This window comes from Poecilia reticulata, linkage group LG6 (genome assembly GCF_000633615.1).
Source record: "Poecilia reticulata strain Guanapo linkage group LG6, Guppy_female_1.0+MT, whole genome shotgun sequence".
Classification (NCBI taxonomy): domain Eukaryota; kingdom Metazoa; phylum Chordata; class Actinopteri; order Cyprinodontiformes; family Poeciliidae; genus Poecilia; species Poecilia reticulata.
The window spans coordinates 14,141,813-14,197,368 of NC_024336.1; the positions used below are offsets into that span (position 1 = coordinate 14,141,813).

Sequence of the window (55,556 nt, forward strand, 5' to 3'; positions counted from 1 at the left end):
GCAAACTAACTATCCAGCACATGCTGGATAGTTAGTTTGCAAGGCTGGATTTAAAAAAAAAATTAAGTCATATGTGTTACGTCAAGTTTAGTCAACTCTTACAAAATGTTATGAACTGAATGTTGACTAAATATACTTCCTAACTAAATTGTACAAAAATATTAAGTTAACAGAATGACTAAACGGAAACACAACACACTTTAGATAAACATTTCCATTTATTTTCAGATTTTACTAAAGTTTATAAGAATAGTGCAATAAATCTTAGTAAATTCTGTCTATAAAATAAGGATTAAATAATACAAAAGAAGACAAAAGCGCTAATTTTTTTTCTATTTAACACCAGCTCGGTTATTGCACCATCCTAAGGTCGGTTTTGTCACACCTCGTCTTGCGATTTTTCTTCCAAAAAACTGAAGAAAACATTTTGTTATGAATAATAAGCTCCACAGACAAAAAAAGACAGACATTTTAACAATAAATAAGTAAATAGGTGTACTGTTAAAGTTCCACCCAACTCCATAGACACGTTATGTCTGTTGAGATTATATTACCGGTACGCACAACTGGTCTCCATTTACTAAGTAAGTGACTTTAACTGGTTGGACTGGATTTCTACTGAAGGTATCAAAGTAAAAGTGCTTCATTTCAACTGCATATATGTTTAGATTTATATATGTAAAGGAAATTGAAAACAATCCTGCACTACCTTATAATGGTCTAACACATGAAATCCCGGTAAAATACACTGAGAATTGAGCCTGTGCTGTGAAGTTTGAACATGTTTAGAGTGTGAGTGTCTAATATTGAGAGATCGGCACTGTGGCAGGATACAGTAGAGCCAAGAGTGAGAGTAAGCAAACTTCACTGCTTTAAAAAAGTATTTTTAGCACCGTGTACAGACAATGTGCCTGAAGGTGGAACAAACTCCAAGGGCACCACTCTCTTACCATAGGAAGTAATTTTATCTCTTTCAAAGAAGATTTTTCAGAATACTTTACACCTAAAAAAAATAGCACCACCAAGTCCATCCTTCTGTGATAAATGCTTGTCCCAAATGGACGTATTTGGTTCAAATCAGGAACCACACCTACAAATGCAGTTTCTGGATGAGTAAATATAAAATTAACCTTTTTTCCAAATAAGTCTTAAATGATTTTCTTTAAAATAACAGATGAATGTATCCCAACATGGTTCGTCTGTTTTCCATGAAATTACTAAAGACTCTATGCAAAGATTAAAACAGGAGCATCGACTCGATGAAGTATTTGTTCAGCGAAGGCCCCTGAGCAGCTGTAAATCTATATATTATATTTCTGCCCTGCAGCAGCGCATAATAGACACGCACAGCAATTACGCTGCTGTGATTTTCCTATAGACAACGAATTTGAATATAAAGACAATTAATGATTTTATGTTTATTTGATCTCCCTCACGCTGTCATTATCTAGCTCGCACAAAGCTGCATGTGTGAACAAATGGCCAGAGCTTGTGCTAATCTAAACTAAAGCAAAAAGGAAATACATTTGTTTCCAGGTCATTATATGGTGAGCCGTGCATTCGCTGGGTACAAATGGATACCATTTATTACAGTTAACAATGACATCCAATTCAGCCCTGCTAATGAACTTCAATGCAGTCATGTTCGGTATTAAGGAGTGATTTGTTGAGTCTAAGTGTATCATTTTGGAGGCTAATGTTGATGAATGTCTGCTTGCGGAAGGATGGGGACATAAAAGGGAGTAGAGTCACTGTGTTTGAGCATCCTCCTATTGAGGTGCACTGTCGCCACCTGGTGGAAATATTGTGGTAACGCAGTTTTGTTTTTTTTTTTTTGTTTTTTTTTAAGTTTCAGAAACAACTGCCATCATAAAAAAATTGTTATTGAAGAAATAAAACAGATACTGGAACTTACCAATACCAGAGTTGCCTCCAGTGATGAGGACCACTTTGTCAGACAGGTCACGACCCTGAAGAATTTCCAACGCAGCAGTGTTTCCATCGTAACGCTTCGGCTTCATCATCACGTCCTCCACTGTAAACGCCTGCCGGGGGTCAAAATAGGTGGTTCGCTTGTTGATGTGACTGAAAGAGACAGAAATTCACAGGATTCATTGGAACATGCAATGAATCCATGGCGAGTATGGAAAAGTATTCAAGTCACTTTACAATGCAAACTTTATCCTATTCCATTGGGGAWATTAGATACAAYTGAAGGAAAATTACACATTTTATTTCAACAAAGAGGTTTTTTTTYCCAACTTGTTTACTTACTCAACATAAATTTTCTGTCCTTTCTCATCAGTCTCCTGTTCCCAGCCATATGGTAAATCTGCAAAAGAAAAGTACATATGTTTGGTTACAGGATAATAAATATCAACATCTGTTGATAGCAAGCTTCCTACACGCAAATGTGTAAAAATCCAACACAAGGACAGCATGTGTGAGCASTGACGCAACTTTATTTGATCTCATACATGTTCACAAAAATAATTTTCTTAAGCTATMTGCTTAAGAAAATTAAGCACATGCTAGGTGACTTGTAAAATATGGGTTGGGAAACCACGGGGGGTCACACATCAATGGGTGAGGTCATCTTTAGAAATCAAAGTAAATAATGAACAATATTTCTATCAACATAAAAGTAATATGTTCGTAGATGATTCAGTTTGTATTATTATTATTATTATTATTAACAACTTGTAGCTTGAGTAAGAAGATGAACAATTTGGAAATCTCAGTATTAAATACATCACTCCAGACAAACCTCCAGCACAGCGTTTTTTCTTTCCTGTCTTAGGATGCTCCCACTGTGTCTTCATTTCTTCATGGCTGTTGGCACAAAGGGAACAATAAGGACCACATAACCCAGCATGCCACCTCTCTTGACAGTATTTAGTGTGAAAATATATCACATCAAGTGTTAATTAAACTGAGCTAAAAGAAGGAATTTCATCTGCAGACTTTTAATGAGATCTGTGTCCWAAATTCAACTAATGAACAAATGATCTGTTAGAAACAAAAAAAATGTCAATGTTMGGTTGCAACGTGTCAGCGTCTTTGCAACCTGGTCGTAATGTTGTCTCCCCTAACACCTCACCTTCAATCTTTTCCAGTAGGAGTYTACAGCATCTTCTCTCTGAAACATTCCTGGCCTCCAAAGATCTCCACATATATCRCACAAGGTTTCTAAATTTTATTAAGGTACATTTAAAGCTTTTCAAGACTTTCATGATTTAAGTTTGAGATCCATATAAATAATGTAGAATAATATTCTAAACTGAATGTACTTGCTAAGATTTTTTACCTTACATTGCCGTTTTAKACATGTGACTGTTACCCAACTAAATGCCTACAGTRAGCCGAAGACATAAATGTATACTTTTATAGATTTAAGAGAAAATCCCTCTTCTGACATCATTATTCTATTAATAAAGGTAATAAAATTGGACCCTTTCGTCTCAATTGACTCAAAATATCTCTAAACAACTGAATTTGTCTTTCTTATAGACACRGGAAAGGTGTTGTAGTTCTCCAATCAAACCCTGATTAGGCTTTCTAATCTAAAGTCCCCTGATGATGACATCACAGATTTTCTGGCAGATTTACAATGCAGTAAAAATTTGTATCATCCCATTTGCATCTTTTTTGGGGGAAGATACTCTATATGTTTTATAAAAGCAYATAAAACAAATCAGAATCTCTGACAAGGACAACCTGAGTGAATACAAAAAAAACTGTTTTGAACGACGATTACTTATTAAGTGGAAAAAGTTGTCCACACAGATTTACATCCAGAAGATATTAAGGCCACCCCCAAACTATGTGAGCTCCCTTTGTTTTGTTTAAGCTTAAATATCTGCAGCTAAAGCAAATTGTTTATTTTAACACATAACACTGACGTCTGAGTCCTGCAGGGATAGTCTGACAGCGCACATCCAGAGGTTCCCACTCACTTTGCATAGTAAACCCAACCGTCTTTGGTGGACCTCTCTTCCCATCCAGGCGGTAACTCATCTTCACTGTCCGTATCGTCCATACCGGCGTATTTCAGAGCTGCCATCGCTCAAGCTTTCCACAGACACGGCGCTGTTTCGCGGACAAGCACAACAACAGCTACAAAGATAGCTTCTCAGGCAGATTAAAAACGCTATCAGAAAAATGCTCACCCGGCACTTCCGCAACAACACGCTGACGACAGCCGAACTGCCTTCTGGGATATGGAGGAAATTAATCCGTGCCGTATGCGTTGTTAAAAAAAATAATTTAATGAGGACACAAATGTGTCAGAAGTGTATGGAGTTAAATTTGTTTCACAATTATTCAATTAAAAAAAACTAATATCAAATTTAAAAAATACAATTGTGATCAAAATGTTTAATGTAAAAAAATTAAATTAAAATTCAAATCTTTGCAAATAACTTTTTCACTCCATGAGATAAAAATTAGTGATTAAAAGAAAGTTAAAGTTTTTATCACAATTTTAATTTTTTTTTTTACATTAAAAGTTTTGATCACAATTTTATTTTATTTTTTTGACATTAGGTTTTTTTGATTGAATAATTGTGAAACAAATTTAACTCCATACCTTTCGTCCTTTCGTCCGATGACAGCTGGATGTAACCTGTAACCAACCAGGTATTGGTGATAGATGAAAGGAATAATAATTTTTTTTTATTCACATGTTTTTTTTTTATTTGTTTGTTTGTTGTTGTTTTTTTAAAGCACATTGGATCATGCTATAAAAATTTTAACTTTCAACAAGAATCATGAATAGTATAAGCAAACAAAGATGAAGCATTAAATCTAATACCATCAGGTTGCAATCCAATCAAAATAAAACTAAAATAAGACATGAAATTAACTTCGCATGTAAGTAACATAATAGGCAGGATTTTCAGCTTAGATCCTGGTTATTGTCTGATGGCCTCAACCTGAGCAGGCCCTCTTCAATTMCTTTGTATGCAAAACCAGCTGMWTCCACCTGTTCCTGCTGATTTACCTGCCTGTTAGCCACACTATTCTCTTGTTACAGGTGGCCTGCCTGACTGGGAAGTTTATAATGTGACTTGCAAGTTCATTTATTGAACATCATCTTTACAAAAAAAAGGGAAAAGGAAATTCCGAATTATTTACATGATAATCTATGAAATAGCATATTATTTGGGTACAGTGTATAGGTCCTGGGTCTAAGTATGTGCCATTAGCCTTCATATATAGCACACATAAACACTTTAATGTAATTTATTGCTTATCTCTAAGACAGTGGTTCTTAACCTGGGTTCGATCAAATCCCGGGGGTTCGRTGAGTYGGTCTCGGGGGTTCGGCGGAGCCTCTGCGGCGGAGGTAAAGACGCACTTGTGTAAAGTCGTGAGGACGCCCCGCTTTGCCATCACTTGCTGCAGAGGATCATGTTACATTGCTTAGCCAATCAGAGCTGCATAGGAGCACCGATTGAAGGAGTTCCACTCTCAGCATGGATTTGAACTTGTGTTTAATGGACCTTACCACAGGGCCCGCCTTTCATTGGCTAATGCCCATTTTACGTCACAGAGCAGCTATCACGTGGGTTACCGGCTCACAAACTCATGCTAATGTACATTGTGGACTACCAGACCGGCAGAAAGTTTTTGCGTCAGGACTCGAAAAAAAATGGTTCTCCGTCAGTGGGGTATCTGTACAGGTGATGTCAGGTATCCTGATCGTATTTGTGGAACTAAAATTSACAGATTTCCAAAATCTGAAACGGAATGCCTTGCTTGGWTCAAAGCTTGTGCACTGCCGCATTTGCAGCTCAACCRTCATAGGATCAATAAGAACAAAGTGTCTGCTGGCGTAAGCATTATTGCTTTGCTTTCTTTGTGTTTAGTGAATGAAAAAAAATAGTCAATAATAAACACATCCATTATGAAAACCTTTTAGCCAAGTACAGCATAATGGCAGTACCGATACAACTTCTACATCCCGAAGCCTGTCTGTTACAGCTTTACTTAGCTGAACAGATCAATATGCAATGTATACCGTATCTGACATACATTAAAGATTTTATTTCACCTGAAAAGGCTTTTTACTAAATTGTAATCGTGTTAGCCACGCTAGCACCGAGTACCGTGTATAAGTCCTAGGCACCGAACCTAGGCATTCGAATCCTCAAAACCATGAATGCCCCACTTACCCAGCCTTGCAAGAACAATAGGCATCAGTGATCTTGTTCACAGCTATATTTATGCTGAGGATCTGCTCTTTTCCTCATCGACTGGTAGCATTTAGCTGCAACTCGCACAATGTTAGAGGCATTGCGTGGCTAAAACATCTTTATGTTGTCCAAAAAAGATGACATTAACTTGTTGGTTCCCCTGTCCATTGTCGTGGCTGATATTTTGTGAAAATCCRGCAGAAATGCTACACTAATCGAAATACTCTGCAGAGAGTCAGTCGAAACAAAAAATCCCGTAGAAGCTAAGCTCTGTGAGGAGGTTAATGTGAGACATGAAGTCACGTGGGACTTTYGAGGGGCGTTTCTGGGSGGAGCTTGGTCCTTAGTCGCATCTTTTCGGGGTTGCTACTGCCTCTAGTGGCATGGGGGTGGTAACACAACTAATATAATTACATTACTAAATCAGAATACCGCAAAGTCTTTATTATTTATTATACATTTTTTATTCTCTTAAGAATGTAGAGCTAATTAAATGATCTAAACAAGACCATAAAGTGGTTCCAGTTTCTCTCGATGGCCAACCTGTTGAAACTGTGGCAAATTTGGGTCGTTCCTGTCAGCTCAACTTTGCTGAAAACACTGACTATATTTTGAAGAGCTGTTCTCAGAGACTCTACCTTTTAAGAAGACTTAGTGATCTAGGGGTGACCCAACTAGACCCAACTAGACTCTAGTTGGGTCAGCCCCTATGTCTTGAATTTGGGGGGGAAAAAATCATATTTTATTTATCACTACAGAAGGGTTCAGTGAATGCGCATATGAAACTGGTGGGTTCGGTACCTCAAAAAAGGTTAAGAACCCCTGCTCTAAGAGAAGCAGGGGGTTACAAACTTCTGTTTCATACTTTTCGAAATAAATACTAGCATTTGATTGGTTAACCTGACCTTCCAACGAATGGTTTTGCCTGATCAAAGTCAGTCCTGCACCATCGAGTTTAATTCATATATACTTGACAGATTAAATTAATCCGTGCTGTTGATTTCATGATTTATGAATAAGATATTATGATCTTTTCGGTGTAAGGAAGTGATGCACTGAGGCAGTGGGCGGGCTAAAACTGATCCTAGTTTAAATGAATGGTCAGACGCTGACTGGTTTAAACAGGTCAACCAATCAGATGTTACGGTTTATTTGACAGAAACCAGTGGCAGCTTGAATGTTTTTATGGTGTGCTGCAGTTCAGCAACTATATAAAAAGGTAAGGAAATAATTAAGATTTTTGCTGTTAATTTGATTTTCATGTATTTGCTAAATTCATAATTCAAAGAATTATGAACTTTAATTTATTTACCTAGATATTATACAATAACTTATTGAATATAGATGCACGATTTTGTAAATATGCGCTTTTGGTGGGAAGCTGGAGTTCTCATATTGCAGCCAGAGCGCATGCGCCCCACACTTTGGTAGGCGGGGCTGCTAGATGGGCCGACCAACAGTAGTCAAGTGTGTGTTTGTGTGTGTTCGTTGGGCGAAACGTGTCTATCAGCAAAGACACACACATTCATAAGCGTGAGACCTTGTAGATAACGGGATTTTTTTTCAGGAATTGGAAGTTTTATGTTGGTTTCTCTGAAACAGTTTCGATGCTATACTATGTACAGCACGGAATTTGGCCTTTGAAGCGCAGGATTTATCCGACTCCGTTTCCACTGAAGACTCTCCGCTCCTCCTCCCCCTCGATGAAGCGCTGCGATGCCCTCTGATTTTATATCCCTCCTTAGCTCGGATATTGACCTCAATTCCCCTAAATCTCTATACTCTAAAGGTAAGCTTTTGGTAGAGAAAGGCTTCTGTGGAGTCTCGGCTCCGATTGTGTGTATGTGATCGGCAGCCAAAATGAATGTCTTAAGGGCTCATGTTAAGCTGCTAGCTAGCTGTGGTTAGCTTCTTTTCTGCTCTTAGCAGGACGAGCTAACACAGTTATGAGGTTGGTGGGCTGGAGAGCAACAACCTGTTTGCCACATGCGTGGAAAAAAACACCTTTCTCTGCTGGGGCCAATTGAAATCATAAGATATTATCGTCATGCTAATATTTAGGTGCCAGCTGGTTGTTCGCATCATGATGGTCTCATTTAAGAGCTAACGTAAAGCTACGTGAGGTCGATTTGCTGTTACTACATTGTTCAGCGGTTTAAGGTACTTAAGTCCTGCTCGGATTCTGCACACAGTGTATGTGTGTGTGTGTGTGCGTGTATGTACATTCAACACTGAATGGTGTGCATCGCATTAATGCACTCCTGTGTATTCCTATAATTTCTGTTTTAACGTAACAGACAGCCCCTCTTTTGTTTTGGTTTGCTCAGTGGAGCCGACCCAGAGTTATCCTCCTCCACATTTCTCTAGTTTCAATGAAAGTATGAAGTTGATGGCCCCTCCAGGGTGCGGATAGAACTGCCCGCTGGAGTTGAAATGTAATCTGGCTCTTAATACTGGTGCACACGTGTCAGCCAACTGCTCTGTTATTATTAGGAGGGCGTAGCTGGACGATGAAGACCAACACTCTTCGTCATGTCTTTGTGTGATTAGCTTGGTATGTAGCTCAGTGTTGGCATTTAGCTCAAGTTTTATTTCCAGGTCTTTTGTGTTGTGTCAGTCATCTCGAAAGTTGTATCAAGAGAAATTATATGAATTGGTTTCTGGAAAATGGCTACTCTTGTGATGTAGCATATTTAAAATAAAGACCTGGATTATTTTCGTTATAAAGAGGGAATTTGATTGAAATTAGCATATTTTGATCCAGAGACGATTGAAAGCCTTATTGCTCTAATAGGTTAATTCATATTTTAACTTGCTAATCTGATTGATTTTTAAAGCATTAGCTACTTTTCTTTTCAACAAACACACAGGGAAATTTAAAAATGTTTTTTTTTCCAACACAGGACATATTAAAACGTCTGAATTTTTTAACAGTGTGGTTTTAAAAAATATAAGGTCATAAGTAAGGACGCTAGATAGTGAGAATAGTACTAAACAACTGGGCTCAAATCAAGGATGCAAATTTCAAGGCTTTACTAAATACCGTACTGGATAAGCAGTGTTTGCCAGATTCTGAGTTGTGTTCTGAGCCATTATTTGTCGGATACCTTTTTTTTTTTTTTTTTACGTCTGAGGAATAAAACTCAGATGGAGTCCGATAAGACAATGGTCAGACATAGAACCCCTTCTAGCTAAAAGGGTTTCGACCTTTTATGTTTGAGCAAGATCTACTTAGACTATAATGGATGCTAACATGGATCCCGAGGCTGAAATCAACAGTACTCCATTCTGTAAAAGCATCTTCTCTGACATCATTGAGTGATGTTCACAGAATGCCGACGTTGGTTGTTCATAAGTGTACATTTTATCCAGTTAAATAACGATCTAAAACAAGAAATAGTTGAGGGGGGAAATGTATATATATAACTTGAGTTTGCTTTTTAAAGCAAAGTCTGGCAGTCTCTCTCTCTCTCTGTTCGATGCGAAAGAGTTGAAGTCAACCCGCCGCTGTTGCAACCAAGGTAGTGGCTTGCCACAACAGTCGATTTATACCTAAGGGAAAGTTGACTAGGCAGCTCGAGTTTGTGGTGTAGTGGATGACATGTATGCTGCACAAGGCATCCAAAACACACCAGAATCACTCTGGTGCAACATCTGAGGAGAAATGCTTCTCTACATTAAAGTWTATTGGGCGGGGTGTGCTCAGAAGAAGGAGCAGGTCACTAGACTTGGAGGAGGGTAGTGTGAACTGTTAAAATTAAAGCTACAAGAGTGTTTCTTGGCATGTGTCATGGCCTATTATTAAGATCAGAAGATGTTTGACACACAATTGAAAGCATAGCGCCTTACGTAAACCTCTCCCCGCCTCCTTCGGCTTGTGTGATGCCTTTATTTATAAAAAATGAACATTTTCGTTGTATTTAATCAACTTACTTGGTGATGTATAATCGGTCAACGGCAGTTTTAACAGAAGTATGTCTTTATAACCACATGGTTGAGATGAGGCATCTGCTTTTGAATCGCACTGTGATTTTTATGAGTTTCTATTACACTTTAATCCCAGTTAGATATTAGTGAAGGATGTCAGACTGTTTTTCATGAGAGGCTTTGATGTTAATTTATTGTCTAAAGCCTACCACACTACTGCCTTTCCTGTCTGTTGATTATTAAAGCAGGACCACTGCTTTACAGCATCATGACTTGCAAATATAAAAGCAATGAGGAGATTGGCAACTGTTTTCTCTGCACCTGCACCGCAATTAGTTTTTGAATTGAACAAATTGGTTTGACAAATAACCCGAGATATTGGTTGATCATAAAGGGGGAACAAAGAGCCAGCATGCGAATGTAGGCAATGGTGTCACACAAAATGACAAAACTGGTTTGCGGGAACAATCTATATATAAAGTCTATGCTTACAGTGTGATGTATTTGCAAAGAGTTGTTTGTTGAGTCAGTCAAAATTTGTGGTTTTTAGCAACTGGTTTAGCCTTGTCGACTCTAGTTCTTAAATATTGTTTTTGCAATGTTATATTGTTGAATCACGAGGCCTGATCACAGTAATGTTTTGTGCTTTTACTGATTCAGTAATGTTGGAGTTGCGGTTTTTCCTCGCGTGCACGAAATCTCCACTCTCATACTGAATGGCAGACTTTCTTACTCGATGTTTAAAAAAAGCCACAAAAAAGTATCTTTAGTGTATCTTCTGAAAGATAAGGTCATTACATTTAGTAAAACACACACGATGCTCAGTTTTTAACATTTGTGTGTTCTTGCACATTGCTTTGCTTGTATATGTTCTTTGTGTAGTTTTCAGACTGAAAAACTGCTGGATTTCAATCTTGTTTCCATATTTTCCTGCACATCTTTTTGGTGATTTGTTGGATTTATTCATTCAACGTTAAACATTCAGCATCACAGTGAAGGTTTTCTCACACCATAAAGCCATTACAACTTCCACAAGCTGTCTCCTCACAGCTCATCTCTTTGCTATGGGATGCCAAAAAAGTCAAGTAATTCTATTGTCTTGTTTTTGTTTGTTTTGTTTTTTTTTTAGAAAACATTTATCGATATTTCAGAAATCAGTCAACGTTTTTGTCCCCTATGAAATAAACGTGCTTTCATAAACCCCCACTGCGAGGGTTAAGAGCTGCTGTCTTAAGCCTGTCCCAGATTTTGTCATCACTTAAAGCTTGGTGTTGTTACCCAACAAAACTTGAACCTGCCTGCTGGTGCCACATCTGTCCTGGCTTCCACGAGCCAACAGAAAGCTCTGTGACCCTGAAATGTTTAGGTGAGACCGCCATATGGTCACACTCGACAACATAACTGTTTATTTATATCTCAGTAACTGGGTGAGTATCAGAGTGGGAGTACGTGTTGGAATCTAGGTAGCAGAAGTGCTTATCCGAAATATCTAGAGACTTGGTGTATGTATAGGGAAGACGGCTGGCTACGCAGACCGTTTAGTCCTAGGTTTCTCTAGGTCTGCTTGGTATTAACATTTTTTTTTTTTTTTCATTATTTGTCTCCTGGCTCAAAGTGAGACGGATGAAAAAAGAAAATCACATTCAAAACCAGTGAAGAAGCAAACATGTTTGAAATTCTCTCCGATCTGTTGACTGCAGTTTTTCCTGCCTTTAAAGCCGTTTCACGTTTCCATTTATAGAATACCTACCTCACAAATCAATGTGGCTCCATACTGGTTTAGGCACATGTAAACCAAATCAGTGTACTTAAGGTGATGTGTGGCTTTACCTTTTATAAATTATGGAGATAAATACTCCTGRAAATGCTTAAATCTCACATTTTATTTTAAGACTGTTTATTTCCTCTGGCAACGATTCTGATCTCCGTTTGGTCCAGTTGACTGTTGAGAAATGAGATTATAGACGCTGATCAAAGTAAAGCATGTGTCCATATTACATATTGTAGTCACATAAGCCAATTTCCTCACAGTAGAGCAAGTATAACATATAGAAACTACTTTAAATTGCTGTTTGTGAAAGGGGATGCAAAATGTCCAATAGTGGGACGGGACCATTTTGTGGCTGAAAAATGAGGCAGAAGATGGCCAAAATTACAGTGGGTACAAAATAGTGAAATAACAAGGACCTATAAATATCATAGGGCCTACTTATGATATTTATAAATTGATTGTTTCACAATCAATTTAGAAACCAGCCAACACCAGATTGTCAGTAGACATCTCTACAGATTTCCCAGTAGTYGATCCAATGAGGATGTATTTTCTTTAGTGGTACGTCTAGATTCAAAGATTGATGTTCTGACCCAACTTTGCGCTCAGCTTTTTAGTCAACACTATTATGTCAAAGCAACAAATGATCACTTGGTCTGTTTTTTTTTTTGTTTTTTTTTTTTTTATATTGTATATGAAAAGTCTTTGGTCCAAGTTGACCGACTACTAAGTGAAGTTTTCTTCACCATTAGATTTGAAAAAAAGATCTTCATGGAGTTTATCTCCATTTTTCTTTCCAGTTTTGCTTACCAAGACAATGATATGGTGGACTGTCCACTCAACGTAATGTCCACATTGGCAGTAATAATCGGTTTCTAAACGTGGAGGCCATCAGTCTGAGAACCCACCCACAACTGGATGTTTGCAGCAGTTAGGCACCAGTGTTGTTTTCTCTCAGCTCCAACAAGASACAGAAGTGTTCAGGTAAAATCATTTGCACTTTTTTTTTTAAGTATTACTACTAGTCCATCTTGGTGGTAKTTTATTTTCAGGGAAAATAAAGCGTTTGTCAGATGTGTTTGTGGGAAACGAATCCCTTTTTTGTAGAAATCTAAGAGATTACAATTTCAAACAATAGAGGATTAAAACTAAAACTGCAGAGTGAATAGAAGGAAGTATGTGAAGTAATTAGAGATGAAATTGGTTCCTGTTGTCACAAGAGTACAGCTGGTTTGTTTTCATTGAGTCTTTTGGTTACAGCTCAGCCTATATAGTTGGTTATTTTAATATTATTTGTTGACAAAAATGGGGTTGATAACTGTACAGTAAAGTACAGCCTGTACTCTATTTTTTGTTAAAAAAAAAAAAAACCCAAGGTGAATAGTTTAAAGAAAATGCATTCTTTGTAGTTTTTTTTTTTTAAGTGCATTGTTTTTTTTGCACCCTGACTTGCACTTTTGTTTTGCGAGGCAACTATAACTTTGCACCAAAGTAAATTCTTGCTATTTGTGTTTTTATTTTTTTATTTGCAACTAAAACATAGCCTTTTGGTTTGTCCTTTCATCCAAGTTCTCCCCAACGTAGCCGCAACCCTGCTGCAAAGAATAGAAACYGACCGATGCCCTTGTCTCTTGGCAGGACCTCTGAGGCATGCGTAATGTGAGCAGCACATAACTATGAGATGACATAATTTAATTGTTCTCGGTGTAGGTTGAAGTCAAACCTCCGCCTGGGTGACTTTTTCTGTTGCAGAGTACTGTTATGACTGATCTCAATTTAAACTTTACTAGACGGCATTTTTATTTTCTCTCTTGCAGATTGGGCACGACTGCAAATTYGTTTGAGTAACATCACCTTTGTTTTGGTTTTATTAGAAATCTTGTAAAGATAACTGATTTTTAGCACTTTGAGTCGCCACCTCAATGGGACATTTAAATCCATTGTTTTAMTGTAAATAAAGTCTTAGTGACATGAGGTTCAGAGATCAGGTCTGAAGAGGATTAGATTGAATTTTTTAAACCAATTACAGCCAGTATCTATGCTCTCCATCACTGTAAAGCTGTTATGGTTCAACATTTTACAGACTTTTGTATGGATTAAACAATGTTTGCATATGCTACCACTGGTCACCTGATTTAAGTATTGCTATTCATGGATAGAGGCAACCTAATCTGTGATGGTAAACCTCTCTTTGCAGTTTCAGTGTCTGCAAGTGGAATTTTGCATATTGCTCCATTTATTATTATTCTATTAATTCTGTATTTAATACAAGCTGTGCATGTGTATCAGTGGTCCCAAGACTTTCCTGTTCAAATAGAGATGGTTGGATTAGAAAAGTGATGAGATTTTAGGTTTTTCAATTGAGCTTTTTCAATCATAAACCTAAATGTTGGTTTGCATGCAAAACGTCCCCCAAACCAGCAGGAACTACCACAATGATGCYATCATGTCCCCTCGAAACATCTAATGCAGTGGTCCCCAAACTACGGCCCATGGGCCGGATCCGGCCCGCCTCCACATTTGGTCCGGCCCCCTGAACAATACCTGAGAGCATATAGATTTTTTTTTTTTTCATATACGGTATTTATTTCATAAATAGTGTTATTTCCTGGATTTTTTTTCCAGGAAAAAACTTTACTAGACTGTGTTTTTAGAGAGAGTTATTTGGTTATTATTTATCTCATTAATAGTGTTATTATTTATTTCCTGACTTTTGTTCTGTGAAGAACCCAGAGAGGGTTATTTGATTGTGCTTTCTAGAAAACAATACATTTTTACATTTAGGCACTCCTGCAATCGTCACACCTTTTCTGCTACAAAGTGACTCCGGTCCCCCACCAGAGAAGGGAAAAGTTATGTGACCCTCACAGGAAAAAGTTTGGGGACCCCTGATCTAATGCTTGAAAAAGAAATTCCATAATGTGCTGCATTGTGGTTAAAATATGTGTGAACTAAATGATTAGACTGACTAGTATATTCACTTTTTGAATAATATGTTTTATATTTAACTGATTTGAGCATTTTTGGTTAGAAATTTCTTTACTATATCTAACTCTTTACGTACACTAATCCCAATTGGAATAAATTAATAGGCCTGTTTTGTGTCTTGTACTCATTCCTAATCACACACGTCTGACAATAAAATCAAAATGGTGATGCACTTGTGAGCAGAGGACCGGCTTTAACCCAGCGTGGAGTCATTTTGATCAGGTCAATCCAAGTCACCTAATCTCCGTGAACCTCCTCCTACGACGGATCACAGGATAAACGGCCATTCTGGTCCCTCTCATGTGATGTCCCTCTGTTGTTCCACTGAAGTATATCGAGTTCCTGCTACTGCACATGTTCTGTGTTACAATGAAGATTTTTGTTCCTCTGGCTGCTGCTGCARCAGACAAATAGCTTCTGTGCATGTTTGAGCGCACATGCAATAGACTTCAGCTCCTCTGTGCCAGTCATTATAGTTTAGACTGAGGTCATGTCGGATCGACAGTTAATCTGCAATGAATGCAGAAACAAAGATACACTTACTTTACACAAATAAAGCTTTTAGCAATTTCAAAAAGTATTTTNAGGGGCGTTTCTGGGCGGAGCTTGGTCCTTAGTCGCATCTTTTCGGGGTTGCTACTGCCTCTAGTGGCATGGGGGTGGTAACACAACTAATATAATTACATTACTAAATCAGAATACCGCAAAGTCTTTATTATTTATTATACATTTTTTATTCTCTTAAGAATGTAGAGCTAATTAAATGATCTAAACAAGACCATAAAGTGGTTCCAGTTTCTCTCGATGGCCAACCTGTTGAAACTGTGGCAAATTTGGGTCGTTCCTGTCAGCTCAACTTTGCTGAAAACACTGACTATATTTTGAAAAGCTGTTCTCAGAGACTCTACCTTTTAAGAAGACTTAGTGATCTAGGGGTGACCCAACTAGACCCAACTAGACTCTAGTTGGGTCAGCCCCTATGTCTTGAATTTGGGGGGGAAAAAATCATATTTTATTTATCACTACAGAAGGGTTCAGTGAATGCGCATATGAAACTGGTGGGTTCGGTACCTCAAAAAAGGTTAAGAACCCCTGCTCTAAGAGAAGCAGGGGGTTACAAACTTCTGTTTCATACTTTTCGAAATAAATACTAGCATTTGATTGGTTAACCTGACCTTCCAACGAATGGTTTTGCCTGATCAAAGTCAGTCCTGCACCATCGAGTTTAATTCATATATACTTGACAGATTAAATTAATCCGTGCTGTTGATTTCATGATTTATGAATAAGATATTATGATCTTTTCGGTGTAAGGAAGTGATGCACTGAGGCAGTGGGCGGGCTAAAACTGATCCTAGTTTAAATGAATGGTCAGACGCTGACTGGTTTAAACAGGTCAACCAATCAGATGTTACGGTTTATTTGACAGAAACCAGTGGCAGCTTGAATGTTTTTATGGTGTGCTGCAGTTCAGCAACTATATAAAAAGGTAAGGAAATAATTAAGATTTTTGCTGTTAATTTGATTTTCATGTATTTGCTAAATTCATAATTCAAAGAATTATGAACTTTAATTTATTTACCTAGATATTATACAATAACTTATTGAATATAGATGCACGATTTTGTAAATATGCGCTTTTGGTGGGAAGCTGGAGTTCTCATATTGCAGCCAGAGCGCATGCGCCCCACACTTTGGTAGGCGGGGCTGCTAGATGGGCCGACCAACAGTAGTCAAGTGTGTGTTTGTGTGTGTTCGTTGGGCGAAACGTGTCTATCAGCAAAGACACACACATTCATAAGCGTGAGACCTTGTAGATAACGGGATTTTTTTTCAGGAATTGGAAGTTTTATGTTGGTTTCTCTGAAACAGTTTCGATGCTATACTATGTACAGCACGGAATTTGGCCTTTGAAGCGCAGGATTTATCCGACTCCGTTTCCACTGAAGACTCTCCGCTCCTCCTCCCCCTCGATGAAGCGCTGCGATGCCCTCTGATTTTATATCCCTCCTTAGCTCGGATATTGACCTCAATTCCCCTAAATCTCTATACTCTAAAGGTAAGCTTTTGGTAGAGAAAGGCTTCTGTGGAGTCTCGGCTCCGATTGTGTGTATGTGATCGGCAGCCAAAATGAATGTCTTAAGGGCTCATGTTAAGCTGCTAGCTAGCTGTGGTTAGCTTCTTTTCTGCTCTTAGCAGGACGAGCTAACACAGTTATGAGGTTGGTGGGCTGGAGAGCAACAACCTGTTTGCCACATGCGTGGAAAAAAACACCTTTCTCTGCTGGGGCCAATTGAAATCATAAGATATTATCGTCATGCTAATATTTAGGTGCCAGCTGGTTGTTCGCATCATGATGGTCTCATTTAAGAGCTAACGTAAAGCTACGTGAGGTCGATTTGCTGTTACTACATTGTTCAGCGGTTTAAGGTACTTAAGTCCTGCTCGGATTCTGCACACAGTGTATGTGTGTGTGTGTGTGCGTGTATGTACATTCAACACTGAATGGTGTGCATCGCATTAATGCACTCCTGTGTATTCCTATAATTTCTGTTTTAACGTAACAGACAGCCCCTCTTTTGTTTTGGTTTGCTCAGTGGAGCCGACCCAGAGTTATCCTCCTCCACATTTCTCTAGTTTCAATGAAAGTATGAAGTTGATGGCCCCTCCAGGGTGCGGATAGAACTGCCCGCTGGAGTTGAAATGTAATCTGGCTCTTAATACTGGTGCACACGTGTCAGCCAACTGCTCTGTTATTATTAGGAGGGCGTAGCTGGACGATGAAGACCAACACTCTTCGTCATGTCTTTGTGTGATTAGCTTGGTATGTAGCTCAGTGTTGGCATTTAGCTCAAGTTTTATTTCCAGGTCTTTTGTGTTGTGTCAGTCATCTCGAAAGTTGTATCAAGAGAAATTATATGAATTGGTTTCTGGAAAATGGCTACTCTTGTGATGTAGCATATTTAAAATAAAGACCTGGATTATTTTCGTTATAAAGAGGGAATTTGATTGAAATTAGCATATTTTGATCCAGAGACGATTGAAAGCCTTATTGCTCTAATAGGTTAATTCATATTTTAACTTGCTAATCTGATTGATTTTTAAAGCATTAGCTACTTTTCTTTTCAACAAACACACAGGGAAATTTAAAAATGTTTTTTTTTCCAACACAGGACATATTAAAACGTCTGAATTTTTTAACAGTGTGGTTTTAAAAAATATAAGGTCATAAGTAAGGACGCTAGATAGTGAGAATAGTACTAAACAACTGGGCTCAAATCAAGGATGCAAATTTCAAGGCTTTACTAAATACCGTACTGGATAAGCAGTGTTTGCCAGATTCTGAGTTGTGTTCTGAGCCATTATTTGTCGGATACCTTTTTTTTTTTTTTTTTACGTCTGAGGAATAAAACTCAGATGGAGTCCGATAAGACAATGGTCAGACATAGAACCCCTTCTAGCTAAAAGGGTTTCGACCTTTTATGTTTGAGCAAGATCTACTTAGACTATAATGGATGCTAACATGGATCCCGAGGCTGAAATCAACAGTACTCCATTCTGTAAAAGCATCTTCTCTGACATCATTGAGTGATGTTCACAGAATGCCGACGTTGGTTGTTCATAAGTGTACATTTTATCCAGTTAAATAACGATCTAAAACAAGAAATAGTTGAGGGGGGAAATGTATATATATAACTTGAGTTTGCTTTTTAAAGCAAAGTCTGGCAGTCTCTCTCTCTCTCTGTTCGATGCGAAAGAGTTGAAGTCAACCCGCCGCTGTTGCAACCAAGGTAGTGGCTTGCCACAACAGTCGATTTATACCTAAGGGAAAGTTGACTAGGCAGCTCGAGTTTGTGGTGTAGTGGATGACATGTATGCTGCACAAGGCATCCAAAACACACCAGAATCACTCTGGTGCAACATCTGAGGAGAAATGCTTCTCTACATTAAAGTWTATTGGGCGGGGTGTGCTCAGAAGAAGGAGCAGGTCACTAGACTTGGAGGAGGGTAGTGTGAACTGTTAAAATTAAAGCTACAAGAGTGTTTCTTGGCATGTGTCATGGCCTATTATTAAGATCAGAAGATGTTTGACACACAATTGAAAGCATAGCGCCTTACGTAAACCTCTCCCCGCCTCCTTCGGCTTGTGTGATGCCTTTATTTATAAAAAATGAACATTTTCGTTGTATTTAATCAACTTACTTGGTGATGTATAATCGGTCAACGGCAGTTTTAACAGAAGTATGTCTTTATAACCACATGGTTGAGATGAGGCATCTGCTTTTGAATCGCACTGTGATTTTTATGAGTTTCTATTACACTTTAATCCCAGTTAGATATTAGTGAAGGATGTCAGACTGTTTTTCATGAGAGGCTTTGATGTTAATTTATTGTCTAAAGCCTACCACACTACTGCCTTTCCTGTCTGTTGATTATTAAAGCAGGACCACTGCTTTACAGCATCATGACTTGCAAATATAAAAGCAATGAGGAGATTGGCAACTGTTTTCTCTGCACCTGCACCGCAATTAGTTTTTGAATTGAACAAATTGGTTTGACAAATAACCCGAGATATTGGTTGATCATAAAGGGGGAACAAAGAGCCAGCATGCGAATGTAGGCAATGGTGTCACACAAAATGACAAAACTGGTTTGCGGGAACAATCTATATATAAAGTCTATGCTTACAGTGTGATGTATTTGCAAAGAGTTGTTTGTTGAGTCAGTCAAAATTTGTGGTTTTTAGCAACTGGTTTAGCCTTGTCGACTCTAGTTCTTAAATATTGTTTTTGCAATGTTATATTGTTGAATCACGAGGCCTGATCACAGTAATGTTTTGTGCTTTTACTGATTCAGTAATGTTGGAGTTGCGGTTTTTCCTCGCGTGCACGAAATCTCCACTCTCATACTGAATGGCAGACTTTCTTACTCGATGTTTAAAAAAAGCCACAAAAAAGTATCTTTAGTGTATCTTCTGAAAGATAAGGTCATTACATTTAGTAAAACACACACGATGCTCAGTTTTTAACATTTGTGTGTTCTTGCACATTGCTTTGCTTGTATATGTTCTTTGTGTAGTTTTCAGACTGAAAAACTGCTGGATTTCAATCTTGTTTCCATATTTTCCTGCACATCTTTTTGGTGATTTGTTGGATTTATTCATTCAACGTTAAACATTCAGCATCACAGTGAAGGTTTTCTCACACCATAAAGCCATTACAACTTCCACAAGCTGTCTCCTCACAGCTCATCTCTTTGCTATGGGATGCCAAAAAAGTCAAGTAATTCTATTGTCTTGTTTTTGTTTGTTTTGTTTTTTTTTTAGAAAACATTTATCGATATTTCAGAAATCAGTCAACGTTTTTGTCCCCTATGAAATAAACGTGCTTTCATAAACCCCCACTGCGAGGGTTAAGAGCTGCTGTCTTAAGCCTGTCCCAGATTTTGTCATCACTTAAAGCTTGGTGTTGTTACCCAACAAAACTTGAACCTGCCTGCTGGTGCCACATCTGTCCTGGCTTCCACGAGCCAACAGAAAGCTCTGTGACCCTGAAATGTTTAGGTGAGACCGCCATATGGTCACACTCGACAACATAACTGTTTATTTATATCTCAGTAACTGGGTGAGTATCAGAGTGGGAGTACGTGTTGGAATCTAGGTAGCAGAAGTGCTTATCCGAAATATCTAGAGACTTGGTGTATGTATAGGGAAGACGGCTGGCTACGCAGACCGTTTAGTCCTAGGTTTCTCTAGGTCTGCTTGGTATTAACATTTTTTTTTTTTTTTCATTATTTGTCTCCTGGCTCAAAGTGAGACGGATGAAAAAAGAAAATCACATTCAAAACCAGTGAAGAAGCAAACATGTTTGAAATTCTCTCCGATCTGTTGACTGCAGTTTTTCCTGCCTTTAAAGCCGTTTCACGTTTCCATTTATAGAATACCTACCTCACAAATCAATGTGGCTCCATACTGGTTTAGGCACATGTAAACCAAATCAGTGTACTTAAGGTGATGTGTGGCTTTACCTTTTATAAATTATGGAGATAAATACTCCTGRAAATGCTTAAATCTCACATTTTATTTTAAGACTGTTTATTTCCTCTGGCAACGATTCTGATCTCCGTTTGGTCCAGTTGACTGTTGAGAAATGAGATTATAGACGCTGATCAAAGTAAAGCATGTGTCCATATTACATATTGTAGTCACATAAGCCAATTTCCTCACAGTAGAGCAAGTATAACATATAGAAACTACTTTAAATTGCTGTTTGTGAAAGGGGATGCAAAATGTCCAATAGTGGGACGGGACCATTTTGTGGCTGAAAAATGAGGCAGAAGATGGCCAAAATTACAGTGGGTACAAAATAGTGAAATAACAAGGACCTATAAATATCATAGGGCCTACTTATGATATTTATAAATTGATTGTTTCACAATCAATTTAGAAACCAGCCAACACCAGATTGTCAGTAGACATCTCTACAGATTTCCCAGTAGTYGATCCAATGAGGATGTATTTTCTTTAGTGGTACGTCTAGATTCAAAGATTGATGTTCTGACCCAACTTTGCGCTCAGCTTTTTAGTCAACACTATTATGTCAAAGCAACAAATGATCACTTGGTCTGTTTTTTTTTTTGTTTTTTTTTTTTTTATATTGTATATGAAAAGTCTTTGGTCCAAGTTGACCGACTACTAAGTGAAGTTTTCTTCACCATTAGATTTGAAAAAAAGATCTTCATGGAGTTTATCTCCATTTTTCTTTCCAGTTTTGCTTACCAAGACAATGATATGGTGGACTGTCCACTCAACGTAATGTCCACATTGGCAGTAATAATCGGTTTCTAAACGTGGAGGCCATCAGTCTGAGAACCCACCCACAACTGGATGTTTGCAGCAGTTAGGCACCAGTGTTGTTTTCTCTCAGCTCCAACAAGASACAGAAGTGTTCAGGTAAAATCATTTGCACTTTTTTTTTTAAGTATTACTACTAGTCCATCTTGGTGGTAKTTTATTTTCAGGGAAAATAAAGCGTTTGTCAGATGTGTTTGTGGGAAACGAATCCCTTTTTTGTAGAAATCTAAGAGATTACAATTTCAAACAATAGAGGATTAAAACTAAAACTGCAGAGTGAATAGAAGGAAGTATGTGAAGTAATTAGAGATGAAATTGGTTCCTGTTGTCACAAGAGTACAGCTGGTTTGTTTTCATTGAGTCTTTTGGTTACAGCTCAGCCTATATAGTTGGTTATTTTAATATTATTTGTTGACAAAAATGGGGTTGATAACTGTACAGTAAAGTACAGCCTGTACTCTATTTTTTGTTAAAAAAAAAAAAAACCCAAGGTGAATAGTTTAAAGAAAATGCATTCTTTGTAGTTTTTTTTTTTTAAGTGCATTGTTTTTTTTGCACCCTGACTTGCACTTTTGTTTTGCGAGGCAACTATAACTTTGCACCAAAGTAAATTCTTGCTATTTGTGTTTTTATTTTTTTATTTGCAACTAAAACATAGCCTTTTGGTTTGTCCTTTCATCCAAGTTCTCCCCAACGTAGCCGCAACCCTGCTGCAAAGAATAGAAACYGACCGATGCCCTTGTCTCTTGGCAGGACCTCTGAGGCATGCGTAATGTGAGCAGCACATAACTATGAGATGACATAATTTAATTGTTCTCGGTGTAGGTTGAAGTCAAACCTCCGCCTGGGTGACTTTTTCTGTTGCAGAGTACTGTTATGACTGATCTCAATTTAAACTTTACTAGACGGCATTTTTATTTTCTCTCTTGCAGATTGGGCACGACTGCAAATTYGTTTGAGTAACATCACCTTTGTTTTGGTTTTATTAGAAATCTTGTAAAGATAACTGATTTTTAGCACTTTGAGTCGCCACCTCAATGGGACATTTAAATCCATTGTTTTAMTGTAAATAAAGTCTTAGTGACATGAGGTTCAGAGATCAGGTCTGAAGAGGATTAGATTGAATTTTTTAAACCAATTACAGCCAGTATCTATGCTCTCCATCACTGTAAAGCTGTTATGGTTCAACATTTTACAGACTTTTGTATGGATTAAACAATGTTTGCATATGCTACCACTGGTCACCTGATTTAAGTATTGCTATTCATGGATAGAGGCAACCTAATCTGTGATGGTAAACCTCTCTTTGCAGTTTCAGTGTCTGCAAGTGGAATTTTGCATATTGCTCCATTTATTATTATTCTATTAATTCTGTATTTAATACAAGCTGTGCATGTGTATCAGTGGTCCCAAGACTTTCCTGTTCAAATAGAGATGGTTGGATTAGAAAAGTGATGAGATTTTAGGTTTTTCAATTGAGCTTTTTCAATCATAAACCTAAATGTTGGTTTGCATGCAAAACGTCCCCCAAACCAGCAGGAACTACCACAATGATGCYATCATGTCCCCTCGAAACATCTAATGCAGTGGTCCCCAAACTACGGCCCATGGGCCGGATCCGGCCCGCCTCCACATTTGGTCCGGCCCCCTGAACAATACCTGAGAGCATATAGATTTTTTTTTTTTTCATATACGGTATTTATTTCATAAATAGTGTTATTTCCTGGATTTTTTTTCCAGGAAAAAACTTTACTAGACTGTGTTTTTAGAGAGAGTTATTTGGTTATTATTTATCTCATTAATAGTGTTATTATTTATTTCCTGACTTTTGTTCTGTGAAGAACCCAGAGAGGGTTATTTGATTGTGCTTTCTAGAAAACAATACATTTTTACATTTAGGCACTCCTGCAATCGTCACACCTTTTCTGCTACAAAGTGACTCCGGTCCCCCACCAGAGAAGGGAAAAGTTATGTGACCCTCACAGGAAAAAGTTTGGGGACCCCTGATCTAATGCTTGAAAAAGAAATTCCATAATGTGCTGCATTGTGGTTAAAATATGTGTGAACTAAATGATTAGACTGACTAGTATATTCACTTTTTGAATAATATGTTTTATATTTAACTGATTTGAGCATTTTTGGTTAGAAATTTCTTTACTATATCTAACTCTTTACGTACACTAATCCCAATTGGAATAAATTAATAGGCCTGTTTTGTGTCTTGTACTCATTCCTAATCACACACGTCTGACAATAAAATCAAAATGGTGATGCACTTGTGAGCAGAGGACCGGCTTTAACCCAGCGTGGAGTCATTTTGATCAGGTCAATCCAAGTCACCTAATCTCCGTGAACCTCCTCCTACGACGGATCACAGGATAAACGGCCATTCTGGTCCCTCTCATGTGATGTCCCTCTGTTGTTCCACTGAAGTATATCGAGTTCCTGCTACTGCACATGTTCTGTGTTACAATGAAGATTTTTGTTCCTCTGGCTGCTGCTGCARCAGACAAATAGCTTCTGTGCATGTTTGAGCGCACATGCAATAGACTTCAGCTCCTCTGTGCCAGTCATTATAGTTTAGACTGAGGTCATGTCGGATCGACAGTTAATCTGCAATGAATGCAGAAACAAAGATACACTTACTTTACACAAATAAAGCTTTTAGCAATTTCAAAAAGTATTTTTGATAGTCATATTTCGAGTAGTTTCACCCATTAAATTTCATTTATTTGTAGTGGTAGCAGACTTGTCAAGATTTCTTAATTATCCCCAAWAAACATTAATAAAAATCTGATCTTGATTTCTGGCTTTCAAGCCAAGTGGTCCTCTCATGACCCCCTTCCTGCTCTGTTATAATGGGGTTTACCTATTGGAGCCCAAGCATTAGCAAGCGCGCCATGAACAAGCTTGATTTTTAAAAAAACGGCGTCGGCTTTTGTTTTTAAAACATTCATATTTTCCTGCGTCTGAACTGTGTGGATCTTTGTGTGAACATGACTGGTGATGTGTCCGTCGTTTACGTCACAGWAGTGTGAGATCAAGTCTCCTGTCAGCGTTGAGATGTTGCCGGTGTCAAGTGTCGGATGACTACTACACATGTTGCCCGCTCCCAGCGCGCGGCTGAAATATCCATGTCATAGTGTTGATAGGTGCCTGTTTCTTAGCAACCGAATTGCAGACTGATGTGTTTATCAGCCAGCAAATGTAGTTTAATTCCATGTTATTGCAGAGGTTGGACATTTCGACTAGGAATTATGCTCGAATCAAATATCATTGTGTCTGTTCTGCTGTTGTTGCACTGCAGGAGGCTAGCTTAGTTTATCAGTGTTGCGTTAGTGTTATCTGTAGGGTTTCTATTTCAGTAATGGATCCACAGGGTTCAATCAGTTTGCGTTACAGAAAAATGTGGCGTATGTKTCAAGTGTTTTCAGGTATGGATAGAGCTTATGGAAAAATGTTTGTCTTTCCAGACTTATTCCCCATAGGTCTGTCCATCCAGTCTTTTGTCCATTTGTTTYTCCATCTGTYGTCGTCCCTCGGTTTGTCCATCCAGTCATCTGTCTATCCCATTATAGCAGGTTCCATATTTAAAGAAAGTAACGCATTTGAAATTCATGCCACAAATTATTCTAAATATTTGGTTTTTGAAAAAAAAAAAAAAAGTTTTATGTGTGAACTCTGAAGGTTTTGATCTGCAAAAAGTGACATTTTGACATATAATGAAATATGTAGGAACCCTCTAGGTTTTGTMTTCAGGGTTTCCCCCAGTGTATTAAAAGTCTGGTGGGCCACCAGTCTTTTTCTTGTGCCCCCACCAGGCTAAGCATTACTTATTTAAGTCTTTTTAAAATGTTTMTTTTTTTAAGACTTTGTAGTTGGTGTTCAGGTATTAATCTTCCAATCTTTCAATAACACATAATTATCAAGTGATATTTTCAAATTCCACGTCAACTTTAAACGTTTTTAAATTCAAAAGACTCAAAGGGCTGCTGGATGAATGACTGCACTAGTACCCAACCACCAGGCTTAGCAGGTTTTCTGGGGGAAACCTTGATGTTGTACTGATTCTTATCTTGGGAATAAACTGAGTTTGGATTAACTGCCAGAAAAGTGAGACGCAGTTAAATTTTTGTTTGTATGGGGGGTTTTTTGTTGCTGTTTTTTTTATCTGCAGACATATTTTCTGTGAAAATAGTTTTCAATTCCCTTATTGATCTTAAAACGGTCTTAACCCAAGCCTGCAGTGCAGCCTTATCGTCTCCAGTCACAYGGCTCTATGATGGACATTCTGATGCATGTTTTTTTTCTTTCCACTGAACTAATGCATGTTCTCCTGCTCACCCTTTATGGCAGAGTCAGTATATGACCTCCTCCCCAAAGAGCTCCAGCTTCAGCCGTCGTCCACMCAGACAGACCCACCCACCATGAGCCAGAAGAGCGGGGGAGAGGCGGGACCTCCCCCCTCTGCAACGTTGGCCTCAGGTGAGATATCCACCCAGCCAAGGAAAAACCCTGACCTGGGATCAGTTTTCCTGTTCCAATCTACTCCCCAAGTCAGCAGGGGCGAAGCAGCAATTATGGCCTTGTGATTGTCTGGGGGGCAACTTCACCCTTTCATCTGAGGCCAAATTAGTTATGAATAAACCTCTATATTTTAGTGAAGTATTYGTATTTTTAATATGTTTGGTGGTGATGTAGCATCACAAGGCTACCAAGGTGGTACTTAAAATTAATTCTTATTGATATTATCCAGTCAAATTAGAAAATATCTTGAACAATTGTCTTTTCAATTCATCACTTGGGCCTGTTGGGTTTTTTTTTTTGTTTTGTTGTTGTTGCTCCAAAAGCCTATTACTGTAASTAAAGTGTGACATTCTAGGTTTTCTAGCAAAAGACAGAATGTCATGAATTAGTTTTTGAGCTGCTGTTTAAARTCAGAGTTTTGGTATTTTGGTTAGATGATGAAGCCGTTGTATTTAAAACCAAGTTGACGCTTATTCCGTGATGCCTGCTATTTACACCGTTGGGAAGTTATTTCGCCCATAAAAGCTGCTTTCCTTGATTGGTTTACGTCTCAGATCCATGGCTGCATTCGTCTTGAATAGAGTTGATGCATGGCACTGCCTTAGCAGCAGCATGGGAAATACTTAGCTTTTGAAGCAGCTGGATTTGCTTTACATTTACCAGATCATAATACAACTAAAATAATCCATCTTGCCAGACTCGGAGGTCTTGTATATTTGTTCCTGAAACTCAAAGGTTTGAGCCCAGAGGAGTCATGAGCTGGTACCTACGGGGGGTTTTAACAATCAACACTTCCCTTACTAGTGGATAGGAAAAAAAATCTACATAACTCTGTTAACACGATTCAGGTTTTGTGATGTAAAAAGTGAGACTAAGAGATCATTTCATATCTTTTTTCCACTTTTAAGGTCATTTGTAACCTGTACCACTCAATTGAAATCTTTTTTTTTCTTTCTTTTTTTGGGAAGTAACATAAGATGTTTGTTTAAGTGTGCACACCCTCTAATACTTTTTTCAAAGCCTCTTTTGATTTTATTACACTGTATCTGGGTGGGAGTGGATCAGCGTGGTACATCCTGACGTCCTCTTTSCAAACACTGTTCAGATCTGTCGGATCGTGGGAGCATCTGCAGATCCAGAGCCTTTCCAAAACTTTGCTCTAACTCTTTTGAATCCTTTCTTTCGATGGTTTCGGATGTTTGCTTTCATCGATGCGTTAAAAGACGACATTTCTCTTCATCCTAAGCCCTCTAACAGAAACCAGAAGGTTTTGTGCTGGCAATCCTGAAGAGAACCAGACAAAAACCACTACCACGTCTCACTGTTTGCGTAGTGTTCTTTTGGGAGACTTCATAATTTGTGTTTGCACATTTTGGCCAGAAGTTGATGGGTTTTGTTTAGAAAAAAAACTTCCAGCTTGCCACCCCAAAGCCCAAACACGTGAAGAATACATGAGATGTAGAACTAATACTGCTACAGGCCAGGGCTTGTCAGAAATGGTCAGAAAAAGAGATGCATTGGTTAATTGTAGGCAGAYGTGCCTACAATTAAGAAGATGTGCACGATCATGCAACCATGTTATTTAGGTTTTGTTTTATATGATTCCACACTGCTTTTATTTATTACTGGTTATATCCAATGTAATACCTCTAATTGGTTAGACTTCACAATTTGAGATTTTCCCTGAAATTTCTATCAAGTAACAAGAATGCTTGGCCCTTTCAAAATACGAGCATAATAGTTTATGGTAATGATATATTTGGGCTTCCTTAAGATGTATGCCGTAAGTTCTCCTCTGTTTAAAACGGAAACTGAAGAATAGATAAAGATCATTGAGTTTCCTTTTAGACAGACATCAAATGTATTCTTTTTTACATCAGCTATAAAATGCAAGTCTCAGTGACTAATTTACTGCGACTGCTGTTAAGAATAAATTATAACCTGTCCTCCTGTGAATTGTTCCAGTTGGTGCTTACTTTAAAAGCATGGTAACATTTGGAATGAGATGTTCTTTACCGTTTCCCTGATTTATTTATTTATTTTTTAAATCTACATTTTAATGCTTCTACTTTTTTTTTTTTTTTTTTTTTTTTTTGGGGGGGGGGTTTGCTCAACGGTATATAGACAGTTGAAACTTGGAACAAATGGTAATGAAATGTGTGTTTAGTTTATGATTTCTTTGTAAAAATGCTTCTTGGCAATACATTATAACCACAGAAAGCCTGTTTATGTCTGAGAATTACAAAATTACTTTGTGGAGGCGAGGGGCAGCATCTCTCGCTAATRAAACAAAACTTGTCATTGTCGGGCTAATGCCACACAGAGTTAACCAGGTGAGATTTGGTCATCCCACATGTCCACTAATAAGTGCCAAAGTCTTGCCCTCCACAATGATGACACTTGGGATGACTTGTCTGCTGGTCAACCGTACACCTACTTGGGTGAACTGGTTCTGACAGAATGACCAACACAACCACATTAGCTGTTTTGTTTTTAAACCATATGCTGGCTAAGGAATGGGATGTTTTCCAACATCAGTGTGTGATCAGAATGTAAACGTGGTGCCAAGTTGTTGGGCTGGCAGCAACAGCCTGGCAATGGATAGCAAACAGTCACCCATTGACTGTTTGTTAAAGGAATGACTTGTTAAATTTCCATTGTCGTTTTATTTATTTATTTTACATCAAACAACAGTTAAAGCGGAATAAGCAGTTTGACTTTATCAAAGAGGGATTGAGAAATGTTTTCAAGATTTTACAGACATACTTGACTCTACTGCTCAATCCTTACAGATATGGAGCCATTTAAAAGGACATAAACAGGTTTTCTAGCGGTGTAAGATTTTTTATTTTATTTTWATTTTTTTTACAAGGATCGTAACAAAGAGCTTTTTGTGCTAAGCGTACATTAGATGGCTTAGCAGTTCATAAAAGCAAATCCTCTGCTCCTGTATATTTTTATTTTATTTGAATGAAACGATACCCTTTCTTTTAAATTATACAGTTTTCCTCCCAACTTTTTGAATAAACATAAAGGTTTTTACTTTCGATGAAACCGTCAAGTTGCCCCTTGGCAGTCACTCGTTTGTATTTTTTTATTTTATTTATTTTTTACAAGGTTTTAGCGAACCAGAATAAAAACAGTCTGATCTTAGATCATGGTTTTAGGGCTGCCAACATCACCTGCAGCTGTGAGGGATCTTCTAACAGAGTCTGACGTGAAGAGCAAACTAACTCKGCCGGCAGTCGTGTCGGAGGGAGGGCTTTTTGTTTTAATGCCACCTTATCACTGTCCTGTCTGGCCTAGCTGCCCCTAAGCAGCGCTGATCAAAAGCATGACTACTGTAACGTCTCACAGATCGTCATTAACAACAAAGCGCACATGCTTTTAGGTGTCTGTAAACGGTCGACCTCCAAAGCTACTCCTTCCTTCAGTGTATTCACTCATCCAATTTAGTGATTGACAGAAGTTGAGTCTTGAATGATCAGCTCTCTTGTTGCTCATTGGCTGTCTCGTTTTTATTGCAGGAAGTTCCCTCTGAGGCAGGGAGTGTCTGCATATAAAATGGTCTGCAGTTCACTGCTCCATAGGTCAGAGGCTTGTTTATTCTGTCTCCATGGCTACGCTCAGTCCCAACCAAATCTTCCAATTGGCATGCACAAACTCTACTGTTTTTTCTATTTGAATGCACATTGCACAAAACTGTGATGTAACCCTGGCAATTCTTTTATTTTTTTTAATTATTTTTTTTTTAATTTGGCGCCACATTTATCCAGCTTGCAAAATTTGGCTGTACAAGAAAGTTTGACCAGGTTTTGTTCTGTTTCTTTCTGGCAATGTGTATGTAACAATTTGTAGCTTGCTTTTGTTTTTGTAAACAAAGCATGTCAGTTTTGTCACATTGATTTATTTTTTTTTTTTTAATTGGGAGGGTTTTTTTTTTTTATAGGAATCAAACAAACAAAAAAAAAGAAAAACATTGTGGGACCAATAGTACCCTTCTCAACTTTAACTTCAGATTATTTGATCAATGCTTGGCAGCTCTCGCATGCACAGTGAGAGTGTAAAACCGACAACCGGTCTGTTGAAATTAGAGTTGGGAAGAGGGGAAATCGGAACAAATCATGCACAAATTCAGCTGCTTGAATGGGACTGCTAGCCTGCTCTGTGCTGAACATCTGTGCTAACTCCATCTGTGTGTGCTACTGCAGATGCCACCTCTTCCACCTCCAGCCCCTCTGCCTCTTCCTCCCTGGCCATGGGCCTCTCTACCTCTTCCTCAGACCACCTCACGGTCTCTCAGCACCTCCACTCCACGGGAGCGGATGGGCAAGGAGCGTCAGAGATGCAAGGCATGGAGGCGACCGGATCGGCGCCCAGCAGAGGCGGCGGAGCGAGCACCGCAGGCGGGGACGGAGGGACCGGCGTGCTGTCGGGGCTGGGCGTGCAGCAGCTGCAGAACACGCCGTCAAAGCGGAGGCCCGTGCTGAGCATATCGCCGCCGCCCGAAGATCTGTTCGACGACAGCCAAATGTCGTGCCAAGAGGAGCCCGCCGTCGCCGCGGCGGCGTGTCCGGACTCGGAGCACAGCAGCAGCATGTGGGCTGACGACTCCGTGTCCAACTTCAGCATCATCAGCTCCGTCTCGTACAACGACAACACGGAGGTGCCACGCAAATCCAGGAAACGGACGCCCCGCCAGCGACCGGGCCCCAAGCCGACCCCTCCGGAGGACAGCATGGACGTGTTTGACGCGGACAGCGCCAAGGGTCCTCACTTTGTCCTCTCCCAGCTGAGCACAGACAAGACCAGCTCAATTGCGAGGTGTGGACCGTCTTCAAACCTTATTATTTCTTCATTTGTGATGACCACGTTGGCTTTGATTATTTGTAGCAGTACAATAGAAGCTATTCATTTTTCTTTCTGTGCTGCAGTGATTGAATCTGTCCTTTTGTGGTGCAGCTCTCTCGATTCAGGAACTGTGGTGAAAAGTGGCTCGCTGTCTGCCCAGTTTCCTCAGAGGAGTGACGGGAAGGAGCTGAAGATCCTGGTGCAGCCAGAGACCCAGCACCGAGCCCGGTACCTGACGGAGGGCAGCAGAGGTTCAGTTAAAGATCGCACACAGCAAGGATTCCCAACTGTCAAGGTTTGACCCCCCCAAACATCCTCAGTCTTGAGTCTTAAACCAGAAAGGATTTGAAAAATGCTTAAACTATTATCCTGAATTACTACTAATGACCGTCCTGATGGTAATTCTGTATTTCGGCCATCTGTTTCTGTTAATAATGATGGTTAGGAACCACAGGAAAAATGTAAAATGTTGCCCTGAGATAAAAAAAAAACGGCGAAATTGTCTCTTTAGTGTATTTTTAAAGGTTTACATTTATCTTTGGGTTCTGTAAGCGACGTCAATGCCAAAATAATCGAGTTGGTCAAATGTGGATGGCATCATTAAAAAAAATGGCTTAAAGAATAAAGTCCTCAGACTTTTCTTATTCGGTTTACTTTTTCTTTTATATATTTAAATCTAAATCAAACATGGAATACGTAGGAAGCTTGGCGTTCCCACTCGCTTAATTTTCTCTTTTTATTTTTTTAACGCTCTGTCCACAGTTGGAAGGCATCAGTGAACCAGTGGTTCTTCAGGTGTTTGTTGCCAACGACGCGGGCAGAGTGAAGCCTCACGGTTTCTATCAGGCGTGTCGAGTAACGGGACGCAACACCACCGCCTGTAAGGAGGTGGACATAGACGGCACAACGGTTATAGAGATCCCTCTGGAACCCAGCAACGACATGACGCTGGCGTAAGAAAAGACTGTTTTATTTCACACAGAGGCTCGTGATGTTTATGCGAAGTACGCAGGGCTTATTTCTCCTCCTCTGTGCTGCGTCTGCAGTGTGGACTGCGTGGGGATTTTGAAGCTGCGTAACGCAGACGTGGAGGCACGAATCGGCGTGGCGGGATCCAAGAAGAAAAGTACACGAGCCAGGCTGGCCTTCAGGGTCAACATCCCCCAACCCGACGGCTCGGTGCTCACCTTGCAGGTCCCCTCATCACCCATCCTCTGCAGTGAGTTGCCAGGCTTTTTTTTTTTAACTTAATCATGACCATTAATCATGATATTCATGATTAAGTTATGAATATCATCCTAAAATCTTATTGTTGGACTCTGTCTCCATGCAGCCCAGCCAGCTGGACTCCCGGAGATCCTGAAGAAGAGTCTCCACAGCGGCTCGGTGAAAGGAGGCGAGGAGGTTTTTATAATTGGAAAGAACTTCCTCAAAGGAACTAAAGTCATATTTCAGGAGAACATCGCAGGTACTAAGGACAGTTTAATGGGACTCGTTTTCCCATTTCTGAGCTTTTCTGTTTGCATTTTAAACAAATGACAAAAATGAAAAACTATTTATTTCCTCTCTCCTCCGTAGACGACAATTCCTGGCAAGCTGAGGCGAAGATTGATACGGACCTTTTTCATCAGGTATGTGCAAACTAATAATCCGAGATGCAGTGCCTCGCAAATGTGTTCATGTCTTTGCATTGCAACCACAAACTTCAATGTGTTTGATGGGAAATTTATGTGATAAACCAACAAAAGGTATCATAAACTTGTGTATTCACCCCCCTCTACTTCGGTAATTCTGAGTGATCCTGGAAGAAATCTCCCCCAAAAAAATGCATCAACAATTGTTCTAACTCTTGACAGTCATGTGCTACTTTGTGTTTGTCTGTCACATGAAATCCCAACTTTGAAGTTTGTGATTGAAAGTACGACAATCGTAAAAAATGCGTGGGGCATGAAAACCCTGCAGAACTCGGTACGTTTAAATGTTTGTACCACTCGTGTCTGCCTGTCTCTAACGTATCTGACCTTGTATTCCAGAACCATTTGGTGGTGACCGTCCCTCCGTTCCACAGCCAGTCYATCACCTCTCCTGTGTCCGTGGGGATTTTTGTGATGACCAATGCCGGTCGATCACACGAGGCCCAGGCTTTCATCTACACTCCAGAATCAGGTAGAACAACTGCAAAGCCATGCAGTCGCCTTTGACATGCTCACATAGTTCATCGTCTATGTGTCTCTATTCTATTGAGTCATTTTTGTAAGATGTGTGGCATGAATTCAACCCAAATATGATCAAAACAATGTAACTGCCTCTAAGCGAAAAAAGGAAAATTAACGGTCAGGGGCCATGTTGCTGTGTTTTCCCTCCGTTTCTGTTCAGTGCTTGTGTCTAATAATAGCATTGGGAGTAATTTAATTACGCCTTCAAATATGAATTGGCACCTAAACTCTCGGGATGTGCCAGAATTATGTCCATAAAACCTTACAAAACACATTTTGACCAGTTTTTAGGCAGATCTTTTTTTACTATCAGGCTTTAACATAGACATACGTTTTCTTCCACTTCTTTTAAATGCAGCCATGAAAAATACCAATGATGATCATTTGACAAGAATGAGTAGATATTTTAGTGTCAACAACATTCGACAGGCTACAAGCCAAAAGCTAAATGAACATTGGCACTGTGTGTGTGTTAAGTATTTAAAAATGGAAAGGAAAAACATGAATTAGTGATGCACAAATTACAAAGCATGAATCTAATTTAGTCAGGAGATTAGGGGTGTCTTACGTAAGAGTATAAAATAGTCGTGTTGGTCCAAAGATGTGGTTCTGTGGTTGTCTGAATTAATATCATTGATCGTTTTATCTCCAGTGGAGCTGGAAAAATGGGGGGGAAATGTCCTTACAGAAGCAAAGTGCATAAAGATGCCATTTAGAGTTCATGCATGGATAACTTATCTGTAGTGTCTGCACACAGCAGTAATTCAGTAAGTTTAAGAGTCTGTGTCATTCTTTAGCGTTTCATAGGTCAATGTTCTCCTGTGTAACGAGCAAAATTGGGTACAATAATTTGCAACGGGCAGAAGAATTGCCTTCAAGAAGTTTGCTTTAAAAAAAAAAAAAGCAGTGTGATTAAAGCAAAAGAAATGAGAGCTGTTTCAACTCTTCCTCAGAGCGCTCAGTGGAAAAACGGCTGCAGCAAGACCTGAGACGTTTACCGGAGATTAAATTAGATCATGTATATTTTATAAGTTAGATCGCTGAGGCTTATTCTCTTACCCTAGATTTAAACCTTCCTTCTGGGATAAATGATAATAGAGGTTTTGGCTTGAGGTTATGGAGCAGCTGCAGGGGAACAGAGAGAGAGAGAAGAGACTAAATGGCAATGATAAAGAGAAGCATATGTGAAGGTGGGGGTGGGGGGAGAGGGTGAAGCTACAATGTGTTAGATGTTAGTGAGCTGTTCTCACCACCACAGGACCGGCGGTTTTCATATTGCTGCAAAGCAGAATCTGTTCAGATGCTTTACAACAAAAATAAAAGGACAAACTCTTAATTTGGTTCCACAAATCATTTTAAATTGGTTTACAATGAGCTATTAATGATGCAAGTGATTAAACAGCATTTTATATGAGCTGGTCAGAAGCTAGCCAGATGGCTTTCTATGGTTGTCTTCTGTCACGCATGTGTCTGATGGAGAAGTATGAAGGGGAAGCTGAACTACACGCAGTATTTTACAATTAAAAATCTAAAAAGTGTGGTGTGCTTTTTTTTTTTATCCCTTCGCAGAACAGCTGTATTTATGCTGAGATTAACTTACACACACAATTCACTACAATGTTATTTAGAAGTATCCGACTGAAAAAAAATCAAGCCACACTTTTCAATTTTTTACTTATTGACTTATTTAAATTACAGAAAAACTTGTCATTTTTTCCACTTTTCAGTTATGTGTTTGTGTTGGTCTGTCACGTAAAATCAGCAAAAAAAAAAAGAACTGAAATGTGTGATGGTGGCAGGAGATTTAAAACTTCCTCTAAGCTCTGTTTTCACTCCTCAGCCGATAGTTCAAGCGGCCAGACGGTCAAAACAGAAGGAGCGTCACTGGTCAACACCTGCATCTTTGACGGTCAGATCAAATCCGTGTCCTCGGAGCAGAGCGACTGCTCCGGTCAGCCTTCCAAGCGGCAGGAAGACACGCCCATGGAGGTCTCCAGCAACCCTCAACCCACAGATGTTTTCAAAGTAAGACGTTTTCCTGTTTGAACATTTATCTTATCTCAATCAGGCTCACAGTTGGTGCTAACTTTCCCCGTTCTCTCTCACTTAGCCATCCCCGGACCCTCTGATCTCAGTGCAGCAGACTCTGGAGCTCAACTCGAGCCCACATCCAGGAGGAGAGGCTTTCGAGAGCCCGATGCCCCTGCAGCCTGAAGACGTCGAGCTTCCCCAGGCGCCCCCCGTCTTTCCCAGCCTGGAGTCTCTCAGCACCATCCAAAAGCAAGAGATCTCTTCCACCACATCCTTTCCCGTGTCAGGAGACACCACCATCCCCCCGGTGACACCAGAAGTCCCCCAGCAGTTCCTCAGAGACCCTCAAGAAAGCCTTTCTCCGGAGAGCTCCGATAACAGCGGGACCATTGTGGTCGTAGCCATGCCTCAGATGGCGGCTCCCGCTCAGCCGCCGCCGCAGCAGACGCAGGTCGACCTGTTTCCCCATGAGGGCGTGGCCCAGTTGGAGCGGGCGGTGAGGGAGCTGCAGGCTGGAGGCACCACCACCCTGGAGCAGGTGCTGGAGGTGGCGCAGCAGCAGCTCAACTCTGTGCTCTACAGCCCGGCGCCGTCGGCAGAGTCCTTACAGCAGCACGTCCAGGAGAACATGAACAGCCTGCGGTTGGGCAACTCCGATGGCTCCCTGTCGGCGCGGCAACAGATACAAATGCAGCAACAGCAGCAGCAGCAACAGATACAAATGCAGCAGCATCAGCAACAAATACAGCAGCAGTACCAGCAACAGCAACAAATCCTTGAAAACCTGCAGCAACAGCAGCAGCAGCAGCAGCAACAGCAGCAGCTGCAGCAGCAGGTCCTCAGCAACATGCAGATCCAGCAGCAGCTCATGCTGCAGCCTCAAGACCAACAGCAGCTGCAGCAGCAGCAGATGATGGAGAATATCCAGCAGCAGCAGCTGCAGCAGAATCAGCAACAGCAGGTCCTGAACAACATCCAGCTCCAGGATCAGCAGCAGCAGAACCAGATCCTGAGCAATCTGCAGGAGCAGCAGGTCCTGGAGAAGCTGCAGCAGCAGCTGCAAGCCGAGCTGCTGCAGCCGCAGATGCACTCCTCCCCCCAGGCGCAGCAGCCCGTCTCGCTGCTGCAGCAGGCGGGAGAGCTGCTCACCATCCAGACCAGCTTCCCGACGCCGCCGCCATCCCACACGTCGCCGCCGCAGCAACTCTTCCAGTCGCCGCAGCCGCTGGCCGAGACCCAGAGCTCCCAGCAGCAGGTGCAGGCCACCCTGCTCCAGAACACGCTGACCGTCCTCTCTGGCGGCGGCCTCGGGTCCGAGCAGCAGCCCACGGGGTCGACCATATTCCTGTCCACCAACCCTCAGCCGCAGCAGCCACAGCAGCAGCCCCAGCTGGCCTTCATCTCTTCCATGGAGACGTCATCCAGCCAGCCCCAGCCCGTTTCCATGTTCCAGAACCAACCTCCGACCCAGCTCTCCCAGCCAATGGAGCAGCAGCAATCCCCGCAGCAGAACCAGCAGCCGCCGCAGCAGCACCCGCTGGGCCAACAGGGCACCTTGTTCCAGAGCATCCCAAACCACTCGCAGGCCAGCGCCATCCCCCAGAACCAGATCGCTCAGCCCCAGCAGACGGGCCTGCTCCTCTGTACTTCGGATCTACTGTTCACCACCCCGGCTCAAGCCGCGCCCCCCATCGCAGGCATCAGCGTCGGAATCCCCCAACCGGACGCAGCCGAGCCCATGTCGTTCCAGGTCCAGAGCTCCTCCGGCAGCAGCGCCGCGTCCGCCGCAAACCAACAGCAGAGCCTGTTCCAGGAGCAGCAGCCCATGCAGGTGACCCCGAGCTCCGGCCAGGTTCCCAACAGTCAGCCGGTGAAGCTGTTCATCCCGCAGACGTCCCTGTCAGGGCTGCAGGGGACCATTGGCTCCCAGGAGCTCAACACCGAGGCGGCAGCTCCGACTGCAACCATCTTTGTGGTGCAGGGTGGCGTCGGCGTGGTCGCCAGCCCGGGCCAGCAGCCGCCAGAGCAGCTGTTCCAGACCGCGGTGGGCGGCACCGTAGCACCGCAGGGGCAGCCCAACCTATTTGTGTTTGGCATCCAGAATGGTGAGACGGTTTTAATCCTTATTTATTTTTTTTTTTTATCATCTTACCAACACTTTGGTTCTTTAGAGTGGAGTAGTCGGCATCCGTGGTGAAGATGTGTAAAAAAAAAAGCAACTTTGAAATAGCTTCACCTTTTAATTTCAATAATATCTTGCACTAAATATTTTACAATAATTAGTGCATACGTAAAAAGCATTTAAATTTTTTTTTCCATAAAATCAACGGGGCTGCAATTACTGAAGAGAGCAAAACCAGCTGAAATTTTTTTATTTTTGTGAGCATCCGGTAAATAAATATCTAGAAATGCAACATGGCTTGAAACAATTAAGTTCTATTATTAATTAAAATATGACATGACTACATGCCAAAACTATTAATACAATACAAATCATAATTAACAATATTGGCAACACCTGGTGCTGTATTAAAGTATTGCACATTTCCTGTCATAATTTAGTCATTCTGGCTCTTTAAATGAACCCTAGCGTCTGATTGGTTAAGGACAGACCAGTCTGCAGGAGTGTTACCCTGCCCACTCACTCTGCATGCAACTCAGGAAATGTTTTTCTGCCATGAAAAATATGTCCGAAATATAAATGTAATCTTCATTAAACAAAATATGAAGAAACTTTTCAACAAAGTTTCATAAATGAGCAGAATCATTATTGCCTTGCATCTTAGCAGCAAAATGAACCCTGTTCACTCGAGAAGTGAAATGCTGGACATCCTTTGAGACAGAAACGTTCGACACACCCAGATGGTCAGAAGGACGCATTACCTCAAACGCCTTGCGTTACAAAATCACCGCTCTAAACCAGAATTACCTGAACTTCATGAAGCTTTTAAGAACGAGGCGTTTTAATGCCCCAGTTAGAGCTGTGGCATTAAAACCGCTTCATTCACAGTAAATGACCCTGTTCTCTCTGTCTCTCAGACTCATCCCAGTTGCTGAGTTCTTCTGGACCGAACCTGCCTGCTCAGACCCAAGCCCAGAACTCCAATCACATGCAGCCTCTGCTGGATCAGCCCATGCCGCAGGCCTCGCCCAGCATGCACAGCAATCTGCAAAACACTCTGCAGGCACAAATGCAGACCAGCCTAGAAAATGCACTGCAGTCAAACACCCAAACTCCAATGCAGACCAGCCTGCAGACACAGATACAGAGCAGCTTGCAGAATCAGATGCAGGCGACCATTTCTGCAACGTCTGACATGGATAAAATCGAGGACATCCTAGAAAGTCTGCAGAAGCAATGAGACGGGTCGGGACACGTGTGGCTTAAAAGTTACATTTCATCAAATTGGCAAAGGTGGTGTGTTGGTTTTTGCACCAATGCCATAAAAGAAAACAAACATAAAATCTTAATGCTTAATAATATGCCCTTTTACTAAAAACCCAAATTATGAGGTTTGACATGATTTTTAAAAGGTCATTATTAATTCATTATTCGTTTTAGCTATCGTTCATTACTCTTGAATTGTTGAATCCACCTTTGTAATTACCCATCCTGCAAGTTAACGAGGCCCGGAGTAACTGCTCGATGCATTAATGTTAAAAAAAAAAAAGAGAACTGCAGTGTTTTTGTTCTGTGTTTAGATGATGTGAGCCTCAGAGATGATGCAACAAACCCGCCAGGTGTGGGAGGAGAAAAGAACTGGGATGGGATAAAGAATGTCGGCCACTTGGAAACATCGTGCGGAATAGGGATGGATTGTCGGATGCTCTGGATAAAGGCTGAATCTCATTTTGTGAATGTGTGAACTCTGAGGTTTCATTTCACTTCAGGGTTTCAGTCTGTCAATCGGGAAACTTTAGGTTTAAATGTAATGTTCCTAAAACGGCTCATGATTGAAGACATCTTTGGTTTTAGTTTTTGGCTTTGAAGAATTCTCGCAATTTTCCTCAAACCTCGGATTTGCACGTCTACAAATCCATGTAAGTCGAAAAGCTAATTTCTTTGAGAATAAGGACGTGTTTTTTTTTTTTATTTCTTATATTTGCTAGTATGCATTTGTTCTGCATTTGTAGTGTCTCTAAAGAGGAGGACAGAAGCACAAAGCTACCAGTGGTTTTACTTGAACGAGGCATGGGAAGGAATGAGATTCTCACGGTACAACCTTGAATGTCACGTTTTTACAGTATTTATACAAAAATGAATTTCTTTTAAAAACAAATATTCAAACTGCTTCTAAATTAATATGTCTTTTTACTATTAATTTATCTAGTCTTAAGCAACAACACAGACCAGCCACCTTCTAAATTTAGTAGCAGCAGAATATTACACCTCATCATTCTGAGGACCATTCAGGCTGTAATTTAAAAAGAGTCTTAGCTTATTGAAAGATGTAGGTGGTGCTTCTCTAGCTTCTACACTATGACTGGAAATCTGTCCAAGCAGCCTGAAATGGTTTGTTTTTATTTGTAAGAGAGAGGAATAAAGTATTGGAGGCTTCTCCCAGCCGGTCCAGCTACTTCAAGCTCAGTTAGCTAGCCTGATGTTAGCTGCTTACCAGACATGCTGGTCATACTTTGTCAACTGGAGTTTTAAAGCAGAATTACCATAATAAAGGTGATGGGTGGCTGAAAACTGTTTTGTTTTCTTTTCCTTTTTGAATTTGGAGTTTTAAATTTGTTTTTGGTTTACCCTGATGCCTCTAACTGACCCATGCTTATGGAAAAAAAAAAAAAGAAATAAAACTTCTCATTAAGATGTAGTGTGAAATTAATTGGGTGAGAGGGGAACATTACACAATCACAAATCAGGTTCAGCCTGTTGAATAACGTGACTTTTTGTGGGACGCCATGCAGTGTTGTCATGTTTCGGCCTCATCAGTAGGTTTGTAAAAGCTTTCCGGATGAATTTTTAAACATTCATGTACGTGTTGTGTTCAGTTTTTTTCTTTTTTTTCATTTCAATGTGTTGGTAGTTTTTACCAATTAATCGTGGACAGGAAGCAGCTTTCCACTAGTGAAAACAAGAGCGTTGAGTGGTTTTATAAACATTTTATCTCAAGCACTTTATAACCTTTTTGTGTAACCCGCTCCTCCTGATCATCCGTCCGTCCACAGCTCTGTAAGGAACAAGCAGAATTTGTACATGAGAAAAGAAAAAAAAAAGAAAGCAGTTGTCTTTGTAACGATGAATAAGTTTTAATCAAACATTTTCACATTTTATCTTTCTTTTTTTTAGCTATAGCGTTTGTATAGAATGTCAACTTACTGTTCAAGTCTCGGTGGTCCAGTCAAAGCCTGTCCAGAAGCAGCCATTCCCACTAGAACATTGTGATTTTTTCACTGAGTGGTTCAGTGGGCCTTTTGTGTTTTACACACAGACTAGCCATCTAAGATATTCGTTCATCTTTTACTCTGAAATGAAGGATTTGCATTCAGTTCTTCTTTTTTTTTTTGTACCGATTCACTGCAGACTGTTTTGCCGTTTGTCTTGTTTGCGATGTTGTTTTTGTCGGTGTTTGCGGAGCGTACAGAGTGGCGCCGGATGAAGTTTTACGACTCGTCTCTTTCATATTGAGCGAGGGCTCGCTGTTACTTAGAGGCCGAAGTTTCTGATGTTATCTATGGTGCTATGTACAGGAGCACCTCTGCTGTGATGTTAACTATTTCTAATAGCACTGGCTTTGTTTTTGTTTTTTTAAACTGTGTCTGCAAAGTTGAGTCCACAGCGCCGGCTTTTTGTTGTGGGTTCGGACTGGAGCGCAGCCAGGCGTACCAAAGCTCCTGTTGTGATTCGTCGCCATCCCGTCTCCGGCTCGTCCTCGCGGACGCCCTCATGATGTTTACTCATTTCTACAGATGAATGCAGCTCTCCCGTGGAAAGCAATTCAGCAGATTTACAAAAGACAAAAAGAAAAAGAAAAGGTACTTTCCACCAATCTGATACAGAGCATGACTCGGGGTTCCTATGCAGTCTGGAAAAGATTGAAGTTCAATTTCTGTATTTTCCAGACCTGCATGAAAAATTTAGATATTTCTGGACTTATTCCATGTCCCATTGCACATGTGTTTTGATTCCTTGTGTCCTTCCTACATGTTTTTAGCTGATATTCTTCCCATCTCAGATCCTTCCTGTGTCAAAATTCTTCTTTCCTTGTTTCCTTCTCTCGTTACTTCCTTCCTTCTCTCCTTGCTCTTCTTTCGCCTTCCTTCTTTTTCTTTAATTCTGTCTTCCTAGTTAGAATCCTTGGTGACTTCCTCCCTTGTGTCCTCCTTTGTCACCTTGCTCCTCTGCCCTTCCTTCAGTACTTACTTCCTTGCTCAAAACGTTCCTTCTGTTCTTCCTCCATCGTTCCACCGTTTTTGTTTTATTTACCGGTTTTAAATCCAATCACATAGCAAACATTTGTGTTTAAAAATGAGTCTGAAAAAATCAGAATTTTTTTTTACACAAACATTGTGTGGGAACCCCGACGATTTTTTTTTTCCATGCAGTTGACACTGCTTTGCTTTCCATATTCAAAAGTAGCCAATTTGGCATCATCAAAAAGCCAATTTTTGATAAATATTCAGATGTAATTTATAGCATTGGTCATAAATGCATTTTGTTTACATTGTCAGTCATATTCTTGTCCTGCAGCTGTTAGTGATCCATTTTAAAGTAACTTATCTTTTTTAAAATTTTGTATCCATGTATCAGAGTGTAGAGTATTTTTGTAAAAACGAAGCTTTCTTTTTTTTTTTTCTTTTTTTTTTTTTTTTTTGTTTTATTCCTTGCCACAGAAGATATTCTTGGAGATTGTGCTTTTGTTGAGATGAAGCACAGATGTAATTTATAGCATTGGTCATAAATGCATTTTGTTTACATTGTCAGTCATATTCTTGTCCTGCAGCTGTTAGTGATCCATTTTAAAGTAACTTATCTTTTTTAAAATTTTGTATCCATGTATCAGAGTGTAGAGTATTTTTGTAAAAACGAAGCTTTCTTTTTTTTTTTTTTTTTTTTTTTTTTTTTTGGTTTATGCTCATGGCACAGAAGAATATCGTTGAGATTGTGCTTTTGTTGAGATGAAGCACAGGTTTACTGTGAACTGTTTGAAGTCAAGAAATATAATCAAGTGGACATCGTTATTGATTTTACCCGAACTGTGCAAACCTAACGACGTGTGGGCAAGTTGTCATTTTCATTATTTTTGTTTTCTTCTTAAACTTAGTTTTCATGTCATCCATCTCAAATGGCACTTTGACTCATCCATTTTACTGTAGATCAGGTGAGAGCGCAGCCACGCCGTCTCCAAGCATTCCGTTCCTCTCGGTTAGGGGAGATTTTTCAAAAGAGCACACGATGTTGTGGAAGAACCGCGGAAAGGTTAATGCCTCTTAAAGCCATACCAACACAGAAAGCCAACCTGTGACTTCGCTTTCATGAATGTAAATTTTACCTCATGGTGTGGACACCTGGCTTGGTCTACATATGACATCGGACCAATTACCATTTTAGAGATTTTTTTTTTTTTGCTTTGTTTTGTTTTCTTCTGAGGCAAAGGGAATATAAGTGGGTGTGGCACCAGCTGTCATTCATGTTTCCATTCATTTGTTTTCTGTCGGATGGTGATTTGGTTTCATGTCCAGCCCTTCACATTGTCCGGTGAGCCTGTATATTTAGGCCTAAAAAAAAGAAAAGAGATGGAACCTTGTTAAATATTGATTCAACTGTGGCGAAGAGAGCACACACACATCTTTGCGTTATGTCGGGGGGCGGAGGGAAGTTTGTCCCTTCAGTCATGTCGGTGAATATCCATGTATATTTAAATGTGAAATATACTGCAGGGGTATCTTGAATTTCAATTGTGATGCTTTCAACAGAACGTTGTGTGCCTTGACAACTTAACCATTGCTCTGCTGTGTTTACTGGCGTCCCTTTTGTGTCCCTGCTCCTTGTCCTTTTTATCCTCTCTGACCCGTAATCATTTCTGCAGTCATAAACATAGTTCATACTGATACATTTTTCTTGTAACTTAGTCGAGATGTGTGATTTTTATCAAAATATTGCGCAGCTTCACATTTCTGTAGTTTTTTTGTTTTGTTTGGTGTTTTTTTTCACGCCTCATGAGATTTGTACGTGTGAGGTAAAAGGGACAAGACGGTGGCGATTGTTTTTGTAGAAAACTTCCTGGTGTTGGTGTGCTTGTCAACATTCGTTGATGTGAAACGCTCGATCAAAAGGGGCAGCCATGATAAGTTAACTGTTTGCCAATAGTGTGAGCTGTACCTTGTGCATAATCAGTTTGCTCACTTTTCCTAGTTTGCTTTCGACTTCACATCCTTCGACAGTTCTGTTGTATCGGTTTTGTGTAGCTTGAGCTTTAGTATCTTAGCCTTAAGACCCTGCAGTAAGGATAAAGGTCAACCCCAGCGTGTTATACATTTGAACTATTATTAACATGTACTTTGCCTTTGTCTGGACATTTGTATACTCTTCTGTTTATATCTGTAATCCTGCTGCTACATTAAATGAATTAATAAAAATGTAAATGTCTAAGTTTGAATTTGTAGCTACTAGCCACACTTTTCTGTCAAGTCAAAGTCATGTAAGATATAGTTCACCACCTAGAAGACAAGGTACTGTAGTTAGTTTTTCTATTTGTTTTGTTGCAAATTATTTCATTCAATACATCAAGATACTCAAAGAGATTATGTTGCCTTATTCTGAAGAAGAAATCCCAAGTAAACAACCTAAAACACACCAGTAAGAGAAGAGGCCAAGAGGCAGGGTCACCCTAGGCAACACAGAAACAGACAACCATGCACACACACACACACCTAGGTTAATTGGTCTCTCTAAATTCTCCCTAACGGTCATGTTTTTTGGACTGTGGTTGGAGTACCCAGAGAGAACCCACACATGCACAACTTTGTGCAGAAGGACCCCAGGCTGGGAATCAAACCCAGGACCTTCTTGCTGCAAGGCAACAGCTCTACCAGCTGCACCAATGTGCAGCCCAACTATAAGCACTTTGAAGTAAAAACGTTTTGAACAGGACTATAATTAGACATTCTTTGGCTGTCTGGTGTTATTCTCAGTGTGCTCTTAGCTTATTAATGAAATGGTACATGAAAACGCTTCAAGAGAAACTTTTAGTTAAACTATAACTTTTGGTATTCAAGTTTCAACATGTTTGTGTAATATCTATTAAATGTTAAAATTTCAGCTGCTTTTGATGCTATAACTGGCTTCACTATGACAATTCACACGCAAAATCAACAGGCATGGTACTTTATTTTGTCCTTCACATTTTTCTTCCAAGCGGCAGACTTTCTTGCAACTTGCTAATCAGGTGTTATTTGGGAGTGGCAAGAGTGTGTTGAAATTTGATGGGGAAACTTTGGTAGGGCACATGCCTGTGTAAAAGGGACAAGCGGCACAACAGCTCTGTTCAATTTGAAGTTGTAAAGACCATTATGTCTATGTCACAATTGGCATCAGCGTTGCCATCCAAATTAGTACTCATTGTGAGCAGAGCGACAATGAGTACTTGAGTTAGAGGGATTCATCCTCTAACTTGAGTTAGAGGATGAATCCCTCTAACTCAAGTGCAACTCAAATTCTTCAAAGTTGTTGTCGAAATCTTAAATTATTCACCTGTTTCAGTATTTCCAAATCCTAGTCGATCACCTGGATTCTTGTGCCTCTTGTGATGTCATCAACCCACTTACACGCAAAGCAGAGTTGGTGGTTTGTTTCTTCAAAAAGCTTTTAAAAACATAATTCTCAGTTGAAATGCATATGTCAGCAGGGTTTGTTAATGAAACGAAATACAGCACTGGAATTGTTTTTTTTTTTATTATTAGGAAGCATTGAGATGTTTACTAGTGGAAACAAAAGTGCATCTTTTTTTTTTAAAACATCTGGCGTTTAAAAATTGAGAATCATATTGTACTCTGGCTACAGGAGTTTAGAAGAGTCACAGGGGCATCAAGTGCAATCATAGCTTACTCAGTCTTTTATGCAGAATCTTCTTGAAAAAGGCTAAAGGATCCAAAAGATCAAAACCAACATCAAATTGAGGTTTTTTCTTTAGAGCGAGAACAGCAACCAATGTTGCCAACATAGCTGTCAGTCCAAATATGTGATACTGGTTTCCTGAAGAAGGGTCTCTGAAATAAAATGAGTGCAGCGGTCCAGTCATCCCAGCAACACCATGGGTAACGTAGTGGTCCTTCTCTCTGGTGAAGAAGTCCAGCGGGACAGCGAACACGGCACTAACCTCTGATGGGTTTGGGGTTGGAGTAAATGTTTCCTCTATAAAACCAACAACAGGGCTCACCAACAAGCCTCTCTGTTGAAGAAGAAGAAATCAGAGAAAATGATGGATCTAGTGCTCTGACACAAAGTGTATTAGGTAACAGTACTCCACTACCTTGCTGAAGACTGGAAACAATGTGCAGACCACCTCGACCTGATCAGGCGGTAAACCTATCTCCTCCTGTGCCTCTCTCAGGGCCGTGTCAACGTCATCCCGGTCACTGGGGTCTCTCTTTCCACCAGGAAAACACACCTCACCAGCACCGGTCCTCAGCTACACAGATGAAAGAAGGTCTCGCATAAAGCTGAAACTGAAAGACGGCATTTATCCTCCACAGAGACATCGTCGCAGGTTACCTCCTTTGAGCGTAGAGTCAGCAAGGTGTGCAGCTGTCCACCTCTCACAAACAGGGGGATCAACACTGACGCTTTAGGCAGGACGGGAAGATAGGAGAACTTTTCTCCAATGTCAAACCGCTTTAAAGTGGCTACTGTCTCCTCTTTTAGATTCATAGTGGTAACATGCATTAATGCTGTTCGACCTGCGACGAAATATCTTAATTTCTGTAAAACAACAAACATGCCTTTTTATGGCTTTAAATAGTTTTCATTTAAATCGAAGGAGTGAAGCTAGCAAAGATTTACCTCACAAGCTACTAGGGTCCATAGTAGTTGACAGCTGCTTCGACCAAATTGAATTGTATTACATTTGAATATGTGCTGTTAACGTAAATACCTTTTTTCCAATTAGGAAAATATTAAAAACTAACAYTTTGAATAAACATACAATGCGAATTGACTATACACTACTTCCGGAAGTCTGTTCACCTTCTTGGTATGCGTAGCTAACGCCGATTGGTGCTTTCTCCGAAAGAACCGCCTCATTTTTTTCCAAACAACAAACCACCTAACTTGACAGAAGAATGACAACCAATGATATTAGAGCACGGCCGTGATTTGTCGACGCTGCCCGGAAAAAACGATACGTCAATGCGGTCGCCATACTGTGAGTGGCAAGAGTTCCTAAAAATTTATAAAAGACTGATTTTTAGATATACAACTAAATGTTTACGCATAATTAGTGATGGGTAGATGAGGCGTCATGTATCGTTTCGACGCATAGCAAAACTGTTGATTCTGTGTCGATACTGTCTCACTCAATACTGACACCTGCTGGACATTAAAAATTCCTACAGGYATCGTAGTGATTTGATGACCTAGTCTATACAATAAGATTTAAGTCCTTGTGTTTTATTGAATATTATATATTGTATTATGTCATATCTTCAGTTAAATTTTAAATATATTTGATATACAGTCAATAAATAATGTTAACATGTACCATAAAGTGAAAATTTAAGTGAATGTGTTTGGAATGAGGATGCATGGACTGTTTCTTTTTCCACAATTTTTTATATAAAAAAAAGTTTTTACAACATTTTGAAATTTAGGCTGTTACGCTTTTTTGACAAAACTTCTGCTGTAGAAAAAATTTAAGTAAACACTACATTTATAGCGAACCCTTTTTCTTAGGTGTTGCTTTCCGAAAATAACCCGTGATAGGCGAAATCCGTGAAGTAGTTACCTTTAGTTTTTACAATTATTATACAGCATACATAAATACTCTACATTGAAACCAAAGAACAATGCCTGTTTTCAGATCAGCGGATGTGCGTGTGCATCAGTCGGGCCTTACTGTGATCCGAGTCATGTTATTAAAGTGTTACTAAGTGTATCTGGGACTTCATTCTCATGCCTGGCCTCATAATGCCTTAGCATTGAAAAGGTGGAATTATTTAAATAAGACAGTTTAGTCAAACATGTGCGACACTTAACCTGCAGAACATAATATGAAAGTAAACTAAGAGTCAATTTCAGCTGAATTTTGATTCAGATAGATCAAGTAAAAACTGACAAGAACCGGWTGAAACAACAAAAATGAAAAATGTATTTTCCAATATAAGATCAAAATGGTCCCACACTGCGGAAACATTTCCTTTGAAGCTGCTCTATATAGTTGACGCTGTAAAAAAAATAATCAAGAATTCGTTTGGCAAATGCATTTGACAGATTGACAGATTCGCTTCCTTATAAACACAGTTTGGCGCGTTAATGTTATTTCGAAACAGTTCCTGTATCGGTCACTTGCTGAAACCAATACGCGCACCGACACGGGTTTTGGTCTGTGGGCTTGACGCATGCGCCGACGCATTGGTGTTGCCCGACCCATCACTACACATAATTGATTTTAATTATTTATATTTGGTATCCAGTTGTTTATGCTCAGCTGTAATATAATAGTCATGTTATAGCAGTACTGATTGTGACCACTTAGAGATATTAACCATATCTACAATGCACTTAAGCTGACATTAATTTACCTGTACATAAAACATAACTTAAATTCATGCATTTTTGTTATCCTTGTTAAACTATTAAACTAATTTATTGAACTGTTCTGTTTGTCAGAAAAATATTGAATGGGTGTATTTCTGGTGTGTCAGCATTATATTATKTATTCTTCATATGAAATAGTGGTATGTATTATAGGCATTATTAAGAGTAGTAATAGAAGTAGTAGTACTAGTAGTACTTCAATTTATAACAAAATATGAAGAAGCAGCTGAGGRAACAGTAAACTAGGAATAAATATATTTAGGAAGCTGGTTTAAGGAATATTTTAAACCAGCTTTAAAAGGAATATTTTTGAGATTGAAAGATGTTGCATTATGTTGATGTGGCTATCAGAAGTACTTTTTTGTACCAGGTTACCATAAAACAACAAAATGCCACATAAGCAATTAAATGTATAATAAAATAAAAAACAATGCTTTCCCAAAGSCAGTCTAAACAGATGGGTCTTCAGGTGTTTCATGAAGTCCATTGAGTCCACCAAAAGACTCCGTMACCTTCACTTTTAGGCTTGACTTYAGAAACAAAATGGGCACTTGGTGGTCATAAAAGATTGGATATGAGCAGCAGCAACACTTAGATTGGCTTTTGCATTTAAAKTATGTTAAACTGTTACTAGAGACTCACCACTGACCATTCAAGATAAGGTGCATTTCATGCTTTCATGGCGTTTACTCCAACTTCTGACCATACCATCTGGATGTCACCTCTGAAATCATGACTYATCAAACTGAGTGATGAGTCATGAGGCTCGTATGCAAAATGAAAAGCATTAGACAGAAGTCAAACAACGTTAATGTTTTGGAATGACAATCAAAAATGTCCAATCTCAGTTTATGAAAATGTGTTGACAGAACTTTACAGATGTGTGAGAAAGGCAGGCTGTAAACAAAACTCAGTTATACCGCATTTGATAGTAAAAGTTTGAAAAAAGAAATAAACAAGCAAMGAAATTATGAAACAAAGGAATTTCAACCCATAGATGGTTTCAGATTCACACACATTAGCTCTTAAAATGGGAACCATAAGTAACTAAGAAACTACACCAGAGGAAGGATTCATGGTTTTAATGGGACTTGTATTGCTGTAAACTGTTCCTTAATGAAAACATGGAATATATTAAATAAAGCATATATTRTATTACAAACAAATTTATAGAACAATGAGTTTTTTCAGCATTTAGAATCAAAAGCATAACACTCAGCTCAAGTATACAGACGAGACCTGATTAACAAGCATGAATAAATTAAAGACATTCTTTCTTCTCRGTGTCTAAAACAACTTCACAGCTAAAGTCTATAAACATAAATATGGGAAATAATTAAAATTCAACAAAAATATATCTAATATACATAATTAATCCCACTTTTTAATAAGGATGAAAAGAAATGTTCTTAAGGTCCATAACATACCACAGGTCATATGTTTTGTGGATTGTCGTATATATATATAAAAATAAATAAGATTCAAAAACACAATAAAGCTAAGCAGGGTCCATCACAGTGGTCCAAGTCTTCAGGGAGTCACATCTGCAACACTTTGAACTCATACTTTGTACTTCTCCTTGGCTTGATCGTTCAGTATACAGATGTGCTGCAAAAGAGTGGAATCCATGAGGACAAAGTGAATCACTGTGGAGACATTTCCTGTTTAAATTTGACATTTTAAAGAATCAACAGTTCCAAGTCTGTAACCCAGTCAGTGGAGAAACAACAGCTTCTAAAGATTCAGTTATGTACAAAAATAAAGCTTTTGATAAACACCATCTCTATCAAACATTTCTTGCTGCATCTATTCATAAAATTTGCATAAAAACAAACAACAACAAAAAAAACCGGCATCCTACATGCACGATGACTAGGCAGTACGTTTCCATATAAGAACCTGAAAACTAAAACGATAAAGCCGGTCGACACATGCAAGCTTTTTACTCGAACAGCTCAGTTGACACTAATTAGCCAGCTGTGCCTTGCACTTCCCCTCCAACAGTCAAGGCAGCCTTCAATGTCATTCAGCTGTCTGACCTGTGAATTTCTTCTCCTGCTAATATTACACAACTTCACCGTTTTAGACTGCAGCCTCACTGAAATAGGAGACAGCAACAGCTCTCCGACTAGAAGTTGATTTCCTAAACAGCACAAGGACTTTAGCCTCTTCGGTCCTACGAAGAGGAGTCTGACTTCATTAGACATTCACCTTAAAAACAACTCATGTCCAGACCAAAAACTCTTGTATGAACGGATGTTTAAGTCATTTTCTTTGCAGAATAACGTATAGTACATTAAGATAAAAATCTTCACTTATCTGCTAAATTTACATGTGAACAAAATAATGTGGAAACCATTTAAAGGCCAAAAGGATGGACTTATACCAGGACCAATTGGCTGTTGGAAAGTCATTTTTAATTTGTTGCAGCCTTCTCTCGAATCATTTGAAGATCTCAGGTGGAAAAAGTGCAAAAATCCTGAGAATTTTCAAGTGGCTGATAGTTTGCAAAGTGGACCATGTTACAGTAGCCTAATATACTTTGTGCAATTGGCATGCATTTTTGTTTTTTAATTTAAGGCAACACACACACAAAAAAATAAATCATTCAACAATTGGACTGAAAAATTACAGTTTCCCATCCAAGTCCAGCCTCAAGTCTCTATTGACTGAAGGAAATGTTTTCATCACTTGAGGATAAATATTAAATTCAAATCATATACAGTAAATGTTTTGGAAAATTTCAAAAGATCTTTTTTTTTTTGCTTTTGTCTTCTGCTGTTTTTTGGCGATTTGATTACATGGTGGTGATGAAGGTCTGCATTACCACTGTGCGGTACATGATGGTTTAATTTCTAAAATAAAAATACCTTTTTGTAATGATGTGCATTTCAGACATCAGACTACAATTTTGAAAGGTACTTGTGAGCAAATACTTCAAGTGATCAACAGGGGGCAGCACACTGAGGGGAGAGGTCAGTTTACCGTCATAAAGACAGTGGAAAAGGAAATTACAGAGATTAATGACAATGACACCAGTATCATTGTCAGGGTAAATGAAGGGTGCAGCTGTACATGCATGAGCATCAACAAAGATGAGACTGAGCTGACCGAGCAGCCAGTGACTGGTATGTTTAGTCTTTGTTGTACTTTTGCTGATTCAAGTCGGAAGTCAAGTCTGAAGCCTGCGTTTCTTTTTTTACTACATTCAAAGCCGGCTACTTTGAATGTAGCCGGAGACTACTTTGAATGTTTCCATATTTGTAGTGATTGAAGTTTTTTAAAAAATTGTGTAAATTTATACAGCTAAAATACACATGTACACCAAAATATAACACAGTTAAATCTGTTTTTTTTTTTTTTTTTTTTTTTGCATCACTTACACTGAGATCTCTGAAGTATTCATTGTAGTCCAGAGCGTACCCCACCAGGAAGGCATCCGGTACTTCAAAACCAATGTCTGAAACAAATATAGAAACCCTCACTGGAAGTTATTTAAAGAACCCTGGCTATTCTTAGGTGGCAGCAGGGGTAAAATGATCAGACATTCACTCCAATTGACTCTGTAGCGAAGAAATCATCATTGGTCGCCTACCATTTCTGCAAAGCTATGATTAAGGTGTCAGTCGGGCATTAGCGGAAAGTCAAAAAAAAAAAAAACCCGCTTACAGTAACAGCTGTCCTTGAGGGGCAATCTTGAAGAGATTATCCCACTCAAACCTAAAAGCCTTACATAACCACAGACTGTGTGAACTGGGTGCAAGCAGGCATGAATTAGTACAAAAATAAATAAATAAATGAATGTTGTTGTAGATTTTCTTTAAACCAACACTAATCCTGCTTTTACCAAAGAACAAGAGGCACAGCTGAGTGACAGGCATGAAAAGAACACCATCATACTGAACTGCAACACACTAGTGAGTAAAAGAGATGCTCACAGTCTGGTCGGTAGCCCGAACTCCTCGGAGTCCTCTTCACCAGAAGGCTGGAAAGATAATTTAGAAAATATTGGAGAAATTAACACAATAACAAGTAGAAATGTCCTGTAACATCTTAGTACTTTTTATGAAGCATTTTGTCTTGTAGTATTTTGGTTAGTATATAGCCTGTGTGGGAAAAATTTAAAAAATATATTTTTTTAAAGACCCCAGGAAAACATAAGAAGAAATATCCTCGGCCTCCGCAGTGCAGTTTATAGAGCAGCAGATTAACTCCTAAGCTCCTCCCTCCCTCTGTCACATTACATCTCTAATTCAGGTATCCATTAGCTAAGAGCACTGTTGACACACTCTGCGCGACGTACTAGTCAAAGTTGTGGTGTGTAATTCAGCTGTCTGCGCCCTGTGCTGCGTCAGGGTGGCGCCTACCTCACAACTTTAACCATTTTGGGATTGCATTCACTCAGCAGGGAAAGTAACGTCTGCATCGTCCGTCCAGTCTCTACGATGTCCTTACGTAGCAGCAGGAAGTGGTCACAAAAAATACAAATAATAACAGAGAGATGCACTTCTTAAATGTAACATTTGTGAAAATAGGAACTACAGATGACTGTGTGTGAGAATGCTTAATAGAAGTAAGAAAACTGAGTGGACAGTGACAACCACAAGCTCTAGTCTGGTAAACTACAAATTTGCTTTGCAAAACACATGTAAATCAATTAGAGGCATTTTTTTTTTAGTCTAGTCAGGTGATAAATGCCAAGTTAAAACAACATTAGACCTGCACATCCACCACACTCTTACCTCAACGATTAAAACGTTCTGCGGAGAGAGGGGGGGGGAAAAGCAAAAGAAGTAGTAAATATCCAGATTTACTGCAGGGGATGTGTGAGCTGATGCACTGGAGAAGACTCACCTTCCCTGATAGGGTGGAAAGCTCATCTCCTCCTATCACTCTAACACTGTTTGTTGACTTATCATTCTAGGTGACGCATGCAAAACAAAACAAAAAAAAACATAATGACTCACTTCAGCAACTTCAGATTGGGATTCAAATGTCCAAACTCACTCCGCACGGCCTACTAAATCTCCACATTATGCGCAATGCAGAAGGAGATTCATCATTTATAGACCACTCTCACTGGTATTTTGCCAAATGCAGTGCACAAGCGGCCTCAGGAAATGTAATGAGTAAGGCAGCTTACACAGTAGCTCTTCACTCTAATGAAATCCACCGTCAGCGGGACTGATTTATCGCTGTTGTGGTTGAGCACTTTAATGTAGTCTAGGAGGTCTGCAAAGAACTTGTAGCCCCCCTTCAGCACACACAGAGCCACGATGTGGTGTCCCCCCATGTCCTGGATTATGTCACGCGCCAGACGCTCCGTCCTGCAGGAAAGAGGTTGAGACGCTGCAGTAGGACGGAGAAAAATTAACTCGGGGAATCAGCAAACGCTTTTTAGCAGCCCCACCTTTCAATTAATGCATCATATTGTTACTTTTACTCTTTTCATATTAGTTTGTGACATAACTTTCATAATTTTCTGTAAATAATATACAGCAGTTTGAATACGAAACGTTTTTTTGTTTTTTTTTTCAGTTTTGGGTTTGCATAAGTTGACTGATAAATGCCAAGTATGCAACTAATGAAGAACCAAAATTCAGGAACAGAAAATTACATGAGACCAATAATAAAATTTATATTTTTTTCCCTTTACAAATTGTACTTTGGTCAACTTAAACATGGATGAAAAAAGCATAAGCCACTAAATTCTTGCTAAAAGAGCTGGGAGTTCATGGAAAGTTCAGGAAGGAAAAAAAAAAGAAAAAAGAATGGTATAAAAAGTTGCACTGCCAACAGAGTTAGCCTTTGCAGGATTGTGAGGCGAAGAACATTTAAGAGTTTGGAACAAGGCAATTAACTCCAGCTGGAGTCTTGATGCAAGAGCCATCACGCAATACTTAGAGCCACTCCTGAACTACAGACAGCATCAGATGCATCTACAGTGGACTAAAGATGGGGGGGGGGAGGACCGAACTGTTGACCAAAGCCAGTCTTTAGAAAAAAAATGTGCATGTAATTTGGAAATCAAAAACTCAGAGACTAGAGAAACAGTCAAGAGGTTCAGAATACAAGCTGCTTGAGGTCCAGCAAGAACTTTCCACAATCAGGGTTGATTTGGAAAGTTATGTCATCTGCAGGTGATAGTGCGTCAGTGTTTCATCAAGTTGGTAATTAACTTGCATGCCACACGTGCACCACTGACGCAGCAATTCATTTAAAAAGGAAACCCCAACCCAGTATTGAGTGCAGATTCTGTACAGTACGTGGACATAACTGACGTTATAATTCAGGACATATGCCGTGAACACCCCCAGAGTGAGATGCCATGGGAGCTGACCCGACAAACGTACAAAAGGTGTTTCCCATTGAAGGTGCCTCACCTGTCCATGATGAGTCCATGGGGGATGATCACCTTGTCCAGATCGCTCTCATAATGTCTGGGCACACAGAACAGGTCTAGATCATGTCCTTTCTCATCATCTGCGATCTGAGACAGCAACAAGCAAACATTTGTCTGGTCAGTGCATTAGAGGAATGCAAAAGCCCACCCAACCACCTGTTTACCCCCTCCACTCCTAAAGAGAAAATGGATTAAGGCGTGCGTGACAGTTGCAGAGCAAAATCAAGACGAGAAGGATCTGGGCAGGAGTCTTCTCGGGAAAAGGGCCTACAGCAGGTAGCCGGTGCAGCTCATAAACCACACCCTGACAAGTGGACAAGTTATCAGAGCGCCGCTCAGCCCCGCCAGCTGGGAGCCGACAGCCTCACCTGCAGATACGAAGCCATGTTCCAGCCGGTCCTCCGTTCCGCTCAGCCGCAGAGATTTATCCCGGAGTCATGTCCAGCTCTTAAAAAGAGGAGAAAAGGAGGAGCCTGGCTGAGCTGCACCCCTCCTGAACCGCTGCTTCCGGCCGCGACGCTCCTCCACTTCCCCGTCGGGGTTTAAGCCCTCTACGTCAGAATCCAGTTTACCTGCCCAATAATCTGATTTCTGCGACACAACCACGGATTAAATGCGCTATATTGACGCTGGTGGCGCTGCCGGCGTTTGAGGAAACTGCTGCAGATGAAAGGCGAGTTTTGAGCCGAAGAGGCGAGATGACGCAGTAAAAAAAAAAAAAAGGCATAAAACAAAATTGAAGACGTTTCTATTCCGAAGTAACCGCGTCGTGTCCACTGCGCACTGGTCTGGATTTATAGCAGATCTCAGATTATTGTAGTCGCTTTTTACAGCAGAAAGGAAAAAAAATATACATATGTCTATGTAATAATTTACGAATAGGTTTTTTGTTGTTGTAAATTTCTGCTACTTAAAAAGCGCTCAAATGTAAAACACTTAAAAAAGAAAGACCACTTGAGTCTTTAAACCAATATTTAATTTTATCTAACATTTTCATCAACATGCCTGAAATTATTTCCAAAAGTGTAAAAA

General features: G+C 39.8%; 4 protein-coding genes across 6 annotated transcripts in view; 1 reads left to right on the top strand and 3 right to left on the bottom strand.

The window, feature by feature from the left end:
• wwox (WW domain containing oxidoreductase) overlaps positions 1-4,193 on the bottom strand; it is a 156,450-nt gene extending 152,257 nt beyond the window's left edge. The window contains exons 1-4 of the mRNA XM_008411349.2: positions 3,957-4,193; positions 2,768-2,832; positions 2,275-2,332; positions 1,916-2,085 (exon numbers count right to left, since the gene is read on the bottom strand). Coding sequence (XP_008409571.1) covers positions 1,916-2,085; positions 2,275-2,332; positions 2,768-2,832; positions 3,957-4,063 — 400 coding nt within the window. The 5' untranslated portion in view covers positions 4,064-4,193. The remainder of the gene's footprint in view (positions 1-1,915; positions 2,086-2,274; positions 2,333-2,767; positions 2,833-3,956) is intronic.
• A 12,398-nt stretch (positions 4,194-16,591) lies between these two features.
• On the top strand, positions 16,592-41,342 carry nfat5a (nuclear factor of activated T cells 5a). Its single transcript, XM_017305374.1, has 12 exons — positions 16,592-16,942; positions 26,093-26,221; positions 30,475-31,087; positions 31,226-31,409; positions 31,877-32,067; positions 32,161-32,333; positions 32,448-32,582; positions 32,693-32,745; positions 33,148-33,280; positions 35,171-35,355; positions 35,441-37,466; positions 38,401-41,342. The coding sequence occupies exons 1-12, from the start codon at positions 16,870-16,872 to the stop codon at positions 38,721-38,723; spliced, it is 4,218 nt and encodes a 1,405-aa protein (XP_017160863.1). The 5' UTR covers positions 16,592-16,869; the 3' UTR covers positions 38,724-41,342.
• Positions 41,343-45,243: 3,901 nt separating this feature from the next.
• On the bottom strand, positions 45,244-46,570 carry nudt7 (nudix (nucleoside diphosphate linked moiety X)-type motif 7). Of its 2 annotated transcripts, XM_008411355.2 has the most exons (4): positions 46,370-46,570; positions 46,082-46,288; positions 45,840-45,998; positions 45,244-45,758 (listed from the first exon to the last, which is right to left on the bottom strand). In XM_008411355.2, the coding sequence occupies exons 2-4, from the start codon at positions 46,250-46,252 to the stop codon at positions 45,405-45,407; spliced, it is 684 nt and encodes a 227-aa protein (XP_008409577.1). In that variant the 5' UTR covers positions 46,253-46,288; positions 46,370-46,570; the 3' UTR covers positions 45,244-45,404. The 2 variants fall into 2 exon arrangements, with proteins under 2 accessions (XP_008409577.1, XP_008409576.1); XM_008411354.2 differs by having other exon boundaries at positions 46,082-46,570.
• A 2,349-nt stretch (positions 46,571-48,919) lies between these two features.
• hprt1l (hypoxanthine phosphoribosyltransferase 1, like) lies at positions 48,920-55,241 on the bottom strand. Of its 2 annotated transcripts, none has more exons than XM_008411357.2 (9): positions 54,893-55,241; positions 54,505-54,561; positions 53,265-53,448; positions 52,976-53,041; positions 52,864-52,881; positions 52,489-52,571; positions 52,060-52,106; positions 51,505-51,581; positions 48,920-49,729 (listed from the first exon to the last, which is right to left on the bottom strand). In XM_008411357.2, the coding sequence occupies exons 2-9, from the start codon at positions 54,510-54,512 to the stop codon at positions 49,682-49,684; spliced, it is 531 nt and encodes a 176-aa protein (XP_008409579.1). In that variant the 5' UTR covers positions 54,513-54,561; positions 54,893-55,241; the 3' UTR covers positions 48,920-49,681. The 2 variants fall into 2 exon arrangements, with proteins under 2 accessions (XP_008409579.1, XP_008409578.1); XM_008411356.2 differs by having other exon boundaries at positions 54,505-54,611; positions 54,893-55,239.
• Between the last annotated feature and the right edge of the window lie 315 nt (positions 55,242-55,556).

Bases quoted from the DNA above. Each gene is read 5' to 3' on its own strand.
- hprt1l (XM_008411356.2), bottom strand. The intron at 52,107-52,488 runs GTAGGCGCCACC...TTATCTTTCCAG, and splicing joins AAAATGGTTAAAGTTGTGAG to CCTTCTGGTGAAGAGGACTC. The intron at 49,730-51,504 runs GTAAGTGATGCA...ACTCTTTTGCAG, and splicing joins AATACTTCAGAGATCTCAGT to CACATCTGTATACTGAACGA.
- nudt7 (XM_008411354.2), bottom strand. From the start codon at position 46,306: ATGTTTGTTGTTTTACAGAAATTAAGATATTTCGTCGCAGGTCGAACA. The intron at 45,999-46,081 runs GTAACCTGCGAC...TCATCTGTGTAG, and splicing joins TGACTCTACGCTCAAAGGAG to CTGAGGACCGGTGCTGGTGA. The intron at 45,759-45,839 runs GTAGTGGAGTAC...CTTCTTCAACAG, and splicing joins TGTTTCCAGTCTTCAGCAAG to AGAGGCTTGTTGGTGAGCCC.